The sequence below is a fragment of the Myxocyprinus asiaticus genome, chromosome 12, assembly GCF_019703515.2.
Source record: "Myxocyprinus asiaticus isolate MX2 ecotype Aquarium Trade chromosome 12, UBuf_Myxa_2, whole genome shotgun sequence".
Lineage (NCBI taxonomy): Eukaryota > Metazoa > Chordata > Actinopteri > Cypriniformes > Catostomidae > Myxocyprinus > Myxocyprinus asiaticus.
Window position 1 is genome coordinate 4,513,602 of NC_059355.1, and position 72,089 is coordinate 4,585,690.

General features: G+C 38.2%; 2 protein-coding genes, 2 non-coding genes and 1 pseudogene across 6 annotated transcripts in view; 2 read left to right on the top strand and 3 right to left on the bottom strand.

Moving 5' to 3' along the window:
• Positions 1-10,815, top strand: part of LOC127449157 (uncharacterized) — a 15,156-nt gene extending 4,341 nt beyond the window's left edge. The window contains exons 2-3 of one of the 3 annotated variants that reach the window (XR_007898673.1): positions 3,224-3,461; positions 10,552-10,815. Coding sequence is in view for 2 of the 3 variants with exons in the window: in XM_051712390.1 (XP_051568350.1) it covers positions 2,195-3,461; positions 10,552-10,574 (1,290 nt within the window). In the remaining variant the exon portion in view is untranslated. Of the gene's footprint in view, positions 1-2,070; positions 3,462-10,551 lie in introns of those variants that run through there. The other 2 variants (XM_051712390.1, XM_051712391.1) reach the window with 2 other exon arrangements.
• A 766-nt stretch (positions 10,816-11,581) lies between these two features.
• On the top strand, positions 11,582-22,363 carry LOC127449148 (autophagy-related protein 9A-like; annotated as a pseudogene).
• Positions 22,364-26,791: 4,428 nt separating this feature from the next.
• Positions 26,792-26,864, bottom strand: trnak-uuu (transfer RNA lysine (anticodon UUU)). The gene has a single exon. It is a non-coding gene; the product is annotated as a tRNA-Lys (tRNA).
• Positions 26,865-40,598: 13,734 nt separating this feature from the next.
• On the bottom strand, positions 40,599-40,680 carry trnas-cga (transfer RNA serine (anticodon CGA)). Its single transcript has one exon. It is a non-coding gene; the product is annotated as a tRNA-Ser (tRNA).
• An 873-nt stretch (positions 40,681-41,553) lies between these two features.
• LOC127449154 (caveolae-associated protein 2-like) lies at positions 41,554-57,369 on the bottom strand. Its single transcript, XM_051712388.1, has 2 exons — positions 56,507-57,369; positions 41,554-44,409 (listed from the first exon to the last, which is right to left on the bottom strand). Exons 1-2 carry the CDS (start codon positions 57,062-57,064, stop codon positions 43,513-43,515), a joined length of 1,455 nt encoding a protein of 484 aa, XP_051568348.1. The 5' UTR covers positions 57,065-57,369; the 3' UTR covers positions 41,554-43,512.
• Between the last annotated feature and the right edge of the window lie 14,720 nt (positions 57,370-72,089).

Consider the following 72,089-nt stretch of genomic DNA (forward strand, 5'->3'; position numbering starts at 1 on the left):
TGAACCCAAATTCATGAAAAGTGGTATAAAGCAAGTAAAAGACATTATTTACGAGGTTATTCCAGGATTTCTTAGAGAGAATTGCATATATGACTCCGTAAGCGAATTTGAGGGGATGGAAAATAAAGAGAAGGTAAATAAAATTTATGAAAGAATAAAATCATGTATACCTGTGAAATGGGTTACTATCATTAAGAGACAGTGTGTTAATAAAAAAGAACAATGTATGCCTGAGATGTATGTGATGCAAGATGAAGAGAAATATAAAATAAAGGATATGAGTGTGAAAAAAGTGTATAGATGGTTAATAGTTGATGTACTAAAAAAGCCAGCAGCAGAAAAAGTGTGGTGCAGAGTGTTTGAAGACTTAGAGATAAAGAAAATATGGTCTAATTTAAATATAAAATATAACAGCATAGAATGTGAGAACAACGATTTCTTAATAAGGCACAACAGAATTTATACAAATGTGGTGTTAAATAAAATAAACAATGATGTAGATGTGATGTGTGATGTCTGTAGAAGTGGTCATGAGAGTTTTTTACATTATTTTTTGGAATGTGATGCTTTAGTTGATTTTTTCAATTTTTTGAAAGCGCTATTAAAAGAAAATTGGGATGTGGATTCTGATTCGGAGGAAGGGTGGAAGAAAATGTTTTTGTTTGGCTTGTTTGAAAAAAAGGAAAAAGTGAAATTTTATTTAATTAATTTTGTTTTAAGCCATGCCAGACTTGCAGTTGTTCTCAGAAGGAACTTTGCACACTTTGAGGGGAGGGCAGTAAAAATAAAAGATTTATTTAAAGCAATATTAAAGAGAGACATTGAATTGATCTGTGAATATGGAGGGAAGGAGGTAAAATAATTTTTTGTAAGTAGGAATAAGTTTATTCATGAAGGGGAGGCGGGAGGAATCTGCATTAATTGGTAAAAATCAGAAGGTTTAATTTCTTGTGCTATAATGATTTTGGAGTTCTAAATGAGATTTTATGAAAAAGAGCTATCTTTGGGTTGGGGAAATGTCAAAGGTATATATATATATATATATATATATATATATGCATATATCATGTGAAATGTTTTTTGGTTTTTGGTTTCTAGAATGATTATTTGGATGTAAAAGTACTGGTACTCTCTGTAAATATTATGTTGAATTATGAAAATGTAATTTTGTGAATTGAAAGAAAAAAAAAAAGATAAAAAAAATAAAAGAGCACGCCCGATCTCGTCCGATCTCGGAAGCTAAGCAGGGTTGGGCCTGGTTAGTACTTGGATGGGAGACCGCCTGGGAATACCAGGTGCTGTAAGCTTTTGCTTCTCCTGGATTGCTTGAACTCATACACTTCCCCCTGCCACAGCTGTGATTTTTATTCATTCATCCTTGGAAATAGGTTGGGGGGGATTCAGGTATTTTCTTTCAATTGTGCTTGCTCTGTGGCAAATGACAGCCAGGTCCTTTTTCTTGCCGCCTCCAGGGGGCAGTCCAGAGGCTGGTTTTATTTTTTTGCTGCCTCTTGACAGCAACACACAGAGCAGGAAAGTACAAACCAAGTGCTGTGCTGCCGCAAAATTTGTTGGACATTTTCCATAGAAAGTGTGCAGAGGTCTTTCTTTGAGTAGGGAAGAGTTTGCGTTGGCCCAGTGGCTTATTGCTACGTGTTGAGCGTTGGATTGTGCAGCCGAGTTTTCCCTCTTTTAGCAAACAACGTGGAAGCTAACATACAGGTAAGCAGGAAAAGGCACTGTGGCCGGCTCCAATGAAATCGTATGTGCAGGAAGGAGGCACTTCACTTTTTTACAATTAATAAAACAACAAATAAATGAATGAATGAATGAATGACCGGTTGTCAGGACAGGGTCTGTTTTTCCTATCTTTTTTCTTTTTCTGAAACTACAGACCAAGACACGTGTCAAGGAGTGAGGCCCAGGCAGCGGGCTTTCTTTAAATAGCCCTCTGTTCACAGCAACTCTCGCTTACGGCCATACCACCCTGAGCTCACATAGTGGTACAGTCCAGTGTGTTAGCAAGCAACAAAGCTACAGGAGAGTGTTTGTTTGGAGACTTTCTTTATATCATAGTGCTTTTGTTCTTATTTTTTTCGTGTGCTTCTATTTTTGAAAAGTTAGGTTTAATTCCAGTTGTTTTGCCCCCAACAGCTTTGCTGTTTGGGGGACCTTTCTGAGTTTAATATTACGGATGGATAGCACTGCTATGAACAAGATGATAGAACAAATGATGACGAGAATTGAAATGGACACAAAGAATGAAGGTGAGGAGAGATGTAAAGACAAAGTTCAGCAAACTGAAAATGACAAAAGAAAGAGAAATCATAATGAGAAAGGACATGGAACAAGCAAAGGAATAGGAAGTGAACGACAAGAGAGTGTGAAGAACTGTGGTGAAGTGAGTGGAGAACAGAGAGTGAAATACTGCAAGGAGCTAACTGTGGAGGTGGAGGTGGAAGGAACTGAGAATGTTTCCATGATGGAATTACTGAAGGGGGTGAAGGAGCAATGTGGAGAAGTGATGGGCTGCAGAGTGAGAAGCGAAAGGATTTATGAACTAACAATGAAAGACAATGAGGCAAAGAGCAAACTAATGGATGGGGTGAGAATAAAAGGAGCGATGGTGCATGCCAGAGACATTATTAACAACGAGATGGTGGTGTCTTTTATAAATCTACCGGTGTATCTAGAAGATGAAAAGATATTCACTAAACTGGAGGAGTGGGGAGTAAAACCGATTTCAGCAATCAAACGGCGGATATGGCCTGGAACAGAGACAGCTGATGGAACAAGATTTCTAAAGGTTCGCTTCACTGAGCAAGTGCGGTCACTTCCATATTCTACAAAGTTTGAGACTTTGAGGGGCACGGAATATTTTCGTGTTATTCACGATAGACAAGTGCGTGTCTGTAGACTATGTATTAAACCAGGGCACATATTCAGAGAGTGCCCTGAGTTTAAATGCTTCAAATGTGGCAAGGAGGGACACTACGCGAGAGAGTGTGATGATCGAAGGGGAGAAGAAAGAGTGGAGGAAAGTGGACAAGAAGATGATGGTGAAAGAACAGAAAACAAGCGGACAGAGGAGCAGGACGAGGAGGTCGGCGATGATGTGGAGAGAGAGATGAAGGGCGAAGGCGAGGCTGGCGAAGGTGGAGATAAAATGGAATGGAGATATAGGTCTGAAAGTACGAGCGAGGATGGCGATGATGAGGAGGAGATGGAGCAGAAGGGAGAAAGCGAGGAGGGAGAAGAAGGTTGCGAGAAGGAGAGAGATGGAGTGGTGGAAAAGAAAGAAACAGTACAAGAGCCAAGATCAAGAAGTGGAGGAGTAAGGAGGGAGGAGGAGAGAGGAGTGGGCTTGAGAAGCGTGAAGATGACAACTAAGAGACTGAGTGCTAAGAGAAAGGCGAAGAAGGACAGAGAACGAGCTGAACAGATTAAAGAACAACGATCGGGTATGTGAGTTTTGTTTTAAATGAATGATTGACAACTCCTTTCTTTGTTTGTTTGCTCTCATGGCCACTGTAACTTCAATTAATGTAAATGGTTTAAGGGATAGGAAGAAGATGAAGGAGTGTTTGTTTATTTTTCGAAGTAATATTATTTGTTTACAAGAAACTAATTGGGATGAGGATAAGGTGAGAGAGGTGGGAGAGGAGTGGAAGGGAGACATATATTATAATAATGGGGCTAGGAATGCAAGGGGGGTAGCAATAATGATTAAAAAAGACAGTGTAGAAGATATAAAGGAGGTGTACAAGGATCAGATAGGGAGGATTTTAGTAACTGAGTTTAAATATAAGAAGATAGAATTTAGATTAATTAATATTTATGTCCCAAACATAGAAATAGATAGGAGAGAAATTATAGAGGTGTTAAAAGAGTTAATTGTGGGGAGGTGTATTGTAGTAGGGGACTTTAATATTAAATGTAGTAGGCTTGATGTGGGGAAGGGGGTAAAATTTAGATGGGAGAAATCAAGGGTGATGTTGATGGAGGTGATGAGAGATAAAGGACTGATAGATGTTTGGAGGTATGAAAACCCAGAGAAGAGAGAATTCACTAGGAGACAGATGAGGAATGGGGTTTTAAAACAGAGTAGAATAGATTTAGTGTTAGTACAGGGGGAAATTATTAGGTATATAGATGGAATAAGGCACCAGGAAAATAGTTTAAGTGATCATGACGGGGTTAGGTTTAAAATTAAAGTAGGGAGTGAGGAGGTAGGGGGAGGGATGTGGATTTTGAATGCAGGGTATATTGAGGAGGAAGAATATGAGCAACAGATTAGGGATATTTTAGATAAGGAAAATGAGAGGATAGAGGTATATAAGGAAAGTAATAGGATAGATGATAGTATAGGGGGAAGATGGGAGAAGATAAAGAATAATGTAAAACTAATTAGTATTAGGCATAGCAAGAAAAGGAGGGAAAAGATGAGGAAGGAAGAGAGGGTATTGAGAGAAAGATTGAGGGTGGAGTTGAGCAGAGCTGAAGATGAGGAGGGATATAGCATGGAAAAATATGTTAAGGTGAAGATGGAATTAGAGAAGTATGAGAGGGAGAAATGTAAAGGAGCAATCCTGAGAAGTAAGGCGAAGTATGCGCTGGAGGGTGAAAAGTGCACAGGGTACTTCCTAGGATTGGAGAAAAGGAGGCAGAGTAGGGCATATATAAATGAAATAAACACAAAGGAGGGAGGGGCAATAAAAGATTATGTGGATATATTGGAGAGGGTCCAGGAGTTTTACGGGGAGTTATACAAGAGGGGAGGAGTGGAGGAGAAAAGTATAGATGAAGTCCTAGAGAGTGTGGAAAGTGAGTTGAGTGAAGAAGATAGGAGGTGGTGTGATAGGAAAATAGATGAGGAAGAAGTGATAGAAGCAATAGACGGATTAAGAAGTGGGAAAAGCCCGGGAAGTGATGGGATAGGCATAGAGTGGTATAAAGTATATAAAAAAGAGATAGCACCAATACTAGTGGAGGTATTTAGGGGGATGGAAAGAACAGGGATAGTGCAGGATAGGATGGTAGAGGGGGTGATAACATTAGTGTATAAGAAGGGGAATAAATTAGATTTAGAAAATTATAGGCCAATCAGTTTATTAAACGTGGATTATAAAATACTTACAAAATTATTAGCAAACAGGATAAAAAGAGTGATAGGCGACATAGTTCTACCAACACAGAGTTATAGCATACCAGGTAGGGATATAGCAGATACAATAGGGACAGTTAGGGATGTGATTGAGTATATGAAGCAAGACAAAATAGGGGGAATAGTGTTAGGGATAGATTGGAACAAGGCCTTCGATAGAGTAGAGCACCAATTTTTGTATAGGACATTAGAGAAGTTTGGTTTTGGGGGGAGAATGGTGGGATGGGTGAAGAGACTGTATGGAAGTGCACGGAGTTGTGTTAAAGTAAACGGAGTATTAACAGACACTTTTGAGGTGGGGAGGTCGGTGAGGCAAGGGTGTCCACTATCTGCATTATTATATGCTATTGTAGTGGAACCCCTGGCCACACTAATCAAAAGAGACAAAAGGGTAGAAGGGATTGAATTGCCATATGGAGGGAGATGCATAATAAACCAATATGCAGATGGCACAACAATCACAGTGAGGGAGGGTGGAAGTGTGGTAAGGGTTTTAGAGTTAGTAAGGAAGTATGGGAGGGCATCTGGAGCTAAAATAAATAAAGATAAATCAGAAATAATGTACGTAGGAGAGGTAGAGAAAATAGACGTGGGATTTAGAGTGGAGGAAAAGTACATGAAGGTGTTGGGAGTGCATTTAGGGGTGGAAAGTAAAGAGGCGAGGGATATGACTTGGGCAGGGGTGATAAACAAGATAAGAATGGTATGTACAGCGTGGAGAGGGAGAAAGTTAAGATTAAAAGGGAAAATAATTGTTGTTAACAGTCTTCTGTTATCAGTATGTGTGTATGTGATGAGTGTTATTGAAATGCCAGAGTGGGTAATGAATGAGTTAAACAAAATTGTGTGTGATTTTATATGGGAAGGGAAGGGGGTGAAAATTGCACAGAAAACACTGGTGGGGAAGAGTTGGGAAGGAGGTTTAAACCTGATGGACTTAGAAATGAAAAAGACCGCAATGAGAATAAAAATTGTACAAAAATACATGGTAGGGAAGTGGAATTATGGGTGGAAGGAATGTTTAAGGAAGTACATTGATGATGTAGGAGGAATAGGTGATAATGGCTGGTACATGGGTTTTAAACAGTCAATGACTATAGGGATACCAGAAATTTACAGGGAGGTACTGGAGGCATGGAGGCGTTTTCTACCTAAGGTAGATTATGAGTGTGATGGAATACAAATGTTTGTAAACCTACCCCTGTTTTTAAATGAAAAGTTCAAATATAACAACAAAACGTTATATGAACCCAAATTCATGAAAAGTGGTATAAAGCAAGTAAAAGACATTATTTACGAGGTTATTCCAGGATTTCTTAGAGAGAATTGCATATATGACTCCGTAAGCGAATTTGAGGGGATGGAAAATAAAGAGAAGGTAAATAAAATTTATGAAAGAATAAAATCATGTATACCTGTGAAATGGGTTACTATCATTAAGAGACAGTGTGTTAATAAAAAAGAACAATGTATGCCTGAGATGTATGTGATGCAAGATGAAGAGAAATATAAAATAAAGGATATGAGTGTGAAAAAAGTGTATAGATGGTTAATAGTTGATGTACTAAAAAAGCCAGCAGCAGAAAAAGTGTGGTGCAGAGTGTTTGAAGACTTAGAGATAAAGAAAATATGGTCTAATTTAAATATAAAATATAACAGCATAGAATGTGAGAACAACGATTTCTTAATAAGGCACAACAGAATTTATACAAATGTGGTGTTAAATAAAATAAACAATGATGTAGATGTGATGTGTGATGTCTGTAGAAGTGGTCATGAGAGTTTTTTACATTATTTTTTGGAATGTGATGCTTTAGTTGATTTTTTCAATTTTTTGAAAGCGCTATTAAAAGAAAATTGGGATGTGGATTCTGATTCGGAGGAAGGGTGGAAGAAAATGTTTTTGTTTGGCTTGTTTGAAAAAAAGGAAAAAGTGAAATTTTGTTTAATTAATTTTGTTTTAAGCCATGCCAGACTTGCAGTTGTTCTCAGAAGGAACTTTGCACACTTTGAGGGGAGGGCAGTAAAAATAAAAGATTTATTTAAAGCAATATTAAAGAGAGACATTGAATTGATCTGTGAATATGGAGGGAAGGAGGTAAAAGAATTTTTTGTAAGTAGGAATAAGTTTATTCATGAAGGGGAGGCGGGAGGAATCTGCATTAATTGGTAAAAATCAGAAGGTTTAATTTCTTGTGCTATAATGATTTTGGAGTTCTAAATGAGATTTTATGAAAAAGAGCTATCTTTGGGTTGGGGAAATGTCAAAGGTATATATATTTATATATATATATGCATATATCATGTGAAATGTTTTTTGGTTTTTGGTTTCTAGAATGATTATTTGGATGTAAAAGTACTGGTACTCTTTGTAAATATTATGTTGAATTATGAAAATATAATTTTGTGAATTGAAAGAAAAAGAAAAAAGAAAAAAAAAAAAGAGCGCGCCCGATCTCGTCCGATTTCGGAAGCTAAGCAGGGTTGGGCCTGGTTAGTACTTGGATGGGAGACCGCCTGGGAATACCAGGTGCTGTAAGCTTTTGCTTCTCCTGGATTGCTTGAACTCATACACTTCCCCCTGCCACAGCTGTGATTTTTATTCATTCATCCTTGGAAATAGGTTGGGGGGGATTCAGGTATTTTCTTTCAATTGTGCTTGCTCTGTGGCAAATGACAGCCAGGTCCTTTTTCTTGCCGCCTCCAAGAGATTGAAACATTTATGTTTCCCCCTGCATTTTAAAATGTCCTGCTGTATTTAAAGTTTAATAAAATTCGATTTTTTCAACTTTTTCCTCCTGCTTGCTTTTTTCGTGTTTATATGTATTCTTTAGTGCCTCTGCTTCATCTGTTGATTTTTCAAGTGTTTGAGGATGTGTTTTGTGTTGTTTAACATTAGTACATTCACACAAAAAAAATTTTATTCACACTATAGTTCTTTGTTTTCTGTCAAAGTTATCACACCATCGTTAGAATAAGGAATACATTTAATGGACACAAAATATGAAAGCTTTAGGGTAAACATTTGTTGAATAAATGAGAAAAACCCCAAAAGCTCCTCTTTACTTCAGTTTGCCCTACTGTAAGAAACAACAATGCGTATGTCTTGCACAATTACATTTGTTTGTTTAAATAAATACTCAGTCAGCATAGTTAAGGACAACACCAATTCCTGCTGGACTGTTCTCCCCAATACCATCTGGTAAATGGAGCATTCTTACAAGGACTGAGTCTGTGAAACAAACAAATATGTAGCCTACCACTTAACATTTGTTTTCCAAATAGAGAGTGAAATAGAGCGCACTATGAAGCGGTATAGGCTACGTTTCGTACAGTATTGCAGTGTGATCATTTTGCAGTTTAAATCCAAGATACTACAGAAATGATAAGATTTAATAGGATGGTATTTTGAATATTGTCAAATGAAAAACCATTTCCTTGTGTCATCATTGGCTCATCCCAAACCTGCTGCTCAGTAGACAGCAAATCTGTCCCGTAGCTGACGCGGCCTCTGTCCTGTGCGTTAAGAAACGAAAACAAAACGGAACTTGACATTTTAAACAGCACGCAAATTATTAATTACCGTCCTTTATATTCGAATGAGGTAAGAATTCAACCCAGTCCAATGTTTCTTGTTTGCTGCATGGGTGTTTCTCAATATGACGCGCCCCCCGAGCTGAGTGCTTCCAGCCAGTGATAATAACAGACATTAGTTATTTTAAGTAAAGTATTGTCATGCGTGGATAATGTAGGCTATACGCTTTGTAAAGGAAACAATGCAAGCAATTGACTGCATGTGGATTTTTTTATTATTTGTTTATTTATTTTGTTATTTCATCTATAGGAAGAGCGGAATTGGTCCCGTAATCGTTTTGGTTTCATATATGGAATGGCGGGAGGTTCAAAGTAGTTCCGTAGCCATTTGTTACATTTCAATGCGGGGACGTTTCTTCCGGTCGCTTTGCTTGCATTGTTTTTATATTGATGATACATTTCACAATGCTGGTCAAGCTGGGCCAACGTATGTTTTAAAACTGCTCTCTTAAGGTCAAAGGCAAAGCTAGTTATCAGATATTCCTGGTGGGTTTGTATTGGCTTCTTCTGTCCGTAGGCTCGAACATGAGCCCGCCGCTGTTTCACAATGAGATTTAAAAGCACTGTACGATTTTGGCTACGAATTTGAGGCATATTTTAGCGATCGTAAAAGATTTCAATCGGAACGATTTGGACCAAAGTCTATCGACGTGTATCGTACAGTCTGACATAATGTCGCACAGTGTGTGTTTTACCAAAGATCACAAGGGGATAATCTTAAAGTCTGACAGGCAACAATCGTTACATATAAATATACACACACACGCACGCGCGATTTTACGCGTCTTTACAAGTCAATAACGTTATTAAAAAATAAATTAAAATACAATTTCTTGAACACCTCTACTATAATGTACATGTTTTAAATTTCTGTGTTGAAAGTCATTTTGATATTTTCGAGGCCTACAGTCAAAAATGACCGTCCTGAGATGGTAAAATAAAAACGAAGAAAAAACTGAAATTCTTCAAGTGTTGGCATAAGTAGTTTGGAACATTTGTTATTGTTATTTCTTAAATAATCAGTGAAACAATTTTGTATTAAATATTTATATTTGAAAAACCAGTGTCCAATTCAGATGGTGTAGCCTAACCAACATGCAGGGAGCCATTCTGTTGTCATCTGGGAAAACAATTAATAAATGTAAAACACAGAGATCCCCTTTTGACCCTCTTGACTGTGTATTAAGAGATTTTTAAAGTTTGAAAAAAATATCAAATAGTCAGCCTTTTTTTTTTTTTTTTTTTTTTTTTTTTTTTTTTTTAAATGGCACATTTTGTTAAGGTCAGATGGAGTAAACCGGGGCAGACTGGGAAGAGAAAACGGCCTGGGTCTTTACATAGACACTGGCCCAAAAGTTGTTGAGCACCGGGAAAAGTCCCAGTTCTCCCGATGGCCAGTCCGCCCCTGGAGTAACCCTGAAAAACTTCTTGATATTCGTGACACAAAAATTAAATATATATTTGTAAATAATAATAATAATGTTTGAAATATTTTTTTAATGAGTTAATTGTGTTTACAAGGTACAAGGAAAGTATTTAACTGGCATTTACTTAAGGCTTACACCACTTGACATTTTTACAATTTATGAAACTGGCATTGACACAAATATTATATTTCTACAACCTGACAAGTGTTTTAAACTAGATTTTTTTTTTAAAGATTTCTCAATTTTATCACCTTATTGGACAATCTCATATGTCAATGACCGATACAAAGGTAAAAATCTTACAAATTAACTTACATTTCTAGAAAGACAAATTAACTACAAATAATACATATTTTTATTTATAAGGCAGCAGAAGGGATAGTGTGTGACAGGTGTTCATGGGGCTGATGGCGGGATGGCCCACTTTGATACAGAATACCATCGCCTGGAGGCGTCCTACAGCGATTCCCCTCCTGGAGAAGAGAACCTGCTGGTGCATGTACCAGAGGGATCCAAATGTAAAATACAGACCCCCACACATCTAAATAAAGCAACTATACAAGACAGTTTATGTGCCAAATTCTATAAGAGCCATGTACCTTGCCTTATTATGTGCAATGGATACACTGATCAGCCACAACATTAAAACCACCTTCCTAATATTGTGTAGGTCCCCCTCGTGCCACCAAAACAGCACCAACCCGCATTCTGAGATGCGATTCTTCTCACCACAATTATACATAGCGGTTATCTGAGTTACCGTAGACTTTGTCAGTTCGAACCAGTTCTGTCCACAGACACCATTCGGAATAAATTCTAGGGACTGTTGTGTGTGAAAATCCCAGGAGATCAGCAGTAACAAAAAAAACTCAAACCAGCCCATCTGGCACCAACAATCATGCCACAGTCTAAATCACTGAGATCAACAAATCAATTTTTTCCCCATTCTGAAGGTTGATGTGAACATTAACTGAAGTTCCTTACCCGTATCTGCATGATTTTATGCACTGCACTTCTGCCACATGATTGGCTGATTAGGTAATCGCATGGATGATTGTTGGTGCCAGATGGCTGGTTTGAGTATTTCTCTAACTGCTGATCCCCTGGGATTTTCACACAAAACAGTCTCTATTCTCAATGGTGCCAAAAACAAAAAACATCCAGTGAGCGGCAGTTCTGTGGACAGAAATGCCTTGTTGATGAGAGAGGTCAACAGAGAATGGCCAGACTGGTTCGAACTGACAAAGTCTACGGTAACTCAGATAACTGCTCTGTACAATTGTGGTGAGAAGAATAGCATCTCAGAATGCTTAGACGCTGTTTTGGCGACACGAGGGGGACCTACACAATATTAGGAAGGTGGTTTTAATGTTGTGGCTGATTGTTGTACAGGCCTAATACAAACATGCATCTCAACCATTGACCCAGATTTCATGAATTCATTTATTTATTGCAGCTCCATGGCACCACAGTGAAAATCACGACCTTTTCTGCACTTAAATTAATAGATGAATTGAATATCATTCAATTTCAAACTTCCAACTGTATTTTTCTTAACATTCAATAAGTCTATAATCTACACAGAAGAATGGATTTACTTGTATGCTGCTGGGAGAAATATTTGAGCTTGTGTAAGTCCAAGTTAATTTATTCTTCATTTCTTCATAATATTTATGATCAAAGGTGATAGTCCTCTGTTTTTGCACAATCTAGATGTGTATTGCAACTAGACATGAAAAACATTTTTGTAGCATTATTTATGTGTTCCTATAGGTAGTAACAATGGATCAGATATTACATTCCTTGACCACACTTATATATTTTTTCAAATTTTTATTCCAGGCAACTGGTGTTTGTGGTGACATTCACAGTGTTCCTGGCTAACTGTGTGGACTATGATATTCTCTTTGCCAACAAGTTTGTTAATCACACTGATTTATCAAAGGTTACACTCCCTGATGCTTTTCTCCCAGTGGATGTGTGCAGTGCTCGGTAAATTTCATGCATTTCACTTGTCATAAATGGTGTGGAATTAATGTTATTACTTCACACCAGTGTCAGAAATATATCTATCTATCTATCTACCTATATATATATATACATATATATATATATATATTCAAATAAGCCTTCAAAAATAGTAGACTACATTTAGGCTGAAAAGGTGCAGAACAAGCAATAGAACAAAACAGAACCTGTACTGAAAAAGTATGTGAAAGTGTATGTTAATTATTTAATTAATTTGTCTTGATTATTATAATAAAATTTTAACTTTTTAAAAAAAATATACAAATTCTACTTTCTATCAATTAATATTATTTCTTGAAATTGTATACAGTGCGTCCGGAAAGTATTCACAGCACTTCACTTTTTCCACATTTTGTTATGTTACAGCCTTATTCCAAAATGGATTAAATTAATTATTTTCCTCAATTCTACAAACAATACCTCATAATGACAACATGAAAGAAGTTTGTTTGAAATCTTTGCAAATTTATAAAAAAAAAAAATATGAAAAAAAAATATGAAAAAAAAAATCACATGTACATAAGTATTCACAGCCTTTGCTCAATACTTTGTTGAAGCACCTTTGGCACCAATTACAGCCTCAAGTCTTTTTTGAGTATGATGCTACAAGTCTGGCACACCTATTTTTGGGCAGTTTCTCCCATTCTTCTTTGCAGGACCTCTCAAGCTCCATCAGGTTGGATGGGGAGTGTCGGTGCACAGCCATTTTCAGATCTCTCCAGAGATGTTCAATCAGGTTCAAGTCTGGGCTCGCTTGCCATTCAGGCCAAAGATTTCAATCTTTGTTTCTCATGGTCTGAGAGTCCTTCAGGTGCCTTTTGGCAATCTCCAGGCGGGCTGTCATGTGCCTTTTACTGAGGAGTGGCTTCCGTCTGGCCACTCTACCATACAGGCCTGATTGTTGGAGTGCTGCAGAGATGGTTGTTCTTCTGGAAGGTTCTCCTCTCTCCACAGAGAAATGCTGGAGCTCTGTCAGAGTGACCATCGGGTTCTTGGTCACCTCCCTGACTAAGGCTCTTCTCCCCCGATTACTCAGTTTGGCTGGGCGGCCAGCTCTAGGAAGAGTCCTGGTGGTTTCAAACTTCTTCCATTTACGGATGATGGAGGCCACTGTGCTCATTGGGACCTTCAATGCTGCAGAAATTTTTCTGTACCCTTCCCCAGATCTGTGCCTCGATACAATCCTGTCTCGGAGGTCTACAGACAATTCATGGCTTGGTTTGTGCTCTGACATGCACTGTTAACTGTGGGACCTTATGTAGTCAGGTGTGTGCCTTTCCAAATCATGTCCAATCAACTGAATTTACCACAGGTGGACTCCAATCAAGTTGTAGAAACATCTTAAGGATGATCAGTGGAAACAGGATGCACCTGAGCTAAATTTTGAGTGTCATGGCAAAGGCTGTGAATACTTATGTACGTGATTTTTTTTCGTTTTTTATTTTTAATAAATTTGCAAAGATATCAAACAAACTTCTTTCACGTTGTCTTTATGGGGTATTGTTTGTAGAATTTTGAGGAAAATAATGAATTTTAATCCATTTTGGGATAAGGCTGTAACATAACAAAATGTGGAAAAAGTGAAGTGCTGTGAATACTTTCCGGATGCACTGTACATAATAATTAAATGAGCTGCCAATGTTTGAAATAATATTTACAATTTACAAGTAATAACATTATATTTACATTCATTTGTATTACAACCACAATAATGGTACTGTGACTTTAAGAGTTTAATGTGAATCTCATAGACTCGCACAGGTGTTCCGGTTCATTATAGACCTTATTCACAGTAGCGCCATGTTTGATTTTTAATGGAAATGAGGCTGTGAGAGAGAGACTTACCATCTCTTCATTGGCACAAATGGTATAAAGCTGTAAAAAGCTTGTTGATCACATCAGATTTTCCACATCTATCCCTCACTGCCTCGTTGTCATTCCCGTCAAAAATCAAAGATGGCGATGCTGTGAAAAAGGTCTATTAACGAAAGATAAGTCTCGTTTTTTTGCACATCCATGCTATTTGTGATAAAAATTTATATTTATTTTTACTTTTTTATTTGACTGTAAAGAACAGAAAGGATGTTAAAAGACACATTATTCAATGAAAGTGGAGTGTGGGATTTCATCTTTGGACACACATTACACGGAAGAAATGGTCTGTTTTAATCTAAAGCACTTTTCAACAAATCAAGGCACTTTAAGCACTTCAGGGACCTTGTGTGAACTCTGTAAACAGTGTAGGAAAAAAGTGCAGTAGGGGTAAAATCACGCAATAGAGAGATTATGATGTTTGACGGGTCATTTGATTTATAATCATATGGACAGAAAACAATGACCAAGAACCCGATTTCAAAATATTGTCTTTTGCCTCGATATGGTTCGTCATTTTTTTTGGTTCGCGATATATCTAAATTCAGTATATCGTCACATCACTAATAAATATATATATACGTATATGTGTATGTGTGTGTGTGTTTTGTAAGGGGGTGATATTTTCCCCTTTGAATTGATTTTCAGGGTCACTTTCTTACTTTGGATTATTAGAGCATATTTTTCTAATATATGTTGTTTATTCACGCAGAATACTTCATTTGAATCAATTGGTCACAACAGTATCTAAACCCATGACTAGATATTATGAAATATATTAAATGCCCACACATTTGAAATTCCCTTTTTGTCACTTTCAATGGCATTTTTGCTCTGAGCCTTGGTTACTTTAATCCATCTTCACACAAAATGTCCTTTGTTAACATGTATTGCAGGATCCGTGACAATGTTTTGGCCATCTTCATCCTTGTAATATCAGGGGTCTTTTGGCTCCATCGTCTCATCAAATTTATCTACAACATCTGTTGCTACTGGGAAATCAGATCATTCTACATCAATGCCCTAAAAATGTCCACGGTGAGCTTTTCTGCTTTATTTCACTACTTCTAGCATATTTACTAAAATGTTTAGCTACTAACAGCAGAGTCAGCAGTGGAAAAGAACACAGAGTCTCTGACACTGTTTTAACAATCAATCAATTCATTTTCGCAGACAGACCTTCCTTATTTCACTTGGCAGGAGGTGCAGGCACGGATTGTTGAGATACAAAAAGAGCACCAGATTTGTATCCACAAAAAAGAACTGACAGAGCTTGACATCTACCACCGCATACTGCGTTTTAAGAACTACATGGTCACGATGGTCAATAAGTCGCTTCTGCCTGTGTGCTTTCATTTACCTGTACTAGACGACACCCGTGGGCTCAAATACAACTTTGAGCTCATTTTCTTCTGGGGCCCTGGATCTCTTTTTGAGAATGAGTGGAGTCTGAAGCCAGAATACAAATGTTGAGGGAACCATTTGGAGCTAGCAGATCGTCTAAGCTCAAGGATCTTGTGGATTGGAATTGCCAACCTACTCCTATGCCCAGTTATCCTAATTTGGCAGATCCTGTATGCGTTCTTCAGCTACACCGAGGTGATCAAGCGTGAGCCGGGAAGTCTAGGTGCTCGATGCTGGTCCTTGTATGGGCGTTTTTACCTACGACACTTTAATGAACTGGACCATGAGCTGATGTCACGCCTCAGTAAAGGCTACAAGGCCTCCTCCAAGTACATGAACTGTTTCATGTCACCATTACTTACAGTGGTGGCCAAGAACGTTGCATTCTTTGCCGGCTCCATACTTGCAGTTTTGATTGCTTTGACCATTTATGATGAAGATGTATTGGCTGTGGAACACGTGCTAAGCAGTATCACATTACTTGGAGTCTGCATCACAGTTTGCAGGTGGGTACTTGGAGGAACTTGGCATTTTTTTTTTTTTTTTTTAAGCTGTGAGTGACCAAGATTAAAGTTTCTGCCTTTTTCTGCTCCAGTTCTTTCATCCCAGACAAGCATATGGTGTTCTGTCCGGAGCAGCTGCTTAAAGTGATCTTGGCATACATCCACTACATGCCTGATCATTGGCAGTGTAATGCCCACCGCTATGAAACTAGAGACGAGTTCGCTCAGCTCTTTCAGTATAAAGCTGTAAGTCATGCAGCAGCTTAATAAAAAGACAATTCTCCGTGTATCTAACACTAGTTTTTGCCCCCCTTCTCTCGACTGCAACTCCAGTGTAAAACCCCCCACCCCTCTCTCTCTCTCTCTCTCTCTCTCTCTCTCTCTCTCTCTCTCTCTCTCTCTCTCTCTCTATTTCATTCTCCTTTCCCTTAGGTGTTTATTCTTGAGGAGCTCCTGAGTCCTGTCATCACTCCCTTCATTCTTATTTTCTGCTTGCGCTGCAAGTCTCTGGAGATCATAGATTTTTTCAGAAACTTTACTGTTGACGTGGTCGGTGTGGGTGACACTTGCTCTTTTGCACAGATGGATGTCCGTCAACATGGTCATCCAGCGGTAAGGAAGCAAAACCTCTTATATGGTGCTTCCATATTTTTGTATGGAACAAAAAAGACTGACTTGTTTCACCTTATTGTCTTGTTAGGTAACTGCTTCTATCTAGTTATCTCTTTAATGCTGACTGTTATGCCCTCTTATTTGGTCCACTATAGTGGATGTCTGCTGGGAAAACAGAAGCCTCCATCTACCAGCAGGCAGAAGATGGGAAAACCGAACTTTCGCTCATGCATTTTGCTATCAAAAACCCACACTGGCAACCCCCTCAGGAAAGCACCCATTTCATCAGCCAGTTGAAAGAGAAAGTGCAGCGTGAGGCCACTGGCGGTCAACAGGGAATCTTAGCAGAAAATCCTGCCTTTACCTCAACCCACTCACTACAGTCCAGTTCAGAGGTATGAGGTGCCTACAAATGATTGGACCGCCAACATCCATCAGACTTTTACAGATAACATACACTAACTAATCAAAATCTCAAAGTATTTACATTTTTGTCAGACAGTTTCAAGAGAGCTTTTTAGGTAATGTCAATCATGATGGATTAAGGGGATGATGATGGATGGCCTTGTTGACCAAAATGTCACAGAATCTTGGTATGCTTTTGAGTTTAAACACACTCTCTGCTTTTTCCATTCCAGCCTCGCAGTCGTTGCAAATCTCTTGATGAGACCCCCCTCCTTGGCCTCGCTGCATTTGGGTCGAGAGGTCTCCATCATCAATCCTGTGTCTGTTGGAGTGAGTGAGGGAGCATCCACTCTCCGTTCTCTCTCCTCTATCAGCACAAGTGTACACCTGCGGGGCAGCTACCCATCTGCCAGGCTGCCACGAGCTGACCGTCCAACTGTGGTGTTTGGGTGAGCCATGGCAGGCTCAGGGTAAGAGAGCACTGAAATTATATTAGTGCTGCAACAACTGATCGATAATAAAAATAAACAGCTTTACATTAAATTTGATTTCACAGATATTTTCTATATATCATAATGTGTAACTGTTATGAATTCAAAGTCAAACTCACATTTCCATTTCAAAAAACTTTTGTCTCCACCGCAAAAGCGTCTTTGTTAAACTTTGGACTGAGGGAACATGCAGGCGGACAAATGTGTCAATTGAACTAATGCCAACAGAGAAAGGAAGCACATTAATTTTGTTTAAACTTTGCAGTTTTTTTAAATGTTTGTTTTTGGACATCAAAGTTAGATTTAAATGTTACCTTAATTTATTGAAATCCTACATTATAATGTGTTAAATTACAGTGGTGGCCAAAAATATTAGCACCCTTTGTAAATATGAGAAGGCTGTGAAAAAAAAAATCTGCATTGTTTATCCTTTTGATATTTCATTAAAACAAATTCACAAAAATCTAACCTTTAATTGAAGTAAAACAATTAAAAGAGGGAAAATATCTCATTATTAAATACATATTTTTCTCCAAAACACGTTGGCAACAATTATTTTTGGCCACCACTGTATGTTTCATAGGAACAGTAATTGTAATGGGATTGTAACACAGTCACTTACATTTATAGTGTAAAGACATTAGTCTACAGAAACTATGCTCAGTGGAGGGTGAAAATGTGATTGTTTCTACAAAACATTCTACCTCTTACCAGTTAACACTTCGATTGCGGTTTTGTTTTTCAAACATTTATAATTGAGTGGTTTAAATTGTCATGGTGTTTTCCTTCTTTTTTTTGTTTTTGGTTTTGAAAATGATGTGCAATTCATATTGTAACATTTATATTTTAAACCATTTTTTATACACAATGTATAGCATAAAATCATAAAGATTTATTTGTAAAATATTTTAGAAATTAGCATTGATAGGTTTGACATGTAGGTGGGAGGGTGAAGACATTTCGATAGGTAGTTATCATATGTCAATAGATTTTATAATTAGGCTCTGCCAAATTAAACCTTTTCTTCAGCTTAGAATTTGTCTTGTTTTGAATTTTATCCATGTTTTTTGAAACCATTGCACATTATTAGTGGAATAGTTCACCCAATTTCTTTTATATATTTTTTTTTTTTTTTTTTTTTTTTACTAATCTATAAAGATGGCTCATACAACTTGTATGGCTGTTGCATGACTTCAGAAGATTTGGAATATAGCGCACAATTGTGGACTACTTTTAGTGAGGGTGAGTAAATAGTGACAGAATTTTTATGTTTTGGGTGAGCTATTCTGATAAATGGATTGAAAGACACTGTTTTTGCCACACTGATAATTGCTGTTGAATTAAAACATAAAGCAAAATAATTTATAACATCTGTCTGTATGAAAGCACTCATTACTTAAAGCTGAAGTATGTAACTTTTTCTGTGTTAAAATACTTTCTCCTATCCCAGCTTAATATGCAGAGACAACTATAAGTAAGCCATTGATAGGTTAATTTTCTCGAAAATGGTAAGCTATGTGTTTCTGTAGCGCAATGAAATTTGCTCTGTTTGTTTTGAGCAATCCGCTTAGACCTGCCCCAACAACGTTACACAACCAATGGTTTGAGTTGGGGGTGGGACTATCTCTTTGTTTGACTAAAGGCAAATGGGGGGTATATTCAGAAAGAGTTTATTTTGCAATTTCGTGAAATTAAGATTTGGTGCATCATGCAGGACTTTTTTCTTTAAACAAGCCCAAAATACACCAGGGACTCTTATTTTGAAATTACAGAAATTTGGCTCTGTTACAATACTCTATATGTAAGTATTTACCAAATGAACTTTTTATAGCCTATAGATTCACCAGATGAAAAGTTTTATATTTATATATTTCACCAGATGAGATTTATTGATAAGGAATAATAAAGAAAAAAATTGGGGGAAAAAATGAAAACAAAATATCGGCAACTATCGGCATATATTGTTTCTGATATATCGGTCTACCTCTAGTTCCAGCCTTTACATCAAAAGTCAAGCCTACATTTTTATCCCAAACAATCTTAATTGTTTAATGTCTTTTTTAGAAAATTCTTCATTTGATTGTTGCCCAGTTGAGGTACAGAAACAGGTATAATACTGTTACTGTAATGTTATTACAGTCATTTGTTCTTGTGTTTTTCTTTCCATCTCTTTTTGGCTCGTCCTCATTCAGCACTGATGCTCGTACTGTCAGCTCCAGCAGTAGTGCCTGGGAAGGCCAGCTAACCAGTATGGTCTTATCAGAATATGCCTCCACAGAGATGAGCATTCATGCTCTCTACATGCATGAGGTAAAGTACCTTCACACGAACTGCATATTGTTGTTAACAATGCAATTAAGAGAAGATAACGGAGTCTGAAAAGTTTATATAAGTTAGAGTTTAGTGACTCTATGGGCAGAATATGTGCAACACAGCCAGTGTGTATTTATTTCACTAACAAGTCTAACAGTTATTCTTACATTTGAGGGATTTAGAAGACGCTTATTCATGAAAAACCTACAGAAAGTTTGTGAGACTGTTATGGTCAACAGATGGCAACCATAGTAGTACTTATACTACCAATGACTGCCTAAAAAGCAGTTAATAAAAAAAGGCAATAAAGGACTGTTTTTATGGGTGTGTGACGATTAGTCTAAATCTGTTGAAAGAGGTCAATCTGTAGACTGATAAATCTAAATAATGAAGTACATTTTAAGTAACTTTATCCCTATGTTTGTGTATGCTTAGATGCATAAGCAGCAGTCTCGGGGTGAGCTGTCTCGACACACCTGGCACAGGCAAGAGAGTGACGAAAGCAGTGAGAGTGTCAATGACAATATGGAGTTGTCCCGCAACTTCCCCCATTCCAGCACTTTCCCAAGTGCCAGCACTACAAACCAGGAGGGGGCAGCACTGCAGAACAGAAGCCAGAGGCGCTGCGATGGAACCGCAGGTACCTTTTTCAAAATTAGACCCTCATTTGTCCATTATTTCTGCCAATAATTCACAATGAGAAAGTTGAGCCTTCGCTAAATCTGTGTCTCCCATAGACTCTATTTTTGGAAGCTCTCGAGTCCAGAGAACGCCTCGTATGCCGATGGGAGGCTGGTCTGAGGAAACCCAAATGAGCCGCCACCATGACCCTGTGCCCGAGGAGGGGTTTGAAGACGAGCTACCACCACACATCCATAAGGTATCAAATATAACTTGTAGGTATGAAGCAGCACCAATGTGCGCAGTCATCCCATTAAATGAATTTCTAATATTTTTTCTTTGTGTTCTTATCTTTTTGTAGGTGACTTAACAGGTTTATTGTAGATGAAGTACCCACAAGAGACTCACAGCATACATTTGCTTTTGGACACTGATCAAAAAGTCATATTTATGTACTCTTGGACAGTGTTAAGTATCCAAGCATTACTATTGTATGTCACAGTGTGGCATTATATCAAATGGAAGCACATTAAAATGACTTGAGCTTACTAAGCTTACTTAAATCAATACTCTAATTTACGACATTGGACTAAATAATCAAAATACCTTAGTATCCATATTCCTGAATGTGTACCTCTCACTAATTGATTTAGTCATATTGCAAAACTGACAGATTTGTGATCCTGTGAAGAAATGTTAGTTCAGATTGCAAACAATGCTTTTCCCTTCTCCTTTTTGGAAGTTTAGTGTCTATTCATTGTCAGTAGGCAAGTCAACAAATAATCTTCTGGCATAAACAATTGCATAAACAAAGCCTTCCCACAGTGTCCATATAGAAAACTGTCAAATACAGTAGCATTCAAGGGCATAGCCAGGAAACTACTTTTGGGTGGGCCTCAACAAAAATGGATGAGCCCAGTTTTCACCCAAATATTTTTACCAAATTTTCCTTCACAACAGAGAGGTGTCGCATTCAAACAGTTCTTTCACACTTTCAAAAATCAGAATGTATTCATTTTTAAAGTATTTATAAATATAATTTGAAGTCAAAGAATAAGCTCTAATATCAGCCTTGGCTACGCCACTGGTTGCACATTAAGATTTTAGTTCGGTTGTCAAAAAGCAAAGGTCAGTGTTGATGTAGAAAATCTGTGCGTAGAATCTCTGAGCTGCTTTTAATAATTTTGATGAACACAAATGTATTTTATGCCATGTGCTTGAAATAAGATTTAGCTGTCAAACCCTGTCTCTACAAAGGATAACCACTGAAGGTCTTTCTGGCATGGCACTGGAAATATGATGCATGCTTTTTCTTATGTTAATATTTACACAAAATTGAATGAAAATGCACTTTATCATTTTTACAGATCCAAAGGATTATTAAATGTCAGTGAGCAAATAATTATTATTATTTTTTTTTTTTAATAAACATTCAGTTGTAGATAAAGGTGTATGCTTGTGTCTATAGGGTAAATTACAATATTTTCAGTTTGTCTACCAGCTCAGATGGATAAAACACAATGTTTCATAAGAACGAGTGAGGAGGTGTATAGAATTTATCTCAGGACCGGCTTACTTTTGGCACTCAAAAGTGCATGACACTAGTTGGGTGATTGCAGGTTGCTGCACACTCAAAACCAGAACTGCTAAAGGGATAAATATTCATTTGTGTGTGACTGCAAAGATTTTGGCATGTTTATACATCTCATGAATAGTACATCACAGCAGAAAATAGCAAAAACTGATACTGTATATTTTATATACATATCTCATATCGAATCATGCTTTGATAGAAAGTGTACAAAATGCTAATTGTGCATGACCCTTGAACTTTACACCCCTATTTGTTGTAATAATTAGCCTGTAAAAAGCTTCTGTGACCTTATCTAATTAATTAAACTGTAGCTGTGCATTTTCCATTATTTTTCTTTTGACGTTTATAGAGTGTGTTGTATTTAAATTTTGTACAATTGTAAATTCATCATTAAATGTATTTAGTAGTTTGTGTACTGATACAATTTTTCTAGAATATGTACTCTGTCACTGTCACTTTATGGATATAACACCAGGGCTTATATGTTTAAAACTCTCAAACTTAAAGCCATTTAGCTTGTGTATTTACACTAGTTTCTACTGCATATTTATGTTTTTTTTTTTTATTGTTTTTTTATGTAAATATAATTATGTCTAGGATTAAACAACACACTGTACAAATTAACATTTAACTTAATATTTTAAAAATTAAACAAAAGTAGGCTATATTATTTTAAAATATTATGGACACATTAAAAAGTATGGGTGGGTGGGTGGACAAAATTTGGCCAAATTCGATTAGGCAGTTTTTTTAGGCAGTAATTCTATTGCTTAATCATGCAACTATTTCCTTTTGTTTTCAGAACAACACATGATTTAATAAGGAAAACACCACTATTAATCCTTGAGATTTCCAACCCAGCATACAGGTACACCCTCCTTAAACCATGGTCTCACCCAAAATTACATTAAATGATTAAAAGAGAAAACATAAACCCACATCGTGTGGTTAAAAAATCTGAGTCTATTCAAAATATAAATTAAACCTGGGAATAAAGTTTTAGGATTTTGCAGGTGCGATTCACCAAAAAGGGCTGAATAGTTGATTGGCTTGTGATGCGTGAATCTTGTGATCTCCTCACACTTTAATAGTGTTTAGCCTCCCATTCAGCTGCTGAAAACACGCCGTGTGATCATGAGGACGGATTACATCAAGACGTAGATTGGAAAACAGGTGTGAAAAACTTCATATAAATAAAATAGCCTGTTCCTCTCTCACTGTTGCTTGCGTGCTAGTGATTTCCCCTCTGCATGATATTAAAAAATGTATGACATATAACAAATATTTCAGGTTCCACACAATTTCGTGATCAGTAAGCAAATAAGCAAATTTGTGACATTAACTGTGTTAAGTCATTTTGTACAAAAGGACAGGTTTTCTTTCATTAAAGGACTTTCACAAGATGTTTTGTGAAAATTCACATGCAGGATCATGATTATATCATAATTATCAGATTTTGCACAATTTTTCACTGAAACTGTTATGCTTATAATATCATTTGTCATTTAAAATAATGATTAAATTAGAAAAATGCACAGCCATTGACCAGAAAAATAAAAAATGGCACTCCATGTCAAAAAGGTTGCCGACCTCTGATCTAGAATTTACTCAGAATGGTGCCAAAAACAAAAAACATCCAGTGAGCGGCAGTTCTGTGGATGGAAATACCTTGTTGATGAGAGAGGTCAACAGAGAATGGCCAGACTTGTTCGAACTGACAAAGTCTATGGTAACTCAGATAACGGCTCTGTAAAATTGTGGTGAGATGAATATCATCTCAGAATGCTATTGGTGCTGTTTTGGCGGCACGAGGGGGACCTACACAATATTAGGCAGATGTTTTTAATGTTATGGCTGATCGGCATATATATATATATATATATATATATATATATATACACTGGCAGCCAAAAGTTTGGAATAATATACAGATTTTGCTGTTTTGGAAGGAAATTGGTACTTTAATTCACAAAAGTGGAATTCAACTGATCACAAAGTATAGTCAGGACATTACTGATGTAAAATACAGCACCATCACTATTTGAAAAAAGTCATTTTTGATCAAACCTAGATAGGCCCCATTTCCAGCAGCCATCACTCCAACACCTTATCCTTGATTAATCATGCTTAATTGATCATTTGGTACTAGAAAATCATTTGCCATTATATCAAACACAGTTGAAAGCTATTTGGTTTGTTAAATGAAGCTTAACATTGTCTTTGTGTTTGTTTTTGAGTTGCCACAGTATGCAATAGACTGGCATGTCTTAAGGTCAATATTAGGTAAAAAATGCAAAAAAGAAACAGCTTTCTCTAGAAACTCGTCAGTCAATCATTGTTTTGAGGAATGAAGGCTATACAAGATTTCATACAAAGGTGTACACTACAGTCTTCAAAGACAAAGGACAACTGTCTCTAACAAGGACAGAAAGAGATGTGGAAGGCCATATGTACAACTAAACAAGAGGATAAGTACAACAGTCTCTTGTTTGAGAAATAGACACCTCACATGTCCTCAGCTGACAGCTTCATTGAATGGACTGAGGGCTTGTAGGCCTGTTGTAAGGCAGGTCCTTACCAGACATCACCGGCAACATTGTCGCCTATGGGCACAAACAACCTTCGCTGGAACAGACAGGACTGGCAAAAAGTGCTCTTCAATGATGAGTCGCGGTTTTGTCTCACCAGATCGATTTGGAGGCGGAGGGTCTGTCATGGTCTGGGGGGGTGTGTCACAGCATTATCGGACTGAGCTTGTTGTCACTGCAGGCAATCTCAACGCTATGCGTTACGGGGAAGACATCCTCCTCCCTCATGTGGTAACCTTCCTGCAGGCTCATCCTGACATGACCCTCCAGCATGACAATGCCACCAGCCATACTGCTCGTTCTGTGCATGATTTCCTGCAAGACAGGAATGTCAGTGTTCTGCCATGGCCAGCGAAGTGCCCGGATCTCAATCCCACTGAGCACGTCTGGGACCTGTTGGATCGGAGTGTGAGGGCAAGGGCCATTTCCCCCAGAAATGTCCGGGAACTTGCAAATGCCTTGGTGGAAGAGTGGGGTAACATCTCACAGCAAGAACTGGCAAATCTGGTGCAGTCCATGAGGAGGAGATGTACTGCAGTACTTAATGCAGCTGGTGGCCACACCAGATACTGACTGTTACTTTTTTGACCCCCCCCCCCCCCCCCCATTATTCAATTTCTGTTAGTCACATGTCTGTGAAACTTGTTCAGTTTATGTCTTAGTTGTTTAATCTTTTTATGTTCATACAAATATTTACGCATGTTAAGTTTGCTGAAAATAAAAGCATTTGAAAGTGAGAGGACTTTTTTTTTGTTGTTGCTGAGTTTATATATACACTGCCATTCAAAAGTTTGGGGCCACTTACTCATTCTTTATCATTATTTTTTCTTCACATTTTAGAATAATAGTAAAGTCATCAAAACTATGGAATAACAGAAATGGAATTATGGGAATTATGTTGTGACTAAAAAAAAAAAAAAAACCATTATATTTTAGCATCTTCAAAGTAGCCACCCTTTGCTTAGAATTTGCAGAAATGTACTCTTGCCATTTTCTCAACCAGCTTCTTGAGGTATCACATGGGATGCTTTTAAAACAGTATTAAAGGAGTTCCCATCATTTGGGCACTTATTGGCTGCTTTTCTTTATTATTCGTTCCAAGTCATCCATTTCAAAAACTTTTTTTTTTAAATAAAAATTTAGTTTTGTAATGAAATAAATTAATATGTTGGCACAATTATATTTTTGTCTACAAAACTAATTTCAAACATTTAAGCATACGCCTTCAGATCAAAAGGTTTTTAAGATCATGAGAAACATTTTAGTCAAGCGACCCCAAACTTCTGAACAGCAGTGTATATGCAGATTTTTTATTTCACAGCTTTCTTTGAAAAAAGCTTTCTTTTATATATATATATATATATATATATATATATACATATATATACACACACACACACACACACACACACACACACACACTGTATATATACACAATACATCTGGATGAAGCATATTTTGTCCACTCTTGTTTATAAAGGTATTGCGATTAATCTCGATTAAATATTGTAATCGTTTGACAGCCGTAATATATATCCTTGCATCAAAGGTTTCGAAAATCCCTGGCCTAAGGTGTCTCACACAGGCTCGCTCCTCGGTTACAATTATGGTTTCTGTTTTCAGCATAATTCTTAAAACCAGTATATCGGCGCCATCTTCCGGATACTCCAGAATACATAAGTATAAATAGTAAACATTTTAAGATTAAAATATAAATATACTTGTAAAGCCATATATAATAAAAATTCATAAACTCAGTAAGCAAAGTATTACAGCTAATCATTCAGGGTAAATTAATACCATACCTATAAAAGTAAATACATAATAAAACAGGGTTCTTGCATTGTTCTCATTATACAAGACACTACCAAAACGCGTGCATTAATGACTGCCATTGTGATCTTTTTTATTTACTGGTTAAGAATGTTACACATTAGCAACCTTCCATGTAGTTTGGTGCGAAAGTTAGACCCTTTCATACATGGTTCCATAATTTATATTCAGAAGAAGCCAAATCAAAATTAATAACAATTCGGATTAAGGGTTAAATCAACCGACCAAATAAGATTTCAAACATCGCCATGTGGACTTAAGATGAGTTCAGTTAGATGCATTTTTATACCACATACAATGGCACATTTGTTTCCCTAAGAAAAAAAAAAAAAAAAACCGTTACGCCCGAACAGGGACTTGAACCCTGGACCCTCAGATTAAAAGTCTGATGCTCTACCGACTGAGCTATCCGGGCTCTGGAGGACTTTTGAAGCCGCCAGTGATGTCCCTGACTTGGGGCGTTGCCACAGGTAAGTAGCGTCACTGAATTCTATCTTGGATCAAATAGCGGATTTCAGGGATTGTAGGCCTGTTGTAAGGCAGGTCCTTACCAGACATCACCGGCAACAATGTCGCCTATGAGCACAAACCCACCTTCGCTGGACCAGACAGGACTGGCAAAAAGTGCTCTTCAATGATGAGTCGCGGTTTTATCTCACCAGGGGTGATGGTCGGACTCGCGTTTATTGTCGAAGGAATGAGTGTTACACCGAGGCCTGTACTCTGGAGCGGGATCGATTTGGAGGTGGAGGGTCTGTCATGGTCTTGGGGGGTGTGTCACAACATTATCGGACTGAGTTTGTTGTCATTGCGGGCAATCTCAACGCTGTGCGTTACAGGGAAGACATCCTCCCTCATGTGGTAACCTTCCTGCAGGCTCATCCTGACATGACCCTCCAGCATGACAGCAAGCATAAGAATATCAGCGGTCTATAGCACATATTCTTGTGTATTTTGTGTATCCAAGTGTTGGACAGTATTTCCTAATTTTTGCATGGCAGTTACTTTTATAAATTGCATATTATATATTGATTACATTACCATACTGGCAACGGCAATAAATTATATCGTAATTTGCTGATTGGGTCTTTTTTATGATATAAATTAAAATGTATAAATTTGAAAAGAGCGGTCTGAGTCAGAGCCAAAAGTATGTTTGGTAGGTATTCGTATGATTTTTAAAGATAAAAAGTTGTAATAAGTCTCTTTTATTAGTACATAAACAGTGATTAAATCGTACTTAACTCAGTTTTGTATCAATAACATATTATGTCGTTTAGTAGGTGTATGCTTTCTGTAACGATTGATCATGTAGGTAATCATTTTGCTAATTGTTTAATGCAACGATGTGTAAATTTTGATTTGTCAGTTTTAATTTAATTACTGTTCAATTTATTGGGCTATAATGCTGATCAAACACAAGACAAAGAAGGTAAAGCTGGAATAAAAGACTGTACTGATATGATAATTGCACACATATATATATATATATATATATATATATATATATATATATATGTATGTGTATATATATATATATATATATATATATATATATATATATATATATATATATATATATATATATATTATATAATAATAATAATTATTATTATTATTTTATTAATAACACTCTGAGGTGTGTTCACGTATGTTATGTACCCCAAAAGTACTGAAAACCTTGAAAATAATAATAAAAATAATAATAATAAAAATAAATATAGCTGCAAGCAGCGATGACGGGCCCAAGCACTACGGCACCATCACCACCTGGTGGCCGCATGCATTTGAGAGGTAAATATAAGAGGACTTTTTCAAAGTCACACAAAGTGTTACACTTCCTGTTGTCAGTTGGTGGTGCTATGACCGTGACCCATAATAGCCGTATAAATGTGATCAGCCCCTATTACCAAATTTTCATCAAAATCATACAATTCACACAGAAGATATAAGGCAATTCCTGTTTCACATTTTTACCCTTAATTTATTGCATCACCATGGCAAAACTGTTCAATATATCAAAACTCCGTTCGCAATTTAGCGTCTTCAATGTCTTGGCATAATATTGCCTAAATTTGGTGACAGTCACATGATTCCCCTAGGAGGATTATTCAAAAGTTCAGGGCCTGCAATTTTCAAAAAATGCACATTCAATCCAAAATGGCTGACTTTCTGTTGGGCGGAGCTAATGACTGTAATTTTGAAAGTTGTCCGGCTTGATGAGATCAATATATGTAGCAAGTTTGGTGATCATAGAAGAAACTGACCCACACAACTTTTGTCAAAAGGTGGTGCTACAGAGCTCCCCAGCCACGCACGTTTACTTTTTCCCAGGCCTAATGGCGACAACTCTGATGTGTGTGCAAAATATCATGAAAATTCAAGCATGCCAAGTTACTCAAAAACATGTGAATATACATAAAAAAGAATAATGACATTTAATACATTGCCATGGCAACACTATTTTAGATATCACAAATCCCTTCAGAATTTTAAATCTGCACTGTCTTGACATTATTCAAATTTTTTTTGAAGCAATTCAGGTTAACATAATAGTGATATTTCAAAGTCTGTTAAAAGTGACACACTTCCTTCTGCCAATTTGTGGCACTAAGGCCTTGACCCACAATAGCCACATCAATGTGATCAGCCTGTAAGGACAAACATTTGGCTCAATTTTTCAAAAAATCAAAATGGCTGACTTCCTGTTGCGTTTAGGGCATGGGTCCAAGATACTTTTTTGTAGGTATTGGCATGTTACACATGTGTCCCAATTTTCTTACGTGTAGGTGAAACGTGGCGTGAGGGCTGCTTCGTTGAAATTTTGTATTCTTCCTCCTTTTTCTCTGTCTCTTCTTCCTCCTTCCACCATTTCTCTTCTCCTTTTTCATTGTCTTTACTTTGTTGTTTCCTCTCCTGTTCCTCTGTGGTGATGGGGGCGTGGTCGTGTGTCTGTCTGTGGGAGAGAGAGCGCGGTAAGGCTCGTCCCCTGGGTTGTAATTATCCCTAACACCTGTCTCTTGTTATAGTGATGGAGGAGGGAGACTTAAAAGCTGCACCAGTGCATCAGTTGGGGAGAGAGAGCCCTGAGAGCAGGAACTCAATGCTTGCTGATTGTATTTGTTATCTGATTGAGTATTTGAAAAGTTTATTTTGTTATCTGATTGAGTGTTATGAATCTACGTGAATTGACTGCATTAAGTCACCCCAGAAGGCAGAAAATATAAGTCTTGCCTGCACTGCTTCGTTACCTCCTGACTTTTCAATTACCCAGACCTCAAGAAAACCATCCTGCAGCGGCTCGGTCATAGTCTGGAGCAAAATCCGATCCCTGAGTTTCGGGATCCGATCCCTGAGTTTGCCTTTGCCCAACAGCTCCGGGATGCCTGCCGGAAATAGTTGCTGGCTGAGGGGACCCACGGCGCTGTGGACATTGTCGACCTGGTTGTACTGGAGCAGTTCATCGCCCAGCTTCCTCGTGTTATGGCCGAGTGAGTCCAGTGCCACCGCCCGACGTCGCTGGAAGAGGCTATATGGTGGCGTTTCCAGAAGGTAGTGAAGCAGACTCTTTTTCTCTCTCTTCTCTCTCTCTCCTGCATCTCAACCCTTTTCCAGGCGGCTCACCATAATCTGGTGATAATCACCATAATGACCATAAGGCGGCTGGCCATCTAGGTCACGAGAAAACACTTAACCGAATAATGGCACTTTTTTTTAGCTGGGCATTCACGGGGACATTTGCAAGTGTGGGGTGTGCCGTGAATGTCAGTTGGTGAATCCATCGGCCACCTCAAAAGTGCCATTGCGCCCTCTACTGCTAATCGAGGTCCCCTTTGAAAGAATTGGTATGGACCCCGTCAGGCCATTACAATGGACGGCATGCAGGCATTGCTTTGTATTAGTTCTAGTGGACTATGCAACGCGATATCCGGAAGCAGTGCCCCTGCGCAACATCTCAGCACGTTGTGTTGCGGAGGCACTCTTCAGAATTATCTCCCGAGTGGGGATACCAAAAGAAATCCTCACTGATCAAGGCACTACTTTTATGTCACAAACACTTTGCGAACTATACGAATTGTTAGGTATTAAATCGATTCGCACCAGCTTTTACCAACCACAAACCGATGGGTTGGTGGAACGGTTTAATAAAACCTTAAAAAACATGATTCGTAAGTTCATACACAAGGACGTTAGAAACTGGGATAAGTGGCTCGATCTCCTGTTATTTGCAGTATGAGAGGTCCAGCAAGCCTCCACAGGGTTCTCCCCATTCAAGCTGCTGTACGGGCATTGGCCGTGCTGTGTGCTCGACATAATACGGGAAGCTTGGGAGGAGGGACCTTCAAACAGTAAAAATGAAATTCAGTACGTTCTTGATCTTAGAGCAAAACTCCACACTTTGGGTCAGTTAACACAGGAGAATTTGCTCCAAGCTCAGGAACGTCAAAGCCGGTTGTATGACAGGGGCATTTGGCTACGGGAATTTGTACCAAGAGATAAAGTGCTTGTATTACTGCCCACCTCAAGTTCTAAATTACTCGCCAAGTGGCAAGGGCCCTTTGAGGTCACACGGCGAATCGGAGATCTCTATTATGAGGTTAAGCGAACAGATAGGGGCGGGGCACATCAAGTTTACCATCTCAACCTCCTGAAATCATGGAGGGAGGCGGTCCCTGTGGCCTTAGCAATGGTAGTTCCCGAGAGGGCGGAGCTCGGGCCGGAGGTGACTCTCAAACCAAATTCATTCACCCTGGTCCGTTGTGGAGACCACCTCTCACCATCGCAGCTCACAGATGTGGCCACATTGTAAACGGAATTTGCAGACATGTTCTCTCCTCTCCCCAGTCGCATGAACCTCTTAGAGCACCACATCGAGATCAACCCGGTGGTGGTGGTTCATAGCCGCCCCTATCGCCTTCCTGAACACAAAAAAAGTTTGTTAAGGAAGAATTAGAGGCGATGCTTGATATGGGTGTAATAGAAGAGTCGCACAGCGATTGGGCCAGCCCGGTGGTTCTGGTACTTAAGAGCGATGGGACGGTCCGGTTCTGTGTAGACTATCGCAAAGTGAACGCGGTGTCCAAATTTGACATGTACCCAATGCCTCAGATTGAAAAATTGCTCGATCGGTTGGGCGCGGCTCAATTTTATTCGACACTGGACTTCCCCCACAGGACCGTTCAGCTCACACCAATTTGTGACCCTTCCTCCCCCTCCACCTCCCCCTCCACCTCGAAGGAGGCGGAGGGGGAGGAGCGAATGGTGCTGTACACTAGTCGTAAGCTCTCGCTGAGACAGACTAAGTATAGCACCGTGGAGAAGGAGTGTCTGGAGATCAAGTGGGCCATCCTCACTCTCCACTACTACCTTCTGGGGTGGGCCTTCCCCCTTTGTTCAGATGTGCGGATCACCAGTTGGTACCTGGCACTTCAGCCAATCAAACCAGGGATGCAGATAGCTGTGGTTGACTTTCTCTCCAGAAATGGGGGGGGGTCAGATGTTGCCCTGGCCTGAGTCGGGGATATGTGGTGATGGGGGCGTGGTGGTGTGTCTGTCTGCGGGAGAGAGAGAGCGGTAAGGCTCGTCACCTGGGTTGTAATTATCTCTAACACCTGTCTCTTGTTATAGTGATGGCAGAGGGAGACTTAAAAGCCTTCAGGATCCAAGTACTAATCAGGACTAACCCAGCTTAGCTTCTGAGATCAAACGAGATCAGGCATGCTCAGGGTGGTATGGCCGTAAGCAAGAATTGCTGTGAACAGAGGGCTATTTAAAGAAAGCCCACTGCCTGGGCCTCACTCCTTGACACATGTCTTGGTCTGTAGTTTCAGAAAAAGAACAAAGATAGGAAAACAGACCCTGTCCTGATAACTGGTCATTTATTTATTTGTAATTTTTTTTGTAAAAAAGTGAAGTGCCTCCTTTCTCCACATTCAATTTAATTGGAGACGACCATAACGCTTTTTCCAGCTTACCTGTACGTTAGTGTGGCAGCGGGGGCGTGGTCAAGCATCTCTCCGGAGAGAGAAAGCGGTAAGGGCGCTTACACCTGAGCTAAATTATGTCTAACACCTGTCTCTAATTTCAGTGAGCACGGGGAGAGCGGCATAAATAGAGCCAGACCGTAAGTAGATGAGAGAGAGAGCCTGGGCACTGATTGTGAAGCCAAGAGTCTGTTGTTGCAAAGTTGAGAGTTTATTTGTGAAATAGCTTGTGGATTTTAGACTGCATTATTGAACAGCGCAAAAGCCTTGAAAGACTGTGTTGACTGCAGTAAGGAAAATAAACGCTTACCTGAACCAGGAAAAGCTGCTTCTCGCTTCCTCTTTACAGTTAGCTTCGACGTTGTTTGCTAAAAGAGGGAAAACTCAGCTGCACAATCAAATGCTCAACACATAGCAATAAGCCACTGGGCCAACACAAACACTTCCCTACTCAAAGAAAGACCTCTGCACACTTTCTATGGAAAATGTCCAACAAATTTTACGGCAGCAGAGCACTTTGTACTTTCCTACTGTGTGTGTTGCTGTCAAGAGGCAGCAAAAAATAAAACCAGCCTCTGGACTGCCCACTGGAGGAGGCAAGAAAAAGGACTAGGCTGTCATTTGCCACAGAGAAAGCAAAATGAATGAAAATACATGAATCCCCCCCCAACCTATTTCCAAGGATGAATGAATAAAAATCACAGCTGAGGCAGGGGGAAGTGTATTAGTTAAATCAATCCAGCACCTGGTATTCCTATGCAGTCTCCCATCCAAGTACTACCTGATGTGTGTGCAAACTTTCAAGAGTTTTCACGTGTGTTATGTACCCCAAAAGTACTGAAAACACTAGTCCGACCCTGCTTAGCTTCTGTGAGTGGATAAGATTGGGCATGCTCAGGGTGGTATGGTAATAAGCAAGACTTGCAGCAAACAGAGGGCTGTTTACAGAAAGCCCACTGCCTAGGGCTCACTCCTTGACACGTCTTGGGCTGCAGCTTCAAAAAAAAAAAAAAAAGATAGGAACAACAGACCATGTCCTGTCGACTGTTGTCATATATACACTAGCAGACAAAAGTTTGGAATAATGTACAGATTTTGCTGTTTTGTAAAGTGGCATTCAACTGATCACAAAGTATAGTCAGGACATTACTGATGTAAAAAACAGCACCATCACTATTTGAAAAATCTAGATTTTATAAAATCTTTACCAGCAGCCATCACTCCAACACATTATCCTTGAGTAATCAAACTAATCAGCTATTTGGTTCGTTAAATGAAGCTTAACATTGTCTTTGTTTTTGAGTTGCCACAGTATGCAATAGACTGGCATGTCTTAAGGTCAATATTAGGTCAAAATTGGCAAAAAAGAAACAACTTTCTCTAGAAACTCGTCATTCAATCATTGTTTTGAGGAGTGAAAGCTATACAATGCTTGAAATTGCCAAAAAACTGAAGATTTCATACAAAGGTGTACACTATAGTCTTCGAAGACAAACGACTGGCTCTAACAAGGACAGAAAGAGATGTGGAAGGCCAGATGTACAACTAAACAAGAGGATAAGTACATCAGAGTCTCTAGTTTGAGAAATAGATACCTCACATGTCCTCAGCTGACAGCTTCATTGAATTCTACCCGCTCAACACCAGTTTCATGCACAACATTTCATGCACAACAGTAAAGAGAAGACTCGGGGGTGCAGGCCTTATGGGAAGAATTGCAAAGAAAAAAAAACACTTTTGAAACAGAAAAACAAAAAGAAAAGGTTAGAGTGGGCAAAGAAACACAGACATTGGACAACAGATAATTGGAAAAGAGTGTTATGGATCTTAAACCCATTGAGCTTTTGTGGGATCAGCTAGACTGTAAGGTGCGTGAGCAGTGCCCAACAAGATAGTCACATCTATGCAAGTGCTACAGGAAGCTTGGGGCGAAATGTCAAATGAGTATCTGGACAAACTGACAGCTAGAATGCCAAGGATCTGCAAAGCTGTAATTGCTGCACATGGAGTATTTTTTGATGAGAACTCTTTGAAGTAGTTTAAGAAGTTCTGAGTTTTAAAAAAAAAATTGTAATAGTAATTTTTCACGTTATTAATGTTCTGCAAAATATCCTCTTCTCCAGAGTAAAAGTGAGAACAAGTAACCTCAATCAACAAACAGCAGTTTCTTTAGAGAAAAGAAAAGCATTGTAAAACACATACAAATCAGCATTGCCTCAGGCTGTTCTATTTCATGCTCTTATCTTTTCAGGGCTCAATGAGGGTCCCTTACATTACTGATGGAAATGGTGGATTTTGAGCCCTGTCCTCCACCTGGAACTAGGGAACCACTGCCACTGTTCCAATGGATATGATTAAGTTGATGTGCACTTGAACCAAACATGTTCTCTCAAGTGACAGGAGAAGATAAAAACATAGGGGAGTAGGGATGGGTGATACCACTTATTTTCTTTTCAACCCAGTACCAATCATTTTAAGTCCAATATCGTCGATACCTGTACCAATACTGATAATTCTATTATTATTATTATTATTATTATTTTACTACAATATTACTGTAGTAAAACCATGGTTTCAGCCAAAAAAACAAAAACAAACATTGTTACTACAATATTACTTTAGTAAAACCATGGTTAACTATTTTATTTAATTATTCATTAATAAGAATTACCCACAAACTCATTATAAGAAATGTCACCTTTAGATATGTTGTTATTTTAGCGTGAATTTACTCCAGAAGCTGTTTCTCTGATTACCTCTACAAGGCACTGATCCCTCTTGTTCGAACAAGCCTTGTGATGGTGCAAGCGCATGTCTGCTTGTGTCTTTCAGCATGCATGTTAAGATGAGCGGAAGAAGAAATAGTTCCCATCCTGCGCAAGTATTTGCTAATATAGCCTAATACTTTTTATTTCACTTTAAAGCTTATGATTATTGTTCATGTTCATGGTAACCAAATAATAATATACTTACTGTAAAATATGTTTATTAGAATCAATATTTTTGTGTGAGGATCGATATTTTTGATACAACATCAGTATCAGAAGTATCGATACTTTAGAATCGATCCGCCCATCCCTACAGGGGAACCGTTTGCTATGAAAAGCAGAGGGCATTAAAGGTAAGTACTAACTTTTTACTATTAAGGTGGACAGCAATATAAAATAACAAACAGTAATGAAGTGTATCTGTCAAATAAATGTTCAAGCTTTTAAAAACCTGTAGGTCCAGCAGGTGTTACAGGATTTTGAATACTAAGTATGCTGCTCTCACATGTGTGTTGTTTATTTGGTTGATTTTTGCCAGCACTTCTGGGTTGGGCTCACTGAAATTTGGTACCTCAGAGAAGACCATACAGAACCTTTAAAGAGAAGAAGGAACTGGTTACTGTCATCGAAGTCTCTGTGTCACATGCACTGTTATGCATAGTTCAGGACTTACTCCCCAATCTTCTGGAGGTTCCCTGTTCTCCCAATATACAGCATAAGACAGCCTTTGAAGAGAAATGCATATCTGAAATTGGATATATATGCCAATAAGATAAAAAATAAAAGCAAATCAGAACCTTCAATAAAAGGTATGTTTACAACTCCCTTGCTCCCACTTATGATGGCTGATGAGCAAAAGAAGTAAAATCAGATTAGATATTTATTGATAGATATTTAGAGAATGCATTTTAGATTTAAAGGATAGAGCACAACAAATTAATGTGAGGGAAAAGAGGCTTCAAAATTAATTCATATGATTAATGTATTTAAGATAAACTTAAAAACACTATTCCCCACCCTCAGTTTAGCCAGATGATGTCTCCTGGTTGTATGAGGCTGCCCACCTCGTCTCACACGGATATGGTAATGCTTCCGGTCCTGTCAACCACTTTACATGAACACACTTAGTGACCATCCTTTGTCTTAGATATTCGACCTGATACATAAAGAGCCACAGAGATTGAACACACTTGAAAATTCACGAAGGCAAAAAGGTTCTGGCAATAACATTAGTTTACCTCTCTTTCGATTATGAAAAAAAAAAATAAAATAAAAAAATAAACAGCCTTTTCTAGATTTGTAAACTATAGGCTATTGTAATCTTGCCTCAAACTGTGGAAACTGAATTAACCCTTAAAGGACCTTCCGTATCTGTTTGACCCATTTTAGATTTTAACACCGATTTAAATAATCTGAACCCGATGATGTAAAAATGACTAATTTTATGTTTTTTAAAAGAAAGTCCCGTAGACCTCTTGGGTCATTTTGACCTGGTTAATGTAAGACTCACAAGAAAGCTGCAAAAAAGTAGTACACAGGCCCAGAATGGCCATCGGGAATGGAAGGAGTCTGGTGACTGATTTGGCCTGCTGCCCTTCTTGTTTTCATTTAATTATTTACTTGTTCATTATTATTTTATATTCTTGCCACCCAAGTGATTTCTGAATTTGGCATTCATAAGTAAATAATAAATCTGGGCCACCCCTAAAATGGGGACCATTGACATTGCCTGAGCGGTTCAAGTAAATGCGCAGAAAAACCCGCTCATTCAAGTGTGCGCATTCACTCAGTGCATGGACAGAGCGCAGCTAACGTTAGTGTCTAAAATGCTTGTACATAGATCAGTTAAATGATAAAGTTGACCCTCCTTAACTTAATGCCGTCTGTCCGAACGTATAAAGCACGCTGTGTGAGGAAATAACGAAACATTAACAGAAATGAGAGAGTGCGTTGTGTTTCAATCAGACATGCAGAAGTTCGTTACTATAGTAACAATAGGCTTCAGGCGCGTTCATTGACCGCTAGAAAGAAAAAGAAAGAAACAAAGGTGTAGTGTTTTATTTTAAGTGAAAAGCAGATAAATGCTCACAAGTCGTACAGAATGAAATTAAGAATAATGAATGAATAAAATCAACTCATGTTTGTCAAGCACTATGTCCATGAAAAAGATCAATTAGGCCCTATAATGATAGCAAATTATCGCAACATGGAGTAATATTTACAACAAATAAATAAATCATTTTGTATTTCTCATGGGAAGTCGCTGAAATGTCGCTAAAACTATCTAAATCATGTGATGACGTCATTTATTACGTGAACGTCAAATTTACATATGTAAATTATTTGGCGCAAAGAGCTACGGCAATTTTTTTTTAAAGGTGCAGAACCTTTTTTTTTAACTAATGATTTAACAATTAGTATTTAAGTACTAATCATTTAGCTATCACTAATTGAACTTATCAAACATTCAGACAGTGGGGGATTTCTATTTATTTATTTTGTTTTGTAATTAAACTGCATTATTGAAATCTGACAAAGTCCAAAATTATCCTAGCAATAGCTACCAGGGCAGTGGTGTAGTGTTGGGGATGTATTATTATTATTATTATTATTTATTTATTTATTTATTTTTAAACATGGATCTATATGCCTTATAATGCCTCACGTGGAGCTGTTTTGGAATAATATATATATATAATAATATATATTATTATTATTGTTATTATTATTTACATATCTGTTGTGTGATGCTGAACCATCAGTGGGAATTACCTGTGCCAGTGTTACTGAGTCACAATGACTTTTTGACAGTGACACCTCATATGTTCATATCACTTACCTCTACACTTTATTATACAGGTGCTGGTCATATAATTAGAATATCATCAAAAAGTTGATTTATTTCACTAATTCCATTCAAAAAGTGAAACTTGTATATTATATTCATTCATTACACACAGACTGATATATTTCAAATGTTTATTTCTTTTAATTTTGATGATTATAACTGACAACTAAGGAAAATCCCAAATTCAGTATCTCAGAAAATTAGAATATTGTGAAAAGGTTCAATATTGAAGACACCTGGTGCCACACTCTAATCAGCTAATTAACTCAAAACACCTGCAAAGGCCTTTAAATGGTCTCTCAGTCTAGTTCTGCACGCTACACAATCATGGGGAAGACTGCTGACTTAACAGTTGTCCAAAAGACGGCCATTGACACGTTGCACAAGGAGGGCAAGACACAAAAGGTCATTGCAAAAGAGGCTGGCTGTTCACAGAGCTCTGTGTCCAAGCACATTAATAGAGAGGCGAAGGGAAGGAAAAGATGTGGTAGAAAAAAGTGTACAAGCAATAGGGATAACCGCACCCTGGAGAGGATTGTGAAACAAAACCCATTCAAAAATGTGGGGGAGATTCACAAAGAGTGGACTGCAGCTGGAGTCAGTGCTTCAAGAACCACTACACACAGACGTATGCAAGACATGGGTTTCAGCGTCTCGCCTGGGCTAAAGACAAAAAGGACTGGACTGCTGCTGAGTGGTCCAAAGTTATGTTCTCTGATGAAAGTAAATTTTGCATTTCCTTTGGAAATCAGGGTCCCAGAGTCTGGAGGAAGAGAGGAGAGGCACACAATCCACGTTGCTTGAGGTCCAGTGTAAAGTTTCCACAGTCAGTGATGGTTTGGGGTGCCATGTCATCTGCTGGTGTTGGTCCACTGTGTTTTCTGAGGTCCAAGGTCAACGCAGCCGTATACCAGGAAGTTTTAGAGCACTTCATGCTTCCTGCTGCTGACCAACTTTATGGAGATGCAGATTTCATTTTCCAACAGGACTTGGCACCTGCACACAGTGCCAAAGCAACCAGTATCTGGTTTAAGGACCATGGTATCCCTGTTCTTAATTGGCCAGCAAACTCGCCTGACCTTAACCCCATAGAAAATCTATGGGGTATTGTGAAGAGGAAGATGCGATATGCCAGACCCAACAATGCAGAAGAGCTGAAGGCCACTATCAGAGCAACCTGGGCTCTCATAACACCTGAGCAGTGCCACAGACTGATCGACTCCATGCCACGCCGCATTGCTGCAGTAATTCAGGCAAAAAGGAGCCCCAACTAAGTATTGAGTGCTGTACATGCTCATACTTTTCATGTTCATACTTTTCAGTTGGCCAAGATTTCTAAAAATCCTTTCTTTGTATTGGTCTTAAGTAATATTCTAATTTTCTGAGATACTGAATTTGGGATTTTCCTTAGTTGTCAGTTATAATCATCAAAATTAAAAGAAATAAACATTTGAAATATATCAGTCTGTGTGTAATGAATGAATATAATATACAAGTTTCACTTTTTGAATGGAATTAGTGAAATAAATCAACTTTTTGATGATATTCTAATTATATGACCAGCACCTGTAGACCAGAAGTTCATATCCATTCCATTCTCTCTCTCTCGCCCTGCTAGATAATTTCTCAATACTCTTCTATCGCTGTAGGCTGACTTTTCTTTTCTAAACGGAGAGCATGCACGTGAATATAGGTTGAGATTGTAGCAACAAATACCAATAACACGTGAGCTCGTCAGTCATTCGATTTATAGAACGCACCAAAATCCAACTCCTAATGACATGCAGGTCAGTCATATTACTTGAAACACAGGAGGGCGCTAGAACACCATTAAAAATGAGACATCATTCACGATAGAGCTGATGTTTTTTGTGTCGCCAGATGTGGATGAATGTCGATAAAGCAGACTATAAATCGCTAAATTTGTCGCTAGTCGCTATATGTCTCTTTTACTTGCTAAGAGGGTAAAAGTCGCTAAATGTGGCAACAAAGTCGCTAAATTGGCAACACTACATGTAGTAGGCCTAAAAAGCAAACGTTTCCCATTGAAGTTTGACTTGCCAGTTTCCAGGAAGATGAAAACCAAATTAATATTTTTTTAATCCAGGTTTGAGGTCTCTAATCAGGCACACATTTCCGTTGGGCGCGTTTGCCTTTCTAAAAAAAACTATAAATAAAAATAGATTAAATCTCAAAAGAGACAAACTACCGACTAACTCATGAGCCTCGTGTTTTCAGGTAACCATTTCACTAGGCTCTATATATCTCCAATGTAATTTGCTTATGGCGAATTATGAATAGGTCTCGCACGTGACCTTTTAAATCGTCCAAAGGCGTGAACAATTCGCTCGAAAATTAGTGGAGTAATGTAGGGAAGTAAGGAAGGGATTTTTTTTTTTAAATAGTCGAATACACACTTCATTTTTTTACGTGATCCTTACTGTAATAACGTAAACCACATAGGATTTACACATTTGTTCACGTGTAAATTTTGTAGCAGTTAAGATATATAATTATGTGAATTTTTGTAGTTTATCAAAACGAAAACACGTCACGAACAGGATTCGAACCTGTGCGGGGAAACCCCATTGGATTTCGAGTCCAACGCCTTAACCTCTCGGCCACCGTGACTGTAACAGTAAGAGTGTGGCATACTGGGTGATAAACGGAATTTAAGTGATTATGTAAATATATACACTATATCTATGCATAGAACATAAAGGAATGTTAAATCGTAACCTAAACTGCCTTTTGACATCATTTTAAACAGAGAAACTGCGGCTTATATAAACATGATGTTTCATTAATAAAGCCCTTTATTCAACAGAATAACCATACAAAATCATTCTGAAAGATATATTTTCGTTCAGCTTTAAGACCGAGTTTCATAAAGATTTATATTCGGTAATTTTGTTGTCTGCTGTTTTTACTTGTGTCGTCACAACGCCAGAGGTCACTAGAACCTAACGAGTTCTTTGTCAAAGAGGGCGCGTCTTTGATTTGACCACTGTCTTTATCATGAAAAAGTAACCAGCGTGTTCCTGGTATAAACATTTGAAAGTTCTGAAACAGGGACAGTGATATTGACAAAGGTTTTAAATATCACATAACACACTGAAAAGGAAATTCATAATATTCTTGCCAGTTCAGATGGTCGCAAATGTTGGATATCTTTACATTACATAGCACTTATCCTTGAGTATTAACAAATTCAGTGTTGGCATGAAACAGCAGGTAAGGCACATTTATCATTACAAGTATGCTGTTTCTAACGTCACTTATTAACAACATATTTATCATGCTCAGTAAATCCTATTTATATCAATATATTATGTGTATGAAAGTGTGGGGTGTAAAAAGTTTTCACCCTTGAGAGTCATATCAAAGCCACTCCTGTTTTATATAAAACAGCCATAAGAGGTTAGAGCCTATTTCTGACAGATACTAAAGAATAACAAGACTGTGAGAAGCATAGTACTAATGAACAAGACAGACATGAAATGGCCTGGTTCAAAATTTTATTTATTTGCATTATAAGAACAGAGCGTGCTTCAATATCAAGTAGGTAAACAGGTGTCACAGAAACATTGTGAGGTGTCTGCTGTAGATAAGCCTTTTCTTTCGCATAGGTCTTCTAAAATATGATAACCCTGAAAACATTTAGCTCTTTTATGGATTATGAAGTCACTGATGCAATTAAAATTTTAAAAGCTATGCAAATATGGATTAGGGATTACAAGCATAAGCAAAAACGAATTAACGTTTGTTATTTTTTTAAGACTCAAAAGAAGTAAAACCTCGTCCCTTTTCACATCTGAAAGAGACAACCACTCAAAGCAAAGATACACACTTTTATGTTTTTGTTCAGCATTGGAATGTTGAATTGAAAATATGGTCAAATCACTCAACTTTTTTTATTGTGCAAAAAGCACAATTCACATTACAAACACAAAAAGTGATTCTCATTTACTCTGACTTATGTTATAGTGTTATATTATTATTCAGAACAAACGGTAAGAACAAAAACTCTCATTTCCTCAAAATACAATTTTCAGACCCATTTGTTGGGTCAGTGCTGTTTCTCTTGCTTTGCTTTTCTTTAAGAGATTTTCTTTTACAGCACCATTTTATTAGGGTGTGTGTGGTAGTGAATGGCATAGTGTGCACAAATATTAGTTAAATGTATTACTTATAAAAATATAAAGGTGGGGGTATTCTGGGTCCTCTATAATTTTTAAAACATGAATTCAGTTCAACAGTCAAAAGAGTTTTTTTTTTCCTTTCTCACTTTTTCTGATCTCCACCACTCTCCATACCTCTTTGTGCTAATTTGCATCCAACTTGGCTGAAAGTTTCCATCATCACTTCCAGAAAAATGCCTGTAATCTAGACTGGCCCCACAGTGCATGTTCAAGGCCTTCCTCAGCCAACACCATGCCAACAGGAGCTTGAGAAATGGTCTCAGAAAGAGCCATATATCAAAAGCAGGAATGCTTTCTGAGTAAGGCTTGAGACATATGTGGAACTCAGGGAAGACCAGGATCCCCCATGTAAGAAGTATTTCATATTTGAAGCAAGCCAAACACAGAACACTGATACTTTGTTGTGTGTGCTTAGGACAAAGAAGGGTAATTTGATAGTTTATTCTTCACTACAAAACATAAATCTAGATATGTTTGTAGTTTATGTACAATACTCTTTCCAGCTGGCTTTCCAACTTCTTTTGGAACCTTTATATACAGTATTTCTGATAAACAGAGACATTACCATTGGTGGTATACTGTATAATGTACAGTATATACTGTATATATTAATCAGATGAAAGGGCATTAATGCTGCAAATGATCTATGTTGCATATAGTCAATATCACTTTCAGCTGTGCACAGGCTGTTCCAGAATAAATGAATTGTGGGCTGAGAACCAGGCTATGGCTAAAATGTACCCTTTGGGTAGATGGAGTGCACTTGGCACCTGCTGATTTTTTTGGCTGCAAGCATTTTATTTTCCTTATCCCACTTTCATAGCTGACAGGTAGGCACCACGACAGGGTGGACAAAAAACATAAATGCTGTCTGACCAACAGCTTAAGATTAATGTAGAGTAGTATCAGCTTGAGTGAGTTCTCCCAAGTAAAACGTTTATTTACAGACTGCTGGATAAGTTGAATTGATAAGACTGCTTTTACATTGACTTCTTTAAAAAAAGCACTAAATGGTTAAAGGACTAAGGACTAACAAGAGGATTAAGGGGCCTGCTAAGCAAATATATCATAGTCCATGAATTTTGCCTTTGAATATATTCAATTCAAAGTATTGTGATATGACACAGAAATCTCTGCAAGGACTGTACTCTACCAAGACTGGGCAGATGTCTGGGTATTTGGGGGGATGGCTGGCACTGATTAGGGAAAGAGTGTTTTCTCAGCTTAGGAGGGTGTCAAGGCTGGAATGGGGGTCAGGACATTAGGATGCTTGCATGAGAGCAACACCCTCTGCTTGGCCTGCAGCTGCAGCTTCTGCTACATGGCTCTCTTCATCCTGCATGCCTTCCTTTCCTTTTTCCTTATCACCTTCCTCTTCATTCTCTCCCTGTAAAGCATTCTGGGACAACTCTATCTGGGAGGCATCCTGGGGCAGTGTCGCAGAATTGGCATACTCCTCACTTTCATCTTCTATGATTGACAGCTCAGGCTCAACCTCAGCTGTGCCATTCAGGATGCTGGGCACCTCCTTCTCCATTGCCTCCACAGCCACCTTAACTTCCTCCTGTCCCGGTGCAAGCTGGGAGTGAACCTCTTTGAAGGGCAGGTCTTCAGTTGGGCTCTCAATTGGAGCCAATTCAATGGAGGCGACGGCACTTGGTGAGCTCTCATGTTGAGATGAAGCCTCAGCCTCTGGTTCGTCGTCCCCGCTGCGAACCTTCTTGATGTTGAAGGTGAGAGGAGAGACCGTGAGGGAAGAACTCTTGGCACTAGGGTTCTTCTGGTGGTTTGGTGTCAGACTTTTCTTGATTTTCTCACGCTGCTCTGGTGACACAATCTTGGTGCTGATCTTGTTCATCTTTTTCTCAATATTCTGCCTGGAGAAAGCTTTCTTCAGGCTGTCCACTTTCTTCAGACTGGAACGCTTGATCTTCTCAGCTCGAGATCTTTCAACTCTGGACTCAGCTTCAAGGTTTAAAACTGCCAAAATTTCATCCTCATCCTCCTCTGGTCCCTGCTCCTCATCCGAGGAAAGGGCAATTGTGTGAAGGCCCTCCTCTAAAGAACGGTTGGCATCGATGGCTGGGGCCTCCTCCTCAACTTCAGGTAACGGCACAGGTTCCTTCACAAAGACACTTGACGGGATCTCATTTTCCTCCTGCATAACAGAAATGTATAACTGTAAATGAGGATCAAGTATATTTTTAGTTCACTCTTACACCTACTTCAACATACCGTATTTTCACCCACTAAAATCCCACACAGGATAGCCCTTAAGGCCCCAGCACACTTACGGAGAAGTTTTTCGTTCAGTGGTAAAAAGAAGTTCAAAACAGCTGAGCAACGACATACTATTTGTGAACATTCAGACACCGCCATACTGCAGGGGGAGGCGTTTAGAGGTTTAAAAATTAGGATGCTCAAGACTACATGTAAAACATCGACTATGACATTAAAATGTGCTATCAGTGAATTAAAGCCTTATTCTATAAGTAAAATTCACACAAGATTAATAAAAACCTGTTGTTTTAACCACTTAATGATGATTTAAAATAATATATATATAGTAAATAATGTGTAATTTGTCTTGTTTACATTCTAAATTGATGGAGCTAATGCACTAACATGCTATACCCAGTCATGGTATACACCGATTACACTCTGTTGTAGTAATTTATGATGACACTGATACTACTGCTAAGATGGTTGTATAAACAGTGTTAATTGGCAGAATACAGACAAAAGAATGATGATAGGTATATCTTTGGGCAGATGTGTGAATGACTTTCTGCTACAGATGGCACATGAGTGAATGGGCACTTAAGAGTTTTTGAGTAGATTATATTCCTTTTGTAGAGTAATTAAACGAAAAAACAAAATCGTGTGACATGGTCTTGGAAAATGTCTCTATGTGAACAATCATACAGACGAAGGTAAGTTTGCACCAGCTCACTGTTCATGTTGACTGAGCTTAACTGACTGAATGGGAATTAGCTGTGGGCCTCAAAGTAGGTGGAGCTCCAGGTCACAACTTCCGATGATGTGGACCAAGAAGGTGTTTAGCAGCCGGTAAGAAGTTTTCCTCAAAGTTTATCCCTGGCGGGCTGTTATGAACCACCGAATCAAACTAAAAACACATTTTGGCCAGATTTTGTTCTAAATGAAATCTCACCCGTTCGTTCTTCGATTTCGTATGAAGTATGCAGGGGCCTTTACTATACAGTTCTGCCCAGTTTGGTGTCTAGGATTTCATTTTTTCCACATTTTATTTGGATTTCAAAAGACACTGTGTAAAAGGCAATGGTTTCCCCACTTGCTAATACCACAGAGGAATCCAAGTCAGTGCCCAAAATACTGCTTGCAAGTTTTGTATTTGGTTGTCTGGACAACTGGAGTGTAAGATCCGATGATTCATAAGACAGCCATGTCTTTGTGGGAGATACATTATTTTCAATACTTTCTACATTGTCTTCAATAGTTTTAAAGTCATAACCTGATTTTATAAAAACAAACTAATAATATGTTTCAAAAGGTCTTAAAATAAACAAAATACCTTATCTGGCAAAGTAATTAATCATTAAACAAGAAAAATCAACTTCCCTTCCAAGGAAATTTACTGACTGAAATTATTTCAAAGGAGACCAGTCTGATTTGTTTCTTACTCTAAACATCTTTAAATGTTTGTTATAGCAAAACTTCCCTGAAAACTCAAAAACACTCTAAATGCAGCCTAAAACAGGACACCTCAGACATTGGATCTGTCTGTGGCTTTGCAGGTGTAAGGGGGATAAAGACAGCTGTATGGGCTTGTTTGGCTTGACAGTGGTTGTCCTCCACCAACCTTTGACCTTGTATCAGAATATCATAAGACGATACAGTGTACTGTATCATGTCTTCAGGGTCATCCTGCTCAGCTTCTACTATGAAGTAGCAAAAAAGTATCATTATTGAGTGACAACACATAAGATGCACTATTTTGTAAATGCTGTTGCCAAGGGGACAATAACAACTAGTGTCAAAAACATTGTATACCACCCCAGTTTTCCCTCCTGGATACAACCATAAAGGCTCAAGAATAGTGAGACTGTGGAAGGAAGGCCAGGCATGACCCTACACAGCTTATATCAGAGTTTCCTCTGAGTTTTGGAGGATAGCCAAGAAAGGAGGGCAATTGGAAAAAAAGAGAGAAAAGATAAAGCAGGGAAGTGTGGTGAAGGGCTTTGAAAGGGAGTAGGATTAAGATCAGGAAGCATTTGGGGTGGAGTGCAGGAATAGGGACACCTGGACAGCAGTCCTGTTTGGTCCCCCACCCGTCAGAATGTTCCATGGCATGACAGAAATGTGCAGGAGAGTCAGAGACTTTTTTCTTAGCGATAAGACTCTAAATTCTGGTACAAATGAGGTCACATCACACAGGAAACCTTCCAGTTAATTGCATTAACTCTTTTATTTTTTGAACAGTTGAAAATATAAGCAAAGCACACACACAAACGTACATGTGAACGTAAACACAAACTATCTTAATGTTCACATCTGCTCTTCTAAGATGATAGAAAAATTGTGTTTTCCTCTGAGCCCCCATCAAAACTCTGGTCTAAGAAACGCTCTGTGTGTGAGGGAATACGAGTTTGGACTGTCGAACTATGGGGACAGATTTAACCTAACAGGACTAACAAAAAGTATACATAATGACTGATGGTAATCTCTGTGGATATTTGCGATACACTAAATCAGGGGTAAAATGTTGCTTTTGGGATTTGGCAAATCTGTCCAACCTACCACAGAACTTTACATTGGAAGGCAAATATGTATCAAAGGTATTGGAATGATATTGCTGGCATTGTTGGAGCATGAATCTGACCGACTCTCTGCATATTTTATCGTGGAATTTCAATTTTCAAGTTCCATCAGGCACTGATTGTGTTACCACAGCAATAGTCAGCGTTAACTTGGATACTTGGACTTAAATCAGTGTCAGCCCTGCCTATTAAGCAACATAAGCGGCTGCATAGGGCCCCGCGACCACCAGAGGGCGCTCTAGCATGTGTTCAGTGTGGCTGAAGAATTATTATCACTAAGTGTCTATAGAACTGACCACACAGCCAGGCTATATGCACACCAATAGTACGATGGAACCTGTCAAAACTAAGAAAATATTATAATATTATTAAAGAAGACATGTGTATGAATATAACTGAAAGTAAATGTGGTATCCTCGCCGTGTTCGGGGGCTCACTGTAGGTTGAGAAGTGCAGAGAAGCTTTTAGTTCAGGTAGGGAGGGGGGCGAGGCGGGCAGCCGCATGCACGCCTTTCATCTCACGGACCGGCAGAGAGCGAGGGACATGATGGCGACGTGGCTACCCGCTCCTTGGACCTGAAGAGACCGGTGTCTTTAGAGCCAATCTGCATTTAAAGGCAGACAGACCCCTGTCACGGATGTATTTAAGATGTATTATATGTATTATACTAAATGCTGTTAGATTATAAACTGTTTTAGAATACACTATTACACTGCTGTGCAAATCGTATCTGCCACAATTTACACCAGGCTGTAAGTACCACGTGCCACTATTTACAATAAATGTAAATAGCATCTACCATACCTTAATTTGGTAATTATTTATTTTTTATTTGTTTGCATAGTCTTGGAATTTGATAAAATGTAATTATTAATTTGTGCATGTGATTGGTTTGTTTGGTTAGTTTAAAGATTACATTTTTTAAATTTTGCACATCTAAAGCAGTTCTGCCTGTTGATAGTTTTGCATTTTTAAGCTTTGTACTTTTTAATACATTTTCTTGTTTATTTGCAGTTTAAGCTTGCCTAGTTTTTGATGTTGGGTGTGTTTGGTTAGGTGTACATGTAGATAGAGAGGCCAATTTTGAAAATCTGCTTAAGGCCCCCAAAATGTCAGACTTAAATACTCAGCTGTAGAAAACAGAGTGTGACATAATATTTTCTGTAATGTTACAGCTCCTGAAGTTTGCAGACGACACTACTGTCATCGACCTCATCCAAGTTGACGATGAGTCTGTATACAGAAGGGAGGTTGAATGGCTGGCTCACTGGTGCAGTCATAACAACCTGGAGCTGAATACGCTCAAGACAGTGGAGATGATTGTGGACTTTAGGAGGAACACCCCAACATTGACCCCGCTCACCATTCTGAATAGCACTGTGGCAGCAGTGGAGTCATTCAGGTTCCTGGGCACTACCATCTCACAGGACCTGAAGTGGGAGACCCACATTGACTCCACTGTGAAAAAGGTGCAGCAGAGGTTGTACTTCCTTCGCCAGTTGAGGAAGTTCAACCTGCCACAGGCGCTGCTGATACAGTTCTACTCAGCAGTCATTGAGTCTGTCCTCTGCACTTCAATAACTGTCTGGTTTGGTTCATCTATGAAATCGGACATCAGAAGACTACAGAGGACAGTTCGGACTGCTGAGCAGATTATTGGTTGCCCCTTGCCCTCCCTTCAAGAACTGTACACTTCAAGAGTGAGGAAAAGGGCCGGTAAAATCACTCTGGACCCCACTCACCCAGCCGACTACCTTTTTGAACTGTTGCCTTCTGGCCGACGCTTCAGAGCACTGAGCACCAGAACCGTCAGGCACAAGAACAGTTTTTTCCCTCAGGCTATCCATCTCATGAACAGTTAAAACGATATTATAATTTCATTCCCATCATGCAGGAAAGCCTCTAAAATTGATAGTGGAATGTTGACATTTTGATATATGTTTGAGTTTAACAGCAGCTTGTGTTATATCTTGGCTCTGTTTTAAGTGAACGGTTTCTCTTGACTTTACAAGGTTCATCTAGTTCCCAGAACTTGTGCATTTTAAATCACTTTGGATGATCAGCATATACAAAGTTACATACTCTGTTTAAATAAAATAAAATAGAATAGAGCAACACCAACATGCAGCTTTAAACATTCCTCCTGTGCATTATGGCCTCTTTAGGACACAAGATCCTCTCCCTCCGTGGGAAACCAAACAGTTAATTCCATGCATTCTGCCCTTTAGGTATGAGATCTGGATATGACTTGTGAATGACTACATCCTCCTCACTTTTTTCATATTTAGTTTAGTGTGAATCTTTTGGACTTCTCTCACAATATGTTTTTGTCAATAAAGACCATGATTGCCGCATTCTGAGCAGACTGTCACATGATCCTCTACGTTTGAATCATTTGTGTACTAAACCGGTTCTTCTTGCCTTGGGCAATGTGGGCGCTTGTGAAAGCTGAGTTGATACATGTTTTCTCATTTGCAGGAGATGAATATTCAAAGACCTCACAAGAGGTAAATAAAGTTTCTCTTTTTATGGTTATTCAAGCAATGCATTTTTAGAGAGGGTTTTACTAAACAGAGTATGAGTCATTGTATACAGTGCATGCTTTGTGCATGCTCTCACTGTGCAAGAGAAAACAAGAGGTTTTATGTGAGATTTGCTCGGATGTATTCCTAATTTACACATGCTTTGGTGTCTGTTATTATATAAAGTTGATCAGTATCAACTTTATATATGAGTATATATTATGTATTTATGTAGAGTTTCATACATTTCCATCACACATACCACACACCAGTCGAAAATCTGGTCACACTTGAATGTATATTTCTCTTGTAAATTTTGTTTTAAAGGCTAATTCTTAAATGCTTAAAATAAGTTTTATAGACAAACATAAATTTGCTTATATACAGTATGTGCTTATAAATTGTGCTTTATGATTCTAAAACATGTAATAAGGGCACTGTAAGTCACTTTGGATAAAAGCGTCTGCCAAATGTGTAAATGTAAAAAAATGAAAGGTTTTTATTTTGTATCATTCTGAAAGATTTTTTTTATTTTTATTCCCATTCCGGCTTACCACAGGCTCCTTTCCAAATTGTAACCGGTTAGAATGAAATAAAAGAATGGTAAATTTTCTTTTTAAAATTACAGTACTCTGTGCTAAGTGTGGGTGAAATACAGTACCAGTTGCAGTGTTGCCAGATCTTGCAAGAGAAACAAACGAACTGGTCTGGAAAGATAAGCCTAAAATACGTAAAAATAAGCAATTAAATTTTTTCCTATGTGGGGGAATTATTAGCATAGAAATCATAACAAGCATAGTATAAGCCTCATCCACAATGTGCTATTAGGAAGAGAAATGTGATGCAGCGGTTTTACTAAAAAAGGAGAAAACTACTTTTTTCCAGGCAACAGGAAGTGTAATTCCGGAAATGTACTGTGATAAACCCTTTGGTCTTTGGTTACATAAAAAAAATTTTGGCACAAAATTAACAGGTTATTAATTGGTTACCTGCATTTAGAAATAAAAATAAAAGGACTTTGCTTCCATTTTCTGTTACATTCTGTAAAAAAATAAGTTTGTTTTTGGTTTTCGTTCCTTGAACCATTTTTAGTCCCTATCCCATTTTTCCATTTATTACATTATTTCATAGTTTTGATGAAAATGTTATTATTATAAAATGTTAAAAATAGTAATAATAACTAAAGAATAAGTAGGCGTGTCCAAACTTTTGACTAGTAGTGTGTTCGCAGACACACAAACAAACGTTGGCTCCTCTCTGTGCCATGCACTCGCCTCTCATTGCTGTAAGTTAAAGTGTTATCATTGACACTATCCAGTTGTTCTCTCAATACTGACTTCATGTTGTAAACACTTGACCAATGCTTCACCTCAAGGCATACTTATGAAGGATTGGGGTCCTAAATTTGGTCAGCGGTGGGGTGTGGAATGTTATAGGCATGAGTGGCTCTGTTTGAAGGGGTTGTGGATGGTGAGGGTTTATTAGCAAGCTCATATTCTGTTTTTATCTCTAGTGATACAGTGGGGCCTCCAGCCCCTGTGATTTGCTGAAAATTTTTCATGCTTGCATTCCCCTTTCCTGCCGCCCATTAACATCACATCTGACTGGAAGCAGCTGTTTAACCTCATACACTCTGCCCATGTGCTCTGCTTTTGCATCAAACATGAACAACAGGCATGTTCTCATGTACATTCTCTGTCTCTATTGTTACTACACAGAACCCAGTGCAACACTTTGAGGGAGAGAGACATTGAGAAGAGAGCTGGGGAATGGCGGTGTTGAGATGTGTGTGTTTTTGTGTGCAATTAAAAGTATGTGTCTGTATGTGTTTACATGTATGTAAGAAGTCAGCTGGAACAAAATACTTAGGGCAAGACAGGGTGGGAGAACTGAGTGTAAGAGGGCTTCCCTCTCAAAAAAAAATCAGCTCTGGAAAAACATCTAGCAAAAATGACTTAGTAAGAGTGTGTGGAGAGACATAAATGGTGATAAGAAACTAAATAAGTGAGTGAGTGAGTGATTCAATACAGGGAAAAGGCCTTACTAAAAGGTCTTATATTGAATAACGTAACTGATGTAACGGTATTGATAACTCTTAGGACCAGATTTAGGATCTGGCTTATCTATCAATTGATCTATATCTTATTACAATCACACTTTATAATAAGGTTCCTTTTGTTAACATTAGTTAACATGAACTAACAATGAACAATCCTTTTACAGCATTTACTAATCTTGGTTAATGTTAAATTTGACATTTACTAATACATGTTTAATATCAAAAGATGTATTTGTTAACATTAGTTAATACACTATGAACTAACATGAACTAACAATGAACAATTGTATTTTTATTAACTAACATTAAAAGATTAATAAATGAGGCAAAAAATATATAGTTCATTGATTATTCATGATACCTTATGCATTAACTAATTTTAATGAATGGAACCTTATTGTAGTTTGTAATTTTTGTGCTGTTGATAGGAAAAAAAACAACAACAAAAAAACAGATAGTCCTGCCCTAAACTCTGGCTGAGTCATATTGTTGTATCAAGCAGGAGGGGTCACTCAAAACAAACAGAGGAACTTTTATAGCGGCAGAGACAGTGTTTACAGTTTTGATGCTTACTTATAGTTGTCTCTGCATATCAAGCAGGGATAGGAGAAAGTTGTATTTTAACATCGAAAAAGGTACACACTTCAGCTTTAACAAAGATAATGTGCAGTCAACTGGACGTAATAGCAAAATATAGGCCTACCCAAACAGGGTAATCAGGACCCCGAAGAGGTTTACGTTTTACTAACTTAACCTTTACCATTAAGAATAGTTTGATCTAAGTGTGTGAAAGGGTGCATTGCTACTTGCTTTATAATTGATTTGAGGTCTACTATGAGCTTGTAGGATGGTTTGTACTGGTGTTTATCTAGGATGTGTCTCCCTACACAAGTTCCCATGGCATTGTGAGTGCGTATGGTTTTCTCTCTGTGCTGGCATTGCTCCCTGCCATGGGACACACACAATAACAGCTTTTGTCTCTCCAGTGTATATTTAAGCAGAACCAAAGAGCCAGAAATCTGTCAGCATTCATAACCTTAGTGCAAAGTCATGTCTGTTTTTATAGATAATTGCAATATGTGTCCAACTCAAGAAGGCAAAATGTTACATTTCGCCCATGCCTAATCCACCATTGACCCTGTCAGACCAGTCTTCCCCTTTATTCAGTTTGACATATGGTTTATATTCGTGTATGTTTTCCTTTTATGTGTGTGTTAGTGTATAAATGTTCAGAATGCTCGTCCTCATTTAGATTTGATTGTGAAATATGGATTTGAATGATATATTTGCATTTCATTTGATTCATTAGGGGAGCAGAATTAAGGGGAGTGAGCAACACCTGGAGGCAGTTTATTAAATACCTGTCAACATAGCTGCAAACCATTAAAGTGCCATTAAATAAACATTGAGAACTCATTTTAAAAATCTGTTACACTTATATGTGTGTGGTCGTCATCTGGATATAGTGTAGTATGTAGATCAACTATATGTAGTTGTAACTATAGTCCTATGTGCATAAACATATCCAGTCCTTCTCATGTCACACATTTCACATGCTCATCCAGTATTTAACCTAGTGCAGTGGAATGACATAGGGTGAACCCTGAGGCAGGGGCCACTCACATCTCCAAAAGAGCCTCAAATGCCTGGGGAATTTTGGATGGCCCGCATCTACCCTGCTAAAAAAGACAAGCTTAGACCAGAATGAATTTACATGCTGACCCACCTGGTTAAGTGCTGGTCTGGTGCTAGTCTAGCTATGCATTTGGCTTGTGGGACATTGAAATTAGTTATTTATTACTGTTTCATTGTGTTTTACTGTTATGTGTACTGTGTTTTTTTCCCCCCTTTCTTTCATTTGTGTGTAGCTATCAGGTCGACTTGTTCTGGTCAAATTGGAGCTCTAACAATCAGTTCCAGATAGTTAGCTGTCACACATGTATGCAGTGTTTTGGCTGCATGCTCAGTGTGCTGTGAGAGATGTGGGGGTGAGAATTGTGTAATTTGCAAATATAATAGTTTAAAAAAAAAAAAAACATTCTCTGAGCGACAGGTAAATTGTAAATCTTCAACTGTACTGAATCCCTTTTCTTATTTAGCCTCTACTAGTCACTTTCATTTGATGGTGCACCAGTGGGGACTGTAATAGTAAGCTGAGTTTAGAGTAAGATAATGGCTTTTTGATGGACAATGGAAAACAAACACTCTTGTCTTCCTTCTCTCTGCCTGCAGGACTTCTATCCCTCACTCTTTTTCTGCTTTTCTCTCTGTCTCTTTCCTCTCCTCTCCCTGTAGAGGCACAGATGGCCTTATTAGGTGATAGCGCAAGACTAGTCATAAAAATATTCCATCTTATGCATTCCTACTCTAAGATTTGTCTTCCAGTGTGATGAAAATTAAAGCACTGTGCACTTATCGTAATGAGAGCTTCGAGATATTGTGCATACAAAACACACTCCATATGTTGTCTTTTTCAGAACCCAGGGGAAATTAATCCAATGTGTTCACTAAAAGTTGTGTCATACTGAATAATTGCAAAAGGAATGACTACATTGTTTGGCTAAACCCAGGAACTCTCCTCATTAGCTAACAAACTTTACAAGCTCTGTCCTTCTTGTTTCTTCTATATGGCTCTGGTCACCAAAGTCTTGATCCATGTCTCATTGAGGTCTACTTGATTGTGGTTATTGGCCTATTTATATATTTTAAAGAGAGAGGGAGAGACTCGTTTCACTTGTGGAATGTGAGAGTTTAAGACAGAGTCTCTGCTTATGCAAGAGCAGCGTTTTCTTGCTCATGTAGTCTGCCTGAGGGGAGAAGCTAAGCACCCCTAATCAAAAATCAGCAGGGGAAGACACAAGTGATAAAAGAGGGTGTGGTTAACATCTATATTGGGCTTTGGCAATGAGGAAATAAATGTAAGAATGTTTAAAGACAAATAGACAATTTGTTTACTGACAAAACCACAAAGTTGGCTTCACCCAAAAGTCTTTTTTAGTCTTGTCAAGCATGTTCAATAGTGAACATTTGTATATAAATGTGAGAAAATTTGGCAGAAGAAACTTGAAAGGTCTCCTTAGTTTTCCTGCTGAAGTTTAACATGTCTGTTTAACAAGCTGAGGAGAATTGCAATACTGGTCGGTCTGCACTTTGCACATCATACTTGAGAGACAAACCCAGGCAACCCAAAGAGACAGCAGAAGAGGGTACTATGAGGGAAGATCAAAGTAAATAAGATGAGGAATTTTAGAGGGAGTGTTTGTGGGTCTTTTAGGCATGTCAGATTAGGAAATGTCCAAGTTCTAGGAACACTTTGCCCCTGTGTCAATCCCAGTCCCACCCATTCTCATAATGTAGGGTAGATCACTGAACCAAAAAAAAAAAAAAAAAAAAAAACAGAGGGGGATTACACACATATTCCCTTATACCAAGACCAGACATGTCTTGACTGCTTTGCAGCACTACTAATCCCTTTCAAGTAAAGTAAAGAGAGCAAATTATTTAGTGAAATAGAAATGAACAGGGAACGGTGTGAAAAAAAGCGGCATGGGAAAGCCTTCATTTACTATCTACCACAACTATTTGACTTGGAAAATTCTCCTACAAATAAACATTGTAGATGCCATAGCAACATGCACATTTTTGTGCAGCTGCAGCTAAACAGCACTCTGTCTGTGATGGTTGTTAGCAAACAAAACAAATATTCTCATGAGATATACTCTCGCTGTTTAAGGCAGAGAGGGAAAGCTGAGGTTTTTCACACTGGCTCATCAAAGGAAACTTACCTTCCCCTCTTATTTAAACATTATCTTTGCAAAGAGAGAGAAATTGGACCTTGAGTTTTTTTCTGAAAAATGTGTTTCACTATGCACTCTCTTTCTCCTAGTCTGTATATTGTGCACTTCTGCAGTAACACAGCTGGGAGAAGGGAGGGGAAAATGGAAGTCCTCTCTCAACTCCCTCTTACTTTGGAATTGTTGAGTCATTCAGCTGATTGCAGGTCTTGCAGCAAACAGCAGCTAGCCAGTATAGCATAGCACACTTCAGCACAGGCTTTCTGACAACAGGATACACATTACGTTGCACTGTAGTTGATCTCTGGACACACCTTCTATTCCTGACTATTGTGCTTTAAATAATAGCTTTTGGCTAAGCTTCAAAACAAGCCTCCCTTACTGAATCTCTTGCACTCTTGCTTTTCTTTCTGAAATAAAGGGCTATCTAAAACTTTTACAGTAGGTTAGAGAGGTTAATACTTTGAGTCAAGCACATGCTTTGTGAAAAATTAGTACAAAGTCCTTGATTAAATAGTTATTCAGATGCTCTAAGTTCCCCAACATCCATTATAAACAAAGCCATTGATTTCAGGTTTGACCATCACAGCAGCACTCAGCAGTTTGGGTTGTGTTGTTCGAGCTTTTGACCCCCAAAGCAACAGCTTTTAGAGGTAGAGATAAAACATGGCCACCTAATTCTTGCTTCCATGCTGCCCCACCTCAAAATGACCCTAAGCAATATCACACCCTCTCAGCATTGTGTTCATCTTTACACTCTGAACTATGACCCTTTTCTGCTCCTTCAAAAATGTACCCTCCCTGAGAGAGTAATGTGATATTATCTAAAACTGTGAAGTAATTTGGTCAAATGACATTTGGTCTGATTTATTAGACTCTACTCAGCTGTGTAAGAAAGTAATATCCCTTATTGTCTGGAGCTGGAGTTGGAGACAGTTGAACTTGGTTCCTAAAAGACATGCAGCAATGAACACAAACAATTCAATCTTTCATGTGTCTTTACCTTAGCACTTCAAAAAACCCACATTGCCAGTTGTCCCCCCTGCCCCACCAACACACAAGCACATACTCTCTATTTACCTGGAAGATGAGCACTTTGAAGTTGTTCCTCCTGAGCAGGTGAGTGTGATTGACCTCCAATTTCTTCACCTGGACGGCCTGCTTATCCATCTTGTCCTTAACCTCCTTCATGTGGACGCTGACCTTGCGGCTTTTCTCCAGCAGCTTGCTGACTGTGTTCGAGGTGGAGGTGTGACTCTTGGACAGCTTGATCATATCATTCTGGATGCCCCTCACAGCCCCCTCTATTTCGACTTGTCTCATCTCCATCTTTTGCTGGTTCTCCTGCACTGTGTCCAGCATGTTTACCAGCTTATCTAGAAGGGTCAGGACTGTGATGGCGTTCACCGGGCCTGTAGCTGAGGCTCCATCTCTGGTGAGAGTGCCTGTGGTGGCCCCAGCCAGAGCTCCAGGACTGCTAGGTTCTCCACTTAGGGCGTTGATGGCGGCAGTGCCCAGTTGGGAGAGGCTATGGGTGGGTGAAGACTGAGTGGGACTAGGGGTGGGCACCACCAGCTCCTGGCTCTCATGTGCACTTACCATGCTGCTCCTCTCTGCCTGGACTGCATCTTCTCCCATTCTGAGGCTGTTCTTGGTCTTGGCAGATCACTATGTACACAGAAAAATGGTCTTGCTTTTTCTTTTCTTTTTACCTTTAAGCGAGCTACTCGTGCAGTACCGGTCTCCTCTTCCACTGGATTTTAATGCCTGTAAGCTCTTACAAACTTTGATTCTTGTTTACAGGCTTGTGAAAAATGTTCAGCTTCCAGGTTTAGCATTCCCACCCCTTTTTTGAAGATAGCCACACTCTCTCAGTTTTTCCTCTCTCTCTTTCTGTCTCTCCTTCCCTCTCTTGCTCTCTGGCGCTATTGGAAGAGCAGCACAGAGGCTTCCCCACAGCTTAAAAAGCCCATCCACACCCAATAGGGGTGGAGCTTGGTTTCCATGGCAGCTAGCCCAGCCTATTGCTGAGGGAATTATGTGTTTGCATGTGTAGAGTGTGAGTATGTGGGTGTGTAAATTGGGACATGAGCAACTCTCTCCACATTAGGAGTCCCCCCCCCCCAAACTAAACTTCTATGTCGCTCTAGGTTTTGTTTTGTTTATGTTGAAGAGAGCAATAGTATATTGAGAGTCATGTTTGAACAATGATCTCATCTGTGCATGAGTAAATGAATGTGTGAGTGAGTGAGCATATCTTGCCATGTATTTATTTTGTATAAGTTTGTTTACAGTCACACTATTACAGAAACAGTATGAGTGGAGTCATTTTTCCTGTCTGCAGCTGTAGTAGAAGCATGGAGAAACTCAACATCAGATCTGGAAATCCTTGCGATTACATGTCCCTAAACAGGGAAATGCAGAGGTCAACAAAAACATAGTCAAGTTGAATCCTTAACCTCAGTAGACTCATCCTGTGGGGATTTAAGCAGCTTCCAGGGTGTTCTTGTAAAGATTTATATTGTGCTTTGTTAACTTATAAAACTTAAAAAAATAAAAGAAGAAGAAAGAAAGAAAAACACCTTAAAAAAATTAAGGGCTGTCAATAATAAATCACTGCTAATCTTTTTTTTAGTTAATACATCGTCAGTTTCGTACTCATTCTGAAAAAGTATTATTGTATGAGTTGGGTTTAGCAATTAAAATAGATTACACTTCTTGTAAAATGTACATGTATATACTGTATATAGGGAACACCAGGGCTAGTTCTCACACTTTTAACTTCAGTGAATATTTCTCAGGGTACATTTATTTTTTAATATATATTTTTGCATAGCCACATACTTTAAAGTCTTGACTACAAAAACAAAACAAAAAACAACAACAACTGTATATTTTCACCGATCATAACCAGGAAAAACACATTGACCTTTAGAGAAAACATACCCCGCTGTTGTGTCACACTATATGGGGTAAGTTGTCACAATGGAACCTGCAATTAAACCAGTGACAGAGGTTTCATGGGAACATTGGGGGGACATGTTCTGAGCTAACCTCCCTCTCTAATAACTCTGTTTTCTTTGGCATTCGCCTCTTACACACAAAAACACACACACAAACAATGACTTAATTGCTCCCATTTCCTCCTTTCTGCATTGTTATGTGTGCCTCCATTATGTAATCTTCCCTCATTTTCCAGCACATGATAATGGAAACATGGAATACTGTGGAAACGTGGAATTCTGAGAGGGGAAAAGGGCCCATCCACCGTCCCCTTGATCTCTGACCTCTACTGTGGGGATACTTCTCATGTTTACATCGATTACATTTTTACTTTAAGAAAACACTTTATTATAACACACAAGCACATGATTTTTGACAAGTCCATACTGGGTTTTCTAAATGCAAAGCGCTTCACAGACATGTGTCTGCTTGTATAGCTCCACCCTTACACAGTTATAAATAGCATGATGATTTTGAACTTTTCTTCAGTAAAATAAATAAATAAACGAAAAATCAGTTGAACATACATTGAAATGACAGTGAGAGAGGAATTGAGACACAGAAAAAGAGAGAGTGGTTGAGAGAGACAGACCTGGAAAGTTAATCTGCCGTTAGGATTACGTTAAAGAAGGGTGTGGCATTCCTGCCTTATCCACTTTTATCTCCATTGTTTTATCACCATTGTTTTCATTCTGAGAAACGCACATCCTGATCTGTTGATTTCCATGGGAATTTCTCAAAGGCTTGAAGGCACACGGCTCAGATTGCATTTGATTTTTTTTTTTTTTTTTTTGAAATTATTGGTTGCCCCCTGGAGAAAACATCATGTAATTGCAATAGCAGAATACACTAATGCTTGCTTGGAAACTCTAACAGTAAAGTGACACATAGGATCAATAATATGCATATGCATGCCAACTACTCCTCCCCCACCACCCCTTTTAACACATGGAGAATCAATGAGCATTCATGTATTCTTGATACTTTGTAATTATGAAGGCATTTTTTATGAAAGAACTAGTTTAAGGGACAGTTCATCCAAATATGACAATCACTCATCATTCACTTAAGGTTGTTCCAAACCAGTATGACTTTCTTTCCTCTGTGAAACACAAAAGTAGAATACAGAATGTTAGTCTCAGTCACCATTCACTTTCATTGCATAATTTTTCCATATGCTCACACTGAATGGTGACTGAGGCTAACATTTTGCCTAACATCTTTTTCTGTTCCAAAAAGGAAAGAAAGTCATATGAGTTTGGAACAACCTGATATGACAGAATTGAAATTTTTGGGTAAACTATTCCTTTAAGTGCTATAAAATATTACTAGACAGCATGTCACAGATGGAATAGAGCTGAACTTTTATTGAATCTGGAACATTCCTTTTACAGTGCTCTTATGTTAAATGTTTGTCCAGTGCCAGCTCAGCCTGATTGCTGGCTAACATTTAATTACACAAACTCAAACTCATTATCTTAATCTAGTCCTGAAGTGAAAGCAATCAACCATCAATTACTGCTTAAACAGTCTCTAGCTCTTTACACTTAATTCTTATTTCTCAGCTGAGACATCTGAGCCCTAAGGCTTAAGTGAATAATTCTGCTCTGATTCTGTTTTTCCTAGAAAAGAAGTAGTCTCTAGCAGTCCCAACAGTGTATGGCTGTGCAGTGCAGCATGACAGTAGTGACTCAAGCCACGTCCCCTCATACTCATTGGTCAAAGTGGCCCCCCCTTTTTTTAGTCCAGTTTCATTTAATTGTTTTTTTTTTTTTTCTTTTCCATTTAATAATTCAGTTTTTTCTATCTCTTGTTAGGAAGAAAGCGTGCCTGTTTGTTGTAAAAGAATAATAATAATAATAATAATAATAATAATAATAAAAACCGTAATAAACAGCATAGACCTCCACATCTGTAAAGTTTTGAATTCTGAGAAAATACACAGACACTGACAGCATCACTGCGATTCATGTGTAACAAAAATGGTTTACTTGGTAAAAGTTGCATTAATTAAATATTAGATGAATATTGTAACACTGACTCAGTTTTGTAACATTGGCTGAGTGGGATCCATGTGCGGTTTATTAGCACAAGTTCAGAGTGCAAACAGGCGTGGGTAAAATAACCAGGGCAACCAACAATATCGGAGACAGGGCAGTAACGTATTCAAACAGACAAAGGATCAGGGCAGGCAGCAAAACAGCAATAGAGATAGTCCAGGCAAACACAGTAATAGGCAGGCAGCAGAGAATCGTACATGGTAAATCCAAAGCAGAGTCAAACACAGGCAGATAAACAGAGTAAGCAATAACACTCAGAAATGTAGCCGGGGCAAACAAGACTTCGCAATGAATGAACACACATCTGGCTTAAATAGTCTGAGTGTATGAGGCAGGTGTAGGGTAATCAGTCCAGGCATGTGGGTACTTGGGAAGTGTAGTTCAATGTTAATATTCAGGTGAGTGAGACCTCCGGTGGTCGATTGAGGAATCTTCACCGGTGTTCGTGACAAATATTACTTTTTGTCATTTGTTTACATACTTAACTGATTCTATTGGCTTGAAATCCCAAAGCGTATTTTTTAGCTCTTGACACAAAGATACATTTCTCAAAACTAAAAACATGATCCACCTTTTTTTACACAAATTCCAAATTTTTCAATGTTTTTTGTAGAAATGGATGTCTAGCCCAATGGTAGTTGTTCTTTATTCATTAATGTGTTTTGCCGAACTGAGAGAGGGCTGACCTATGATGGTAGATAAAGGTTTTGTCATGAAATGGCAATTGTAAATTGAATCATAGACAACAACATCATATGTTTATGAGAAATTCAGAAAACAGTTATTGAATATTAGGATCCCTTTTTAGGAACTGAACTGTTTAGCATTGCTAATAACAAATCCCACATAGCAACAGAGTAGGGAGGAAACAATTTGATGAAACTCTCCTCTCATATTTTTACTGTGACATCAAGCAACACAAGTTGTCATTTGGCATCTGTTGATGTTTTTGATGATGATCTATGATATTATTATGGCATTATAGCGCACATCTGAAAGCGGAAGAAGCTTTCTGTAAATTACACCTGCATTCAGCACTCATGCTTATTACACGCTTATTAATTTGTGCTTTTCATCTAACACAGAATCACAGTGGGTGACACAACTGTGCCAGAGCATACCAGTTAATTTGCCCACTTAGACGATTATGTGAGTTGCTCATGGCAATAATGACACAAGGAAATGAAAGATAAAAAAATTCGTAATAATTCCAAGTCTTCACTGAATTATCAGTAGATATAATACAGTAGCTACTTATTCTTTACTGTCAGAGTTTAACTGAGAAGTAGGTCTGTAAATTAAACTGCGTGGTGAGATGGCTTATAAAATCTAAAGTTTTCCAGCCATAGTGTTGAGTGTTTTTCTTTGTTTCTCTGTCAAATTCTGCCCCAAAAAGGCAAAATGCAGTGACTACGCCAACACTGAAACTAAGAAAAATTGCTTCAAAGTTTTCAGATATTCCAACAAAATTTTGATAATCTAATTTTCACACTTTGTTTCCTCTGAATCTTAGGATAGCTGAGGCAAACCCATCTGTTGAAGGACAGATAACTGTAAAAAGTGTTAACCTGCAATTGTTACCTTAAGGAACGTTTCTACTTGATCTAGCCCCTAAAGCTGGCTTTTTGTGGTGAAACCTAGTGTAGTTTGGTTAATTCAGTTTTGTTAAATAATATTTGTACTTCAGTCAAACCAGTTATCAATAGGGATGTGCACGAGTAATCGAGTAATAGAGTACTCGTTCTGCACCAGCTACTCGAGCATTAAAAACACTTCTCAAATATCACAAATTAATGTTCCTTTCCGCATTTCCCTGCCATGACCAGTGCCGAATTACACTGTATTCCCTCTTAATTTCTCACCAGATCTCACAGTTACAATTGAGTCCACTGGGGAGCACTGTGGATATGTGTTGTTAAGGTGTTGGATGAGAGAAGAAGATATATCATGGTGTCTGTGCATCTAAAGCAAAGCCAAGTTATATTACAAGGCAATAATTGTAATATTTTGATCCTTATTGAATTCTACCCTATTTGTATTCAGTTCTTATTGGAGTCATGCAGACCAACAGACGAGGATCTGCTTTTATGGTGGAAAAAATGTGAAGCGAACTCGGAAACTGATCAGACGGGTACGTGTGTATGTGTGTGTGAAATCTCTTAACATAGGCAGAGCGCATTTTATTAAAAGCAAACTGTCATCACTTGCTTTTCTGACATCTGAAATTATAAAATTGTGATAGCCTTCATGAAGACTCAGAGTTTATAAATGTGCATCACCCTCATGCCATCAGTATTGGTTTCCAAGTAAGTGAGTGCAAATGTTTTTTTTTACTGTTATTTTGTTTTCCAATTTTATTAATGCATATAGTTCATAAACAAGATTTCCCCCAAAAGAAAAGCATAGTTTGTTAAACTTATCTTATTTTGAAATCATTCTTGGTAATGTTTGTGAATAAAACAAAATATAATTTTCACATACATGTCATACATGTTTTTAACAAGCATTTCAATTTACATGTAATCGGGTAAAACATTTTTGTGGGTTAGAGTACTCAACTACAAAATTACTTGAAAATGCATTTTTAAATTAAAAATATTTAATATGACTAAAACAGCCTGATTTACTCCAACAAAAGTCTTTTTTTTTTTTAGGTTAGATCAGGTAGAAATACTGTTATCCTCAGTGTAAAAATTTCCCCTTTTAAAGTGTGGGCTATATGATAACTAAAGCTTTCTGGTAAATGAAATTTCCCTCTTTTAATTTTACACAATATTGGTTACTACAGCAGCATAAAGTTGATTCTGGGCTTAATTACTATAAAAATATATATCTTATATACTTACGATTGTCGTGCGCTAAACCTTCTGTCCCCCTAACTTTTGAAATGATTGCTATGCCATTGCCTGCACACTTCCATATTTGTACTGTAAGTTCAGTACAGTGATTAAGTATAAAAGTATAACTGAATAAAATCAATTAAATAAAAGTATCAATTGCTTTATCCAAACTTTTGAACTCTTGCCTAAAGATGAATTTATGGAAGAGCAACACAAAAGGAACACCAAAGAAGGAATTCTAAAGGTTGTCCCATTCACTTATTTTTAACACAATGGCAACTGACTGACTTTAAAGCATAAAAAAAGTACAGTGTCATAAAAGTATGAGCTTGTGTGTCATATTCCGTCAAGTCTTCTGAAGGCTTGGCAGTTATTATAAAGTAAAAATGTTAACTTTTGAAATGGCTCTACTCTGTGCATTCATGAATTCATGAGAGAAGCTAAATAATTAACATTTCGGGTTGCTTCTTGATTTCACCTCAGCAAAAAAATTGTAAACATCACGTCAGGTAAGTTATGATGACATATTCATCACTCAAGAAGTTTTTATGAAATTAGTTTTTGGTAAATCGAACAAATGTCTGTGTTGCCAAGCGGCAACACTGTGTAGAAGTGGAATGACATTACTGCAATAGTTTAGCTAGCTAGCGGAATCTGTTAAGCTGTTCAAACATTAACAGCATTAATTCTAGTGATATAATGTTGGTTTGTCGTATGTTAAGGACCGTCTGGCATTTGTATAATGGATACATTGAATTTAAATGGCACTTTTCCTTCTGATTAGATATGAATACAGGTAGCGCAAATGTCACATCATTTAGCACGAGCATGTTCTATGGCAAGGGAAAGAAGAAAAGGGCAGAACTGGTCCTTCCTGCAGATGAAAGTGAGGATGAGATAGGATTTGATGACCATGAAGATGATGTGGATTGGACAGTTGATGGAAGCAGTGATGGAAATAGTTCAGAAAGCTCAGAGGCAGACAAGACAGGTAGCCTTTAGTCTAGTAAACAGTGTTACATAATTCTGAGACATCTGGATAAGTTACAGACTTGTTATTCATTGATTATAATATGTACTGGATGTACTGTATTTTGTCTGTCAACTTAAACACTACATTGTTTTGAATATTATATATATATATATATATATGTGTGTGTGTGTGTGTGTGTGTGTGTGTGTGTGTTTTTATGTATGTTTGCTTATGTTTCATTAGATCAAGAAGAGGTTGGAGCTGCCCTGAGCCCACCCTTCCAAAAGGCGAAGAACCTGATATGGAGAAAAAAAGAGGAGCACAGCTGCTGTTCCAGGATGGAAGGGCAACCTCCCTCATGCTGACCATGTAAAGGAGCCCATTGAATACTTCAGGAGTCTTCTGAGCAGAAACATAATTGAAGAGATGGTATTCCAGAGCAATCTCTACACCATCCAGTGTGACCCAGCCATGCCCTTGAATGTCACCTTTGAGGAGATGAAGCAGTTCCTGGGGATATGCTTTCACATGTCTGTACATGGCCTGCTACTGACCCGAATGTTTTGAGACACAAAGAAGAGTGGATTGTGTGGCTGACACAGTGTCAATGAAAAGATGGGAGGCTATCAAACGCTTTCTACACTTCACCAACAATGACGAACAGGTACCGGCTGGACAGCCTGGCTACGATAAAATCTTCAAAGTGAGGCCACTCCTAGCAGTTTTACAGGAGAGTTTTAATCACATCCCAATGGATGAATACCTATGTGCTGATGAGCAGATTGTACCATTCAAAGGTAAAAGCCAGCTGAAACAGTACATTCCAATGAAGCCTAAGCGCTGGGGCTACAAGATCTTCGTGCTGTGTGATAGGAATGGCATCATCTACAATTTTGATTTCTACACAGATCCAATCGCTTCAGTGGATGGTTTTCCATACCTGGGTGCCAGTGGGAATATTGTTTTGAAGTTAGCCTCGATTGTGCCAATGTATATGTCCCACAAAATGTTTTGTGGTGTTGATCTTCAGGTGCAGCTTGAGAAAGCAGGGATCCACAGTGTGGGAACTGTAAGACAAAATCTTCTTGCTGGATGCACCTTTACAGAGGACAAGGTTATGAAGACCTACAAACATGGAACATATGAAGAAAAAGAGACCACACATGACGGTACAGCACTAACAGCAGTGAAATGGTTTGACAACTGCCCAGTTATCCTCCTAAGCACATTTGCAGCAGCTACTCCAACCTCAACAGTGGAGCGGTGGGACAAGAAGAGGAAGGAGGTCATTACAGTGACATGGCCAAACATCATTAAAAAATACAATGAAAGCATGGGGGGTGTGGATCTCATGGATTCTCTCATTGCTCTGTACCGCACCAAAATCCGCTCAAAGAAGTGGTACCACTGCATTGTGTTCCATATGTTGGACTTGACCACGGTGGAAAGCTGGCTGCTTTACCGCAGAGAATGCAACGATGTGGGGCTCACAGAAAATGCACAACTCAGTGTACTTGACTTTAAAATTGACATTGCACATTGCCTTTGCATCGAAAACAAGGGAGGGTTGAAGCGCAAAGGTAGGCCCTCACAGAGCACTGAATCAGCTCTGGATGGAAAAAAAACATTGGAGACCTACCTGCCCGCTGCCACCACAGCCAGTACGACTGGACCAGACTAACCACTGGCCTAACATTGTGTCTCAAAAGGGCAGGTGTAAGTATCCTGGCTGTAAGGTTACTGTTAGGGTAAAGTGCGCCAAATGTGAGGTGTACCTGTGCCTCACTTCTGAAAAAAAAAACTGCTTTGTGAAGTTTCATAATGAATAAAGGAATATGGGGGGGCTCCTGTTCATAGTCTTACTAATGCATAATGTTGAATTTTCATGAACTGCAATGTTTTTGGATTTATGGTTCCCAGATATTCAATGTTTTATGATACATGATAAACAGTATATTTGTTTTTAACCATATAAGTTTGAATTTAAATAATATTCATAAAAAATTTAATGAAATTCAAAGAATATAAAGGATTGTTCAGCAAAAAAAGAATGAAATGAATAAATCCCAAATTGTTGAAATGTATGTTTATGGTATAGTATGTAAGTACAGTGTTGAAGCTTATAATGCACCAACTGAGTCAATACAAATTACATTTCTGAGGAAAATTATGAACTGTAAGTATACTTACACTTATTCCAAGTTATTTCCACTATTGTATGTTGTTGCCGTATGGCAACATATCATAAAGTACTTTAAAATAATATTTATTTTTCAAAAAAAAGAAAAAATTATACAGCATTTCAAGTTAAGCTATTCTAAAAAAAGAAAAAGATTCAAATGTCTTTTTCTGTGTATCTATAATAATGCGTGCGGTAGAGGTTTAAGAATGCAGAGTTTTGTAGTATGCAATCAATAAATAATTATACAATATACTGCAATGTATACTGTATATGTATACTGATGCAAGAAAGTGCCCTTTCTACCCTTTTGTGCCACTACACATCTCTGTTGACTTGATGTTGTCTCTCTCTGTTGATCAAGCCCTCTGTCTATGGTGATTGTCTGCAATATTGATCTATCATAAAAATTACATTCCTCTGTTTGCATTGGATTTGTTCATTCAGAGGCATAGCATCTGGGTATGCATGGTATGCAGGTGCATACAGGCCTGGGCAGATTTTGGCCCACAACCATGGGGCTGTGATGCAATTTTCGCATCATTGCCGGAACGGCATACTGGAACTGGCTCAGTTGACCGAGCATTGAGTCAGACACAGAAAATAAAATTTAGTGATTAAAAATATACATTTTCTGTAAATATCATTGTGCAGTGGTTTTTTTTCTTTGTGCTTTAAATTTTTTGTGAATCCCTGAGTCACTGTAGATTTGAGGTCATTTGCAGCGTCATTTTTTTTTAGTGGTTACGCCAAATAAAAAAATAAATAAAGTTGCGATAGGTTGGTAGCTAGCCAGTTGAACAGAACATCGTTAAGAATGCATAATACATTCAAGCATTAAAGCGGGGCCTTAAAGAGGAAAGAGAGGGTGGAGAAGTTAGCCGCGACACAAAAACTACCCCAACATTTTTTTTTGTTGCGTCGTCCTCGCCCGAGTGACACTTATGTCGAAGGTGAGAGGGATGTTTTGTAGCTAATATTAGCAGTTGCAGCACTTCAGATGAGAACAACAAAGCAGTTGGCAGCTCTGCGGCATTCCAAGTGTCAGGGAGCGATGAAGCAGCCACTAAAGAATGAGTGATTCCTTTTTTTTCTTTTTATATAATACGGTCCCATCAACCACTGTTAAATATATATATATATATATATATATATATATATATATATATATATATATATATTGCAATTGTGTGTATAATTGAGTGTATAATCACTCTTCACAAAAACACAATTCATTTGTGAATGTGTAAAACATTTTAAATTAGCCCCAAATTACTGAATGGACCTTTAACTCCAGAGGCTGTGGATCCCTGCTGTCTCTGTCTGCTGTAATTGTTAGTGAGATGCTCTGCTGCCAGCCCAGCTGGGGGAAGTGCTCTGGTTCTAGTGTTCCTGGCACCGCCAGGGAAGGAATACTTACAGCAGACCAATGATTTATTACTTTACAACCTCAAACTCCCCTCCTACCCGCCCATCATTTGACAAGCACACACATCCCTAATGCAGATTACTCTTAACTGTGAGAGAAAAACACCTGTGGTAGCCAAGCTAATATAAGAGACTAAATGCTCTGTCACTGATTTACATTTTCTCATTATGTAAAACTCTGAGGAGTCTCTTTTTTGTGCTTTGATGAGCAATACAGTAGCCCTATAATATTTGGACACTCATTTGATTTATTTGAAAGGTACACTTCGAATTTCTGGGGTCTCTTTTGACCTTTGTGGTTGGAACATAAAAATACAAGTTACTTTTTGTATTTTTATTTAGGAGGAGGAATCTGACGCCATTGATAAGAAGAAAGATATACATGACTATATCTGAAAGATATGTCATCTGAGCAAGTAAGAAGAAAATCTGCTGTGGGGGCCCTAATTCTGTTCTGTGTTTTCTGTCATGACATAAGCACGCAAGGTTGAATAACAGAAGCCTGAAATTTCAAATAAACCCAGACAGCTCTGAATGTAAAATAATTATTGTGAGCTCAATGTACAGTAGTGACTCGGGGTAAGGCAAAACGCAGATTTAAACACAGATTTTTTTATACACTAGCTTAATAGTGGTATTTTGTTAATTTTTAACAAAAAATGTAACAAGAAATTTCAATACCTTTTAAAGAAACACACACACACACATTTAAAGCAAATCACAAAAAACAAACAAACACACACACACACACACACACATTTATATATATATATATATATATATATATATATATATATATATATATATATATATATATTATTAAAAACAATACATACAGTGAGTACCACTAAAGTCCCTTACAAGTCAGTCCACTCTGCGGCCATCTTTAGTATGCTCCAAAGATCCGGGGAGCTCTTCTCTGGATACAAGTGGCATAAGCTCCTATCTTCCTGAATGGGAAAAGACCAAAATCTCCAAAAAAGCTGGTCAAGATTGCGATCAAAGAACATATTTTAAAACAGCAGTTAAATCTGACAATAATGGTATCATAAACTGTGTTTCTTTAGGTCAGGTCACACTAAAAATACTATTTTTCAGGCTGGTCCAGCTAATGCACATGCACATTCTCGAGTTGACTGACAGGTGATGTCTGTATCTAAAAGGTGACTGGCTCTTTTACCTGTAAAGGGGGACTTCCTTGTCTACGAGTGCCATATTTGGCATTCCAATATCTCCCATTCATTTTAAAGGGGTCATGTCATGAGGAATAACATTTTCCTTGATATTTTGACAAATAAGGGGTCTTTCTACCAGGGGTGATTCTAGGATTTCAATCTCAGGGGGGCTCAGCCCCCAGTGACACTATTAGATGTGCACGTTTAATGTATTCCATTCTTTAGCAGATAGTGTTTTTATTTTATTTTATGTTTTTACTGTGTTTACATCATTCAAGATAGCTGGCTAATATTCATTCAGAATTTTGCCATTTTCTATAATAAGCACACTTATTCACGTTATTAAATGACACTGAAATCGTTCAAAGAACCACTGAAATATTATTTTTATTTTATTTTACATTTATTAACAAATGTTTTTTTGTTTATTACAGAAAATCAGTAATTTCACACCTACTGTAGATTTAAATTTATACCTCCACAAAAACTATTATTACAATAAATATAACATTTAGCTTGATTGATCTTTAGTGGAGTGAATTAACTCCTGATTTTGTTCAAAAGAGAAAGTCTCTCCAAAAAGAGATAAAACAAAAGTATTTTATATATATATATATATATATATATATATATATATATAACCCTGATTTTTAATCACAGCTTTCATGCATCTTGGCATGCTCTCTACCAGTCTTTCACATTGCTGCTGGGTGACTTTATGGCACTCCTGGCACAAAAAATCAAGCAGCTCGGCTTTGTTTGATGGCTTGTGGCCAACCATCTCCCTCTTGATCACATTCCAGAGATTTTCAATGGGGTTCAGGTCAGGAGATTGGGCTGGCCATGAAAGGGTCTTGATCCGGTAGTCCTCCATCCACACCTTGATTGACCTGGTTGTGTGGCATGGAGCACTGTCTTGCTGGAAAACAATCCTCAGAGCAAAAGGAAGCAAGTTTTCTTCCAGGATAACCTTGTACGTGTCTTGATTCATGCGTCCTTCACAAAGACGAATCTGCCCGATTCCAGCCTTGCTGAAGCACCCCCAGATCATCACCGATCCTCCACAAAATTTCACAGTGGGTGCGAGACACTGTGGCTTGAAGGCCTCTCCAGGTCTCCGTCTAACCATTAGATGACCAGGTGGACGATTGGTACTCTTTGAAGTAGTTTAAGAAGTTCTGAAATTTTTTTAAAATTGTAATAGTAATTTTTCACATTATTAATGTCCTGACTATACATTGTGATCAGTTGAATGCCACTTTGGTGAATAAAAGTACCAATTTCTTTCCATAAGAGCAAAATCTGTACATTATTCCAAACTTTTGGCTGCCAGTGTGTGTGTATATATATATATTGTAACGTCGGCTGGCAAGCAATGACGGGCAGGAACAGACGATGAAGTGTAGAACCCACGTGCAGTTTATTCCTTATATACGTGGTAAATCCAGGAATATGAAACTAAACATGAGCATGGACTTGACTTGACTTGACTTGACTTGACTTGACTTGACTTGACTTGACTTGACTTGACTTGACAACCAACCAACGATACATTAAAAATACCTGACAAAGGACCATGGCAAACATTAGGGTATAAATACATGGACAAGAGTAACAAGACAACCAATGAACAGACAGAACTATAAACAAGATAACAAGACTAATAAGCTAAAACCAATGAAAAGACTGATAATGAGTAACTCTAACAATGAACCAATGAAAACAAGACACATGAACATGGAGGGAAACAGGATATCACATGACCAGGAAACACATGACTATAGAACAGGAAATGACATGACATGAAACAAAAATCATGAACAAAAACACATTAAACTTGACATATATACTCAAAACACATGAAAGACATCATTAATTTGTTGCCGCCTACTGGTGTAAAAGTGTGGTGGGGATCTCATAATTAAATAAATATTTTTCTCCAAAACATGTTTGTCATAATTATTGGCACCCCTAGAAATTCTTATGTGTAAAATATATCTGAAGTATATTCCCATTCATATTTTACATTTTTTAGTACATCTGGGTGACTTGGAACATGAAATTGTTTAGCCATGACTTCCTTTTTCACATGGGTATAAATATGAGGTAACACGCAGGCCAAAATTCCTTAGTCATCTATCACAATGGGTAAGACCAAAGAATATAGTGATGACAAGTGTCATAGAATATATGATGTGCTACAAAATGTTGTAGAGCTTCACAAAATGGGAAGTGGCTATAAGAAAATAGCCAAAGCATTGAAAATGCCCATTTCCACCATCAGGTCAATAATTAAGAAGTTCCAATCAACTGGAGATGTTATGAATCGGCCTGGAAGAGGACGTGTGTCTATATTGTCTCCACGCACAGTGAGGAGGATGGTTTGAGTGGCAAAAATTCTCAAAGGATCACAGCTGGAGAATTACAGAAATGATTTGGGTCTTGGGGTCAGAAAGTCTCCAAAACTACAATCAAAACTCACCTACATCACCAAATTGTTTGGGAAGGTTTAAAAAAAAAAGCCTCTGCTCTCATCCAACAACAAACTCAAGTGTCTTCAGTTTGCCAGACACTACTGGAACTTTTAATGGGACCGGGTTCTATGGTCAGATAAAACAAAAATATGGCTTTTTGGCAGCAAACACCAGAGATGTCTTTGGGGCACACAGAGAGGCAGGCATATGGAAAAGTACCTGGACATGTTGTTCGGTTACATGGCATCATGGACTCTATCAAATACTAACAGATAAAAAAAATCAAAACCTGACTGCCTGTGCCAGAGAGCTTAAAATTGGCCGTGGTTGGATCTTACAGCAGGACAATGATCCAAATCAAACTTAAAAAATCAACACAAAAAATGGTATAAATATATATATATATATATACACACACACACACAAAAGATTCGTTCAGATTTGTTCACTTTTTCATTCAGATAACCTTTTTTGTAAATCACACTTTTATGTCAGTATGTGGCAACAAATGAATGATGTCTTTTATGTGTT

Coding starts and splice junctions, on each gene's coding strand:
- LOC127449154 (XM_051712388.1), bottom strand. CDS start 57,064: ATGGGAGAAGATGCAGTCCAGGCAGAGAGGAGCAGCATGGTAAGTGCA. Junction 44,410..56,506: donor TCAAAGTGCTCATCTTCCAG/GTAAATAGAGAG, acceptor TCTGTTATGCAG/GAGGAAAATGAGATCCCGTC.